A 72089-nucleotide genomic window follows, 5' to 3' on the forward strand; every position below is an offset into this window, starting at 1 on the left:
GTGATCAGGGAGTGATGACTCAAGATGTGATAAGAGGATGGTCTATGGGAACCTCCCAAATAATGGCACCAGGAGAGGAAGCAGTTGAACAGCCAAGGTCTTTAATGGACCTTAGTCCAGTGGGAGCACCCATCGAAGCAATGCGTCAGGCATGGTTAGGAGTTTTAACTCCACAGACAATGAGTACAAATACCTCACATTCTCCAATGATGCATGCAGGGAACATTTCGATACAGGGGTTCACAGTTCAACAGCTAAATGAATGGTTAGAAAAGACTAATACTTCACAAAAGGCTGCAGTAGTTACAGTCGTACCAGAAAAAGAAAAACAAGTTGAATACCTGAACTTAGTAAGATTAGGGGCAGAAGCTGCTGAGTCAGTGGAAGGTACAATGGGAGTGAATAAATTGGAGTCATACACGGAAGCAGAATTAAGATTCTTGTGCCCTAAAATGACCAAAGAAGTAGGCTAGGTACATCAGAGATTAGCGAACCTGGCAGATAAATACAATGTTGACATTGGAAACACTAAACATCTGAAAAAAAGTTACAGATTAGACTTCGACTCCAAAGATTTTGAGCACATGAGGTCTGCGGGAATGAAGGCACACCTAAGAGAATTATTGTAAAGCACACAAATTTGGGGTGCACTGGAGAAATGGGAAGGCTGGTGGGCAAAGAAAAGAGATAAGGAAAAAGGTGACAGTCCAGGGTCTAACCAAACTAAGGCCTCCCCTGATGTGGATTCGGTAAAAATATTACCTATGAGAGAGACAGCTGGTGGTGTTTTAGTCCATGTACCGTGGACCAGAGGAGACATCCTATCTTTTACTAATGATTATCCCAGACTAAGAGAGAAACCGATCGAGTGGTATCAACAAACAGACAGGTTTGTGAAACGCACAAAGTGTCTTTGGGAAGACCTGAACGCCTTGTTTGAGATCATTGTTCCGCCTGATTTGTGGCTTGAATGCAAGAGAGGGGTAGATTGGCCGATGAAGGAGCCGGCAAGAGACAAGGTGACCGGAGCACCCTCTGAAGAGGTGATGAAATATTATCATAAGGTGATTGAGTTTTTGAAACAGAAGGTGTCTCCGAAGGTGACTGATTGGCAAAAAATGTATCGGACCTCTCAAGAGGTTAAAGAATCAATACATGCTTACTATGAGAGACTGCTAAAGGCATTCAAACACTACAGTGGTACTGAGACAATTGAACTGAAGGACATGAATCATCTTGTATTTAGGTTTGTCGAAGGACTGAAACCAGAAGTTAGTCAGATGATTAAGAATCATTTGATTTATTGGCAAGCGAAGCAGATTGATGAAGTGTTGCAGTATGCGAAATACTGTAGGGATGAGATTGAATTGAAACAAAAGAAACTGAAAGACAAAATGATGGTGATGCAGATAAGGGCTGCACAGGCAGGAATACAGGGAAACGGAGTTCAACCGATGATACAGCAACAACCGCAAATGAATGGTGTGTTTCAGACACAGCCGAGGGGTCGAGGTCGAGGGTTTGTGAATCGCGGTCCAGACTTGAATACTGTTGTAGTTCAAAACTATGTGCAAGGGGCGAAAAAGATGTCATCATGTCACGCGTGTGGGGGCGTGGGGCACTGGAAACGGGAGTGCCCAAATATGGTGCAGGATGGTGTTGTTCAGCAAAGTGCTAATGTCGGTACATTACAAAATGTATGGGGTCCGAAAATGAGACATCAAAACCCGAATTTTCAGAACAATCTAGTACAAATGCAAGGGGTACAGCCCATGTAACAAATATAAATGCAGCGTTTGCAGTCAGTACAAATGCAACCAGTTCAACAGCAGATTCCTATGGTACCTAGACAGCAAATGCAATTACCGATGGCTCCGATGGGACAGCAACAGGTGATGCTTCCTCAACAGGTCACAGGTCAGGTAACGAATCAAAATAATACAGAACAACAATTCCCATTACGAGGTGAAAATGGAATGAATGAGGTATGGTCAGACAATAGCTCAAACAGTGAGGAATGCAGGCTTGCAGCATCCTTAGAGGTGGATCAGAGGGGCCCATATGTGGAAGGAAAGGTGATGAGTTACAAGGTCTCGTTCCTGGTTGACACAGGAGCCACACGCTCCACAGTTAGAAGTGCAGAGGTTCCAAGATTGCCTCTTTCAGGGCGTACCATAAGAGTGGTTGGAGTAGCAAACCAGTATCTGACAAACCCGATTACAGATCCAGTGCAGGTTGAGATCGGCAATTTTCAGGGGCTACTTAGGTTTGTAGTCTGTGACTCAAGTCCGGTATCCCTACTGGGAAGGGACTTACTGTGCAAGACAAAATGTTCAATTACCTGTTCCAATGACGGAATTGAAGTACAGACAAATAGTGATGATGAGGGAGAGGAAGGACAGTTCTCAGAAGAGGACACAGGAACAGCTAATGAAGGTTACCCTTTGATTACTCTGTTCCTGATGCATACCTTGATTGATTTACCTGTCGAATTACAGGGAACAGTACCAGAGAAAGCATGGGACCTGACTGGAAAGGAAGTAGGGCTAATAAAAGGGGTAGAACCAGTTAAGGTCCAGATAAAGTCAAATGCGGTGTTCCCTCAGGTGCCACAATATCATATGACACAAGACGTTCTCATCGAAGTGTCACAAATAATTACAGATTTTCTCAGGCAGGGAGTCCTGAAAGAAGTTTTGAGCAGTCCGTGTAACTCTCCCATAATGGGTTTGAAGAAGCCTTGTGGGAAAGTTCGAATTGTGCAGGATTTGAGAAAAATAAACGAAATTGTGATAAAATGTTGCCCTGTGGTGCCCAATCCAGCAGTAATAATGTTCCAGGTTCCCTGTGATGCTGAATGGTTTACTGTTGTAGACCTGCCACAAGCCTTCTTTTCGATACCTCTTCATGAGGATAGCCAATTTTTGTTCAGTTTCAAATTCCTGGATAAGGTGTACAGTTGGTGCAGAATTCCTCAAGGATTTTCTGAATCAATGTCCATCTTCAATCAGATATTGAAAAAGGATTTGGAGTCCCTGGTACTGCCTTTTAATTCAACTCTTGTGAAGTACATTGACGATTTGCTGATTGCATCCAAAAACAGAGACAGTTGTAAATACGATACCATTGCATTGCTAAATCATCTGGGAAAAAATGGGCATAAGGTATCACCTAGAAAGTTACAATACTGTCAGAAAGAAGTGAAATACTTAGGGCATTTGATCGAAAGAGGAACCAGGAGAATATTAAAGGAAAGAATAGCAGCCATTTTGCAAATGAACCCTCCAACGACAAAAAGAGATGTCAGGATATTTTTGGGAATGGTGGGCTACTGTCGTCAGTGGATACCCAACTTCTCGATCATCTCAAAACCATTGATAAGGTTGACAGGCAAAGAGATCAAGGATGAGCCATATACCATAGCTTTGTCTAAGGAAGAACTTGAGTCATTTATGGAGTTAAGAGAATTCATGTGCAGGGCACCAGCATTAGGAATGCCTGATTACACTAAACCTTTTCTGTTGTTTTGTCATGAACGTGATGCTTGTTCTTTGTCTGTCTTAACACAGGTCCATGGAGATGCAAATCGCCCTGTAGCATATTTTTCAGCTACCTTGGACCCTGTCGCAGCAGCCTTACCGGGTTGTTTGCGCACAGTTGCAGCAGTTGGTCAGAGCCTTACACAATATGAAGGCATAGTCATGGGATACCCCCTAACAGTAATGGTTCCACATTCAGTTGAAATTCTGTTGACTCGAACTAAAACTCAGCACATGACAAATGCCTGTCTCACTAGGTATGAGACAATCATACTGGGATCACCAAATGTCTCACTCAAACGGTGTAATGTATTGAACCCGGCAACCTTACTTCCTGTTGAAAACACTGAAATCAAAAATGAGGAAGAATTTGAACATGACTGTCTTGAGGTAACTGAGCTATGTACCAAACCTCGTCCAGACATTCAGGACACACAGTTGAACGAAAATGACTGTATCATGTTTGTCGATGGGTCCTGTCTAAGAGACTCCGCTGGAACATTGAGAGGTGGTTATGCGGTATGCACTATAGCTGGCATCTTTGAAGCCTCCTGGCTCGAGAGAGTGTTTTCCGCTCAAGTGGCAGAATTAATTGCCCTTACCAAGGCATGCCACGCAGCTGTGAATTTGAGAGTCACTATCTATACTGACAGCAGATACGGATTTGGGATTGTACATGATTTTGGCCAACTTTGGTCACAGAGAGGTTTCATGACCTCATCTGGTTCTCCCGTGAAAAATGGTGAGCAAATAAAGGATTTATTACATGCAATTCAGTTACCTCTTGAAATTGCCGTGGTGAAATGCAGTGCTCATATTAGATCACAAGACTTTGTGTCCATGGGAAACGGCTATGCAGATCAAGTCGCAAGGTTTTGCGCATTGAACTGTATATCGTTCAAGGAGCAATGGGAACTATTACCACAAACTGAAAATGACACATGTCTGAACCTTGCATTACGGGTGGTTGACACATTAGATGAGTTAAAAACATTACAGAGTCGTGCAAGTAAAGAGGAGAAACGCTCTTGGCAACGAATGCAATGTGTACAAAGGGCTGATGATTTGTGGGTGTCAGAGGAAGGAAAACTAGTCTTGCCAAACAGTCTTCTATCTCAGTTCGCCAGACTTTATCACGGACAGGCTCACCTTGGAAGGGATGCAAGGATAAGGTCATTTAAAATCGACTGGTTTAATCCAAAATTCAGACATGCTGCCGAGGTCATTTGTCACAGGTGCATCATCTGTCAACAGATGAATGCCGGGAAAGGAACCGTGGTAACTTTGAGCCACATTGGGAGAGCTGGCGGTCCATTCAGTAAGATGCAAATGGACTTCATTGAAATGCCTGTTTGTGGAGGATTGAAATACGTGTTGGTGATTGTGTGTGTTTTCAGTCACTGGATTGAGGCATATCCCACACGCAGGAATGACAGTCTTACAGTTGCAAAATTACTACTTAGGGAACTGGTACCAAGGTTCGGGTTTCCGGTCTCTATAGAGTCAGATACGGGCAGACACTTCGACAATGAGGTAATTAAACTACTGTGTGCCGCGCTTAACATCGAACAAAAGCTGCATTGTAGCTACCGCCCCGAAGCATCAGGACTAGTAGAACAAATGAACGGTACTTTGAAATCGAGAATGGCAAAAATGTGCGCAGCTACTAATATGAAATGGCCAGATGCAGTACCTTTAGTGCTGATGTCAATGAGAAACACCCCAGACAAGAAAACTGGATTATCCCCCCATGAAATCCTCATGGGTAGAGCTATGAGATTACCAGCAGTACCTGCAAATGCTCTAGTGAATATTACAGATGATATGGTTTTGGATTACTGCAAGGGTTTGGCTGATGTGATTCGCTCTTTCTCTCACCAGGTGGAAGCTAACACATTGCCACCGACTGGCGATCCAGGCCACTCTCTACAAGCTGGTGACGGGTGGTTGTCAAAAAACACGTGAAAAAGTCGTGTCTAGAACCACATTGGAAAGGGCCATATCAAGTAATCTTGACAACTACTACTGCTGTAAAGTGTGCCGGAGTTCCAAATTGGATACATGCCAGTCACACAAAAAAGGTAAAGTGTCCTGCCGAAGAGGAACTTGAAGTTCCCGGCACAACTGCCTCAGGAAGAGAAGTGTCAGGGTAAGAAAACAGTCAAGAAGAAACCGAGACTACCAGAGAGCCCACTGAGAACAGCCTCGTCCCTCAAGCAATTAATGACTTCGAGAGAGGCGACAGAGTGCCTATCTCAGTAGAAGCAGCAGGAGAACTAAATCAAGGAGAGGTTCTCCCAGAAGTAGACAGATACGGGTTAGAACTTGAACCCGGTACAGAGCCAGAAGAAGAAGAGGAAGAAGAAGAAGGAGAAATAGTAGAGAGAAATCAGAGCGCGCCAGAGCCTTCTGAGCCAGCTGCAGGTCCATCAAGTGAGAACGACATATCACAAGAGGAGGGTGCTGCCCAACGTCCTGAAAAGACACATCGAAAAAAGACACATAAAGGTGATAACTGGCCAGAGAAAACACTCCTCAAGATAAAAGACACACCAAACGAAACAATAACAGAAGAGAACAATACATCTCGAGTGGAAGATTTAAGTGTAGGGGAACAACAAGGTGAACGAAGACCGAAAAGAAAAAGAGTCGCAAACAGAAGATATACAGGTCCAGAATGGGGGTATGCTACAACATCCGAATGGCAACAAGAATTCCTGGCATTCTGTTTTGACCGAGAAGTACCAGGCCAATACTACGGTACCTGAACTAATCTAAAGGAACAACTTGATTAAAATCGAAATTGAAAACTGAGGAAAGAGACTTATAAATTACCAAATGTGACATTAAAACCGGATTTGACCTGAAAAACCTGATTACGACAAGCTGCTAACCTGATTTGACAAAAAGGGTCGTGGTGCGAGTGAAAAACGCTATAAATACACGCACGAAAAAAAAAAGAAAAAAAAGAGAGTTTTAAACCGTCCTCTAGTTGACACATGGCTTACAATAGAAGTAGTAACAAGGGAAGTAAAGTGTGTGGTTGGCTAGGACTTATAATAGGTGTTGTGTGTGCAATAATAATTGTGAAATGGCCAGATGCAGTACCTTTAGTGCTGATGTCAATGAGAAACACCCCAGACAAGAAAACTGGATTATCCCCCCATGAAATCCTCATGGGTAGAGCTATGAGATTACCAGCAGTACCTGCAAATGCTCTAGTGAATATTACAGATGATATGGTTTTGGATTACTGCAAGGGTTTGGCTGATGTGATTCGCTCTTTCTCTCACCAGGTGGAAGCTAACACATTGCCACCGACTGGCGATCCAGGCCACTCTCTACAAGCTGGTGACGGGTGGTTGTCAAAAAGCACGTGAGAAAGTCGTGTCTAGAACCACATTGGAAAGGGCCATATCAAGTAATCTCGACAACTACTACTGCTGTAAAGTGTGCCGGAGTTCCAAATTGGATACATGCCAGTCACACAAAAAAGGTAAAGTGTCCTGCTGAAGAGGAACTTGAAGTTTCCGGCACAACAGTCACAGGAAGAGAAGTGTCAGGGTAAGAAAACAGTCAAGAAGAAACCGAGACTACCGGAGAGCCCACTGAGAACAGCCTCGTCCCTCAAGCAGTTAATGAGTTCGAGAGAGGCGACAGAGTGCCTATCTCAGTAGAAGCAGCAGGAGAACTAAATCAAGGAGAGGTTCTCCCAGAAGTAGACAGATACGGGTTAGAACTAGAACCCGGTACAGACCCAGAAGAAGAAGAAGAAGAAGAAGAAGGAGAAATAGTAGAGAGAAATCAGAGCGCGCCAGAGCCTTCTGAGCCAGCTGCAGGTCCATCAAGTGAGAACGCCATATCACAAGAGGAGGGTGCTGCCCAACGTCCTGAAAAGACACATCGAAAAAAGACACATAAAGGTGATAACTGGCCAGAGAAAACACTCCTCATGATAAAAGACACACCAAACGAAACAATAACAGAAGAGAACAATACATCTCGAGTGGAAGATTTAAGTGAAGGGGAACAACAAGGTGAACGAAAACTGAAAAGAAAAAGAGTCGCAAACAGAAGATATACAGGTCCAGAATGGGCGTATGCTACAACATCCGAATGGCAACAAGAATTCCTGGCATTCTGTTTTGACCGAGAAGTACCAGGCCAATACTACGGTACCTGAACTGATCTAAAGGAACAACTTGATTAAAATCGAAATTGAAAACTGAGAAAAGAGACTTATAAATTACCAAATGTGACATTAAAACCGGATTTGACCTGAAAAACCTGATTACGACAAGCTGCTAACCTGATTTGACAAAAAGGGTCCTGGTGCGAGTGAAAAACGCTATAAATACACGCAAGAAAAAGAAAAAAAAAAAAAAGAGAGTTTTAAACCATCCTGTAGTTGATTGTTATTCTGCTATCTGATTCTATACAAACATAACTTACAATAGAAGTAGTAACAAGGGAAGTAAAGTGTGTGGTTGGCTAGGACTTATAATAGGTGTTGTGTGTGCAATAATAATTGTGGGAGTGATTGTGGGAATGTCATGAATAGAAAAAGAGACCATTAATGCTACTTCAAAACCTGAAACTACAACACTAATACCGTGGGAGAGATTTGAGCAAGATGCAAGACACTTGCATGAGGGAACTAATTCAAAAGGGGAGCTTTCTACTAATGTCTTCTATCGCTTGCTAAATGAGTATGTAGAAACCATGGATGCGAAATAATGTTATGTATGCACTAAGATTCCTTCATCTGTGCAGGAGGGAGTTACTTATCATAGCCTCCCTCTTACTTATGGGATTAGTTGCAGCTTGCTACTAACAAGGTTTTATAATCAAGAGCATTTGCAATACTTTTATTCAAATCTGGATGTTGTGTTTTCTTTTGTGCCTGTGAATGAATTCTTAAATAAATTAGCTAAGGAACATGATATAAAAATAGTTAGAGGATTCTTTGAGCCGACGCTTACATTCGGAACTGCTTATGCACATCGCAATAATTTGACTTGCTTATTATCACCTGTTGAGAAAAGCTTCTTAGATCACACTGATGATAGACGCAAAGCTTTGAAAGAGAGATTATAAAAAGGGTTAGAAAAACGCACGTACGCAAATGATTATGCTTACACTGCAATCAAGACACAAGGCAAATTAGCTATAGATGCATTACATGTAGGTAGGCTTTGTATATATAGGCCAAAATCTGAGCAGGACAATTTGTTTGTGGGAACGAGTGAGTGCAGGCATGTGTTTTTATTTCAGAGTAAATGGACCTTTATGCTGAATGGACAAGATCCAGCGATCCCTGGGATCTATTACATCTGTGGGCTTAATGCTTATTACCGTCTCCCTAAAGGATGGTATGGGACATGTTATTTGGGAATAGTATTCCCAAAGATTTACCAGATTGATGACTTAAAACAAATACCTAAAACGTCTGAATTACAACATCCTAGACAAAAACGAGAATCAGTAGCGGCTGTCATTGGTGATATATTCAGAGCTATAATCCCTTCAGTGGGGGTTATCTTGAATTCTATGAAGATTCAAAAGTTGTCTACTATTGTGGATAACATGCTGACAAATTTCACAGGGGCTATACTCCTGATGGATACTGAACTTGCTGCAGAAAGAGCTATGACTCTTCAAAATCGGCTTGCTTTAGACATTCTTTTAGCAAAGAGTGGAGGGGTCTGCAAGATGCTCAACAAGCGTCATTGTTGCTCTTTCATTCCGGATAACAGTAAAAAGATTAGAAATATGCTTACTAACCTTACTAGAGATAGTACAGATTTGAAGGATTTAAAAGAACTTGGTATCTGGGAAAAGTTTGGAAAGGGAATTGCCAGAGTAGGGAGCTGGTTTACAAATGTTTGGAATGGGGTACTTGCAAAAATATCAATGGGTCTATTAATTGTTTTGGTTTGTCTATTAGGATTCTGGGGGGCATGCAAAATAAATAACAAAATCAAGAAAAATTGGACTAAAAGAACCAGAAGAAACGAAGAAAGTGAAAGAGAGAAAATGTTCAATGAAATTTGGGAAAGTTCACACAAAGGGCAAGATGTTGAAATGCGCATTATGCGCAAGGTGAAAAATTAAAGGTGAAAGGTCAAAGGGAAAGGTTGGTGTGATGACGAGCGTCATCAGAGGAGGTACTGATAGAGCGTAGTTTAAATATTACATATACTAAACGTGAAATGCTTATATCAATGATTAATGATGCTGCATAGAAAATGAAAATAATTAGTGTCCTGCTTAAACACACATCTGAATTTCGACTATAATGTGTGTCGTCACAATTATATACGTGAGCTAATAATGATAAGTAAAACTGTTCATGCTATGATTTATATTAACATTCACGATATCGCATTGTATTAAAAATCTCATAGGCCTTAAGTTAGCGTGAGTTGTAGATTTGGCTGTCTAGCTCTCATATTAAAGCATTTTCTCTGTTTTTCAGTGTGCTGACTCACAAAGGGCCATTACCCTGAATTTGTTCCTTTCCTTCATGTTATGTAACAAACCATACTCTGTTCCCATCCGCATGCTAGCTGCCTTAGTATGAATCCAAATACAATTTGAAACAAAAGAAGATTAATCTAATGTACAAGGACATTACACCATGGACAAAGGAACTCATGACCCGAGAAGACGTGCCAAGTGGTGATGAAACCCCCCGGATGTGCCACCTCCAAAGACGTCAATTATGAAGACCAATCAAAATGTTATGAATTATCATGGGGTGACAATTGGAATTACCTAATGCCTAATTTGATAGGTTAAAGATAGTTGGGTGTAGTAAATGTCCAATAGAATTTTGGGGGAAGGTATTACGAAAAAGGGATAAAAACCCATGTCACAGAAGGGTCGTTAGAACTAGGTAGGGAATGCTATTGATTTCATCCAGAAACTCTGTCACTCTGGTGACTTTGAGACTTTATAAACCATTCTCACCCATATATTGCCCTTTACACTTCTCCTTATGAGGGAAGTGTCCCCTGTCCTTTAGACGAGGTTAGACTGAAGGCGATTCGACAGATGTCCTGAAGACGAAGACTGATCCTGTGTGCTGACCTAATCCTTGGAGGGTAATTATGACAATGCGATTTATAATTTGTCTGTTTGCTTTTCCTCTCTAGGTACCAACTGCTTATTTTTACAGAGGCCACAGCTAGATATTTTTCTAAATTGGTGTTCTAAATTATTTTATATCAAGCCCAACATGCTGATGCTAATTGGTGGTTAGGATAGGTAACCTCTCTGACTGATGAATATAGACAAAGACTGACGTTGCGCTATGCTGAACTGAGACGTGATATTATTTGTATTCTGATCTATGTTCACGCCGTGCTATGTTCTTATGTTCGTGATTCTCGCATTAATGAAATCTTATCACAGTTGCCATATTGTGACTATGCTCTTATGCTTCTTGGTTTTGAGATTGACACTTCTGTTAGTAGATTTTTAATCAATAGGGAATAAAATTCATAAAATTCTACCAAAGGGTGTGGTTATTCATGACTGAAAGGTCATGGTTGCGTCGACAATTTGATTAATGCCTATAACTAAAGTAAAGTGTATTGTGGTGGTGAATATTGATGACATTATTGATATATTGTTTGACATATTGATCAGCTATCTCGTCCTACGGTGTCTCACCACTGGGTCACAAGATTCATTGGCCTAAAAAGAGTCTTAATGTGTATAAAATTGACATAAAGGGACGTGTTAGCACACCCATACACCTCCACTTCCACACATGCATCCACTCACACTCATCCGTACACGCATTCACTCACACATACTCGCACGCATTCAGGCATGCATTCACACTAACATGCTCACACGCATGCACACTGACATGCAAACATGCACTCACTGTAACATTCATACACGCATTCACTCACATGCATACAACCATGCATACACCACAACACTAACAGACGCATTCACACACGCACACACACATTCATACATACATGCAGACACCACACACTCACACACAACACCCTCCCGCCCCCTCCCCTATTGGACGCCTGACTTACCTTGTCCGGTGAGGAGGTCGTCCGGCAGGGAATGGGAAGGGGGTTGCTACCGCCGGCCGCGTCCCGCCAGCAGGACACCTCTAGGCCATATTGTTGGTCATAATACGGCCAGTGGAGTCCATCTGGTGGGGCGGTGCAGGTGGTAGCACCGCCCAGGCGCCTCCGACAACCAGCATGACTATTGCCAGATTCCCGCTGAAAGTGTGGCAGTAATCCAGCAGTATCCATAATATGATGGTCGGGATACCGCCAGCACTGGTGGTCTCCTGGCACCTGTGGCTTTGGCGTTCTCGTTTTGAGACTGCCAAAGTCATAATGTGGGCCATTGCCATTTACACCGCCAATAGCTTTAACTCTCACAAATGCGAGACCTGTTGCATTGCAAATGCTTGTTCTATGTGCTTTTTGCCATAAACCTTTAAAAAGCATACCTCTGGTTCCACTTACCCTGTTTTAAATGAGTGAATCAATGTTTAGTCTTATGTTCCAATGCACTTTGAGGGTGTGAGTTTTGAGTCTCTCAATGAAATCCTTACATCTGCTAGAGTGGAAGCGTTAGTGATATAGGTGCAAACATCTAATGTGAAAGATTAACTGCATTTTACAGGGCAGCTGTTAGGCAACTGTGCATGACAAGTAGAATCCTGGGTCTTTGTTGCATTTAGGGATTATATGCTTGAAAGGCTCACAGTGAGGCTCATTTAGCTTGTTGGAACCAATTGAGTCTTTGGATGTTTTAATACTCCTATTTCTGTGACTGAGATGGAGTTTTACAGGAGGATGTTGTAGACTGTTGGGAAGATGTTGTTGTCAGTGATGTCTTGCATGTTAAGTATGTTCTCCCTACTATTTGTCTGGCTTTGGAGAAGGTGCATGTAATGGTGGACTTTAGTGAGTTGCCCATCTTAACCCTTCTGAGTCTTGGGCATATCAGCGAAAGTAGCAACAACCAACAACTCTTGAGGGATATATCCTTGTGGAAGAATTTTGACAATAATAATGTAATAATGTACTAATCATTATTGGACTCTTCGCTTCTTGCGATACAAATGATTTTGGCTACATCAAACACTGCTTGGGAATAGAATTAATGTTTACCATGCACATAACATGATTGTGTAAACATGTTTACACAATCATGTTGACCTTTATTATTAATTATTTATTTGTAAAAATAGCTCTTTAACATACAAACAGGACACAATCCTTTTGGCTTCAGGATAGTTGATTTTGGTTTGCACTTCAGGATATGAGTCAGATAGAAATTCAGCACAGTTAGAAATAGGGTTTCCAGTTGGCTAGGGTATGCACCTAAGCCAAGCAGAACCCATCCACTCTTATCAGGGTGAGAGAGTTACACACCCAAGATGACCCCTCCTCACCCCCTTGGTAGCTTGGCACAAGCAGGCAGGCCTATCCCAGAGGCAATGTGTAAAGCAATTGCACAACACACACAACCCACGTGACACACTATCCCCACCACAAAGAAAACACAACATCAAGTTATATAAAAATAAACTGTATTGTACACAACATTATTAGACGAAACACAACATATCAGTAATACCCAGCTACCCAAGCAGTTGTCCGAAGATTACACAGTACTATTAATCTGCAATAGCCAGCAGTAGTCACATAAAAGATATAGGTTACTGGTTATCCTGCAACATAAGCAATGGTCCGGTAAACAATACTAAAAGAATGCATATGTCATAATACTGTCATAAATGCCCATAAAAGGAACATCAGAGAACACGTGGCAAGTCATGAATGTACACAGTAGCACTCACATTGCGTAATTATCACCATAACATCAGGGTTGCACATATCATGAAAACATATGTCACCAAGGCTGAAACAGTATCTCGAGATTCACACTAAGAATTTCCTTGCACAAATGTCCCTAAAACATCAGAAGTGCCCATAAAAATGAAGCATTTCCTTCCTGTTTACACATAAAGGGGGCTCCAGTGCTCGTTCTGCACTAAAGGAAGCACAAAACTGGCTTTGCGAGGACAGGACCTTGTTGAGGTTTTCCTCCCACTCAGCAAGCTGTCTGAACATGCGTGAGGGAGGGGGTGGCGAGCAACCCCTCCGATCCTCTAGGGAGGTCTCTCCCAGCACACAAAGAAAACAGTGGCCACTGAGGGGCGCCAATTGTTCCAGTGGCCCCTGGAGCCATGTCCGTCCCTCGCGGGGGCAGGAGAGCCCAAAAATCCCAAAGTATGTTTGGAGCCGTGACCCTCCTCCTGATGCAACCATGGAAGAGGGACTTACCCTCGCCTCTCCGCGTCCTACTTCTCAGGTACCCTCTCCTAGTCTGGGGGCACTGTGCACACCCTCTCTGCCAGACGGGACCTTCGATGAGGTTTCCTTGCCACCGGGTGGGGGAAACAGAGGCTCTCGCAGCCTCGGGTGCCTCGGGGGAACCACGCGTCTCCCCCGAGCTCACAGTCATCATTGCGGGTCCTGGAGTGGCCCAGGGGACATGAGGGACATCCAATGAGGTCTCCCTCCCTTCTGGGCTGCTCCTACAAACTCACATGCACCTGAACTGGTGCGCAAGTGTACTGTCAATCCCCTGGCTGCAGCTGTGATTCCAGCAAAAGGTGGTGACTGCTTGTGCCACAGGGGCACTCTCCTAGGCGAGCCTCGTCCTGGGGGCACTGCAAAGAGCAGCTCGCTCCAGTCTATGTCCTCCCATGTCCCAGGGGCACACCCCAAATCATGTTTTGGGCGCATCCGATCCTACCGACTCACCCGGGTCATGACAATGGTTTCTCCCACAGGGATACATGGAGAGATGTCCAATTCGCAAAAACAGATAAAGTTAAGTGCTCATCATGCACTACACTCCATTACAGGAGCATTCAAACGCCGCTGTCCTCGCGCCGGAAGCATGGAGTTGCAGGGGGGCAGGGACCACAGCACCCAGCCCCTGTGGACACCAGTGGAAACACAGGGTGGTAGGGTGCAACATGCAGGCCAGCAGAAAGATTTGCAGTCAGACAGGTCCTCCTAGTGACCCCGCAGGTCACAGGTCAGCATACCAGCAGTAGTCCAAGGCGGTTCCTGGTGAGTTCCTCCAGCAGTATTCTGTGTCCAAAAGTTTCTCTTCTTGTTTCAAGGTGTCTCTCAACATGGGGAAATACCCCTGTGCTTATACTCAGTTTTGCACAACACTTACAAAGAGTGGGAGAAGAGGTTACAACCAGTTACAACTGGTTCTAGGAGTGACCCCTCTCTCCTCCAGCACCGGCTCCAGACATCAGTTGGGGGTAAATGAGCCCTTTGTGTGAGGCCAGGGCACAGCTTTTACAAGTGCAGGTGTGCCCCGCCTCCCCTTCTTTCAGCCCAGGAAGATCATTCAATATGCAGATACACCTCTGTGACACCTCGACCCTCCCTGTGTACAGGCTGTCTGAAAAGTATGCACAAAGCCCAGCTGTCACTCTGCCCCATATGTTGACTGGAGTCAAGCTGCAAAACACCAGAGTCCTAAGCACAGAGAAATGCTCACTTCCTAGAAGTAGCATTTTTATAATGGTAATAAAAATCCACCTACACCTGTAAGCAGCATTTCTCACTACCATTACAACCATATCAAACATGCCTATGCTACCCCTCATAGAACAGACAATACCCCATAGACATAAGGCAGGGCATTTCTAATGCAATCCTATTGGTAAGGCAGCACTCACAGTAGTGAGAAACCAAATAGGCCATATGTCACTACTAGGACAGGCCACACAACCAAGCACATGTCCTGCCTTCTACATTCATAGCACCCTGCCCATAGGGCTAGCTAGGGCCTACCTTCTGGCTGACTTACATATAGTAAAAGGGGAGTTCCAGGCCTGGAAAGTAAGTTTACATGTCATGTCTCTGTGGCAGTAAACTGTGCATGCAGGCCCTTCACTAGCAGGCCTGAGACAGGTTTGAAAGACTACTTCTGTGGGTAGTGCAAGCAGCCCTGCAGGCAACCTAGTAGTATTTAAGTTACAGGGCCTGGGTATAGGGATACCACAGTACAAGGGACTTTCAGGTAAATTAAATGTGCCAATTAGGTGCAAGTCAATCATACCAACTTTAGAAGGGAGAGCACCTCTCTTTTAGCACTGATCAGCAGTGATAAAGTGCTCAGATTCCAAGGGCCAACAAGAGGTCAGACAAAATAGGAGGAAGGAGGCAAAAAGTTTGGGGATGACCCTGCAAAAGGGCCAGGTCCAACAAGCACTATGTCATAAAAAGGACCAGCTTAATCATATACACTTAGATAATCAGGCCTCAAGATTAATGATAAAGATCACATACCTGCATTTTCAGTTTACTTTTAGAAGTCAATTTCAATGTGGTGCCGATATCATACTAGATCTCCTTCTAGATGTGTGGTCTAGTAGCCCCAGCCCCACAGACGTAGTCCCGTACACGTAATTTCTGGGAGTTGAGACCACAACAGTGAGCTTGGCATGCTTGCATCTAGTCAAAAGAAGCTGACTTGAGTGGGATAGGATCAACCCAACCTGCATAGTTGTAATGCTCCGCAAATGAGACCACAACTGAGAGGCAGATGCCACCACTACGGTTATGGTAGTAGCCACTAATTCAGTCATGCAGACTCATTTTAAATCTCTAGTAAGTGCTTAGATCCTTTTCTCTCCCCCTACATCTGCCACTTGATTTTTAATATGATAACAAGCACATTCCTGCCTAAGAGAGCCACGCCACATATGTTGTGATATTGCCTCCTTATATAGGGAGAACAGAATGTATGTATGGTGAGAACCAGTTGGTCTCACTGTGAGGACCAATGGAGTTTTCTCTACCTTAACCAATCCAATAAATACAGTGGAGGTGCAGTAGAGTTATGAGTAATTACATTTAGACACCTGGCTTGATTTGCTTATCTATGGTGGCGCAAAGAGGGCATGCGTCTTGTTGCAGCCATGCCCTACTTGTCTCAATAACCACATGTGAGTGATTCACCCGGTTTCTCTAGAAGTATTTAGAGGTCCCCGGCATCAAAAGAGGTTTCTATTACACTGTAACAGAGGCAAGACACCTGCACCAAGATCACTACACTCCATTAAATATATTACATAAAAGCATGAGAAGATGTTCTTGTCCAAGTTGCTTTTTATCTTTATTCCCTAAATATTTGGTCCTTTCATCACCAGGTCTGACTTGTTGCAAGTGCACTACAAATTTGAGCACAAGGTGGATTAGATATTTATTAACCTGGACCCATAATGACATTGGGTTGTTTTATGTTTATTTCCTTTAGCTAAAGGATACACACCCCTTATATATTCCTGAAGAGGCCAGAAGTAAATAGGCCACACCGCATCACCATTTTCTCTACAAAGAGTCCAAATAATAAAGAATTTGAATACACAGAGATTATCAGCCTAATCCACATTATGGCCCTCATTACAACCCTGGCGGTTGGTGATAAAGTGGCGGTAGTACCGCCAACAGGCCGGCGGTAATAACTGAAAAATCATGACCACAGCGGAAACGGTTCAGACAGACAGCCTACAGCCAGGCAGAAGACAATATTCCGCCCAATGTATTATGAGACAGGAAACCGCCACCTTTTCCGGGGCGGTACCAATGACATCAAAAGCCTGGCGGAAACACTGCACAGAATGGAAACGACTCACCTGTGGAGACTCAAGAACACCGACGGCGAAGACGACCACGGTGAGTACTGCCGCCTAGCACACAGGGGAGGGGGGGAGGAAAAAGAGAGTGACACACACACGCAACACCCCCACCCGCAACACCATACACACATACAGCTGCAGTAACATAACATATTGACCCCGTACCCCTCAGGAATAATGCAAGGACAACTACAATAGAGTAAAAATAGTGTAATAACATAAATATAGCAGTAATACGTACATCCAAATCACAAGGTATACACATTTTACAAATCAAGGGACACTGCCCAGTCCTCAATGTTTGTGGGCCACAGGGCCACATCACAAAGTCCAAGGCCCCACCTCACTCCTGCAACAACACAGAGAAAACACTGCAGGGGCATCAGGTCGAAAATAGCCAGGCACCTCAGGGGGACGGGGAACAGGGGGGCACCTCAGCTGAAAGATGGTACAACGCCACTGGTCCTAGAGGGGGCAACATACCCATCACTCTGTCCTGGGGAGTGAAAGGCCACAGTCTCTCAAGTGGGTGACTTGCCCACATGCTCTGGAGGGGGCAACATGCCTTGTGCTTGGTCCAGGGGAGTGCAAGGCCACAGTCTCTCAAGTGGGTGACTTGCCCACATGCTCCAGAGGGGACAAAATGCCTTGTGCTTGGTCCTGGGGAGTGCAAGGCCACAGGCTCTGGAGGGGGCATCCTACCCTGAGATCTTCATACTGGGGAGGATGGGGTGAGTGGATGTCTTCTCCACTGGTTCTGGAGGGGGCATTGTGCCCAGTGAGCTTCATCCCGTGGAGGATGTGGTGAGTGGATGTCTTCTCCGCTGGGTCTGGAGGGAGCACTGTGCCCTGAGATCTTCATCCTGGGGAGGATGGGGTTAGTGGATGGCTTCTCCACTGGTTTTGGCGGGGGCATCGTGCCCTGTACTCTTGATCTGGGGAGGCTGTAGTTGGTGGGTGTCGTACCCACTGGTTCTGGAGGGGGCATTGTGCCTTGTGATGCAGATCTTGGGGAGTGCAAGGTCACAGTCTCTCAGCTGGGTGTCATACATACAGGATTTTCAAGGGTCAGGCCACCCAACAGCCCATGGACGCAGGACTACACACTGTCCGCTGGCGGTGATGGCTGTTCAGTGATGGTTCATTGGTGGTGGTGCTGCTGCTGCTGGTAGTGGTGGGGGAAGGCTCCAGCCCATCCCTTACAGCCTCGGACGGCTGCCCACTGGTGCTGCTGCTTCTGGTAGTGATGAGGGGAAGCTCTGGCCCATCCCCTGCAGCCTCGGATGGCTGCCCACTGGGGCAGGTGGCGGTGCTGGTGGCGGTGCTGCTGGTGGAGCTGGTAATGGTGGGGGGAGGCTCTAGCCCATCCCCTGCAGTTCGGACGGCTGCACCACCATGGTTGGTGGTGGTGGCTCTGACTGAGTCCCAGCACCAGGCCCCTTGTCTCTACTGCCTGCTGTTGCAAGCCCCCTGCCCTTCCTTCCTGCAGCTGGGGCTAGCACCTTGCCCTTCCTTCCTGCAGCTGGGGCTGGCTCCTTGCCCTTCCTTCCTGCAGCTGGGGCTGGCTCCTTGCCCTTCCTTCCTGCAACTGGGGCTGGCTCCTTACCCTTCCTTCCTGCAGCTGGGGCTGGCTGCTTGCCCTTCCTTGAAGCACTTGGGGCAGGCACCCTTTCCGTCTGTTTGGCTGGTGGCCGGGATCCTTTCCCACCTGGAGTTGCTAAGGACACTACTGTGCCCGTGGACTGGGTGGCTGAGGTGCTTGCCTGGGTTATGACCACCCTGGCCCAACATGAGGGACGGGGGAGGGCTAGGGAAGAGATCTATGGTGGCGAGGAAAAGCTTTTTAGGGACATTGGGAGTGGAGGAAGAGGGAGTGGTGGTAGGAGGTGTCATTCTGCTGTGTTTGGGTGCAGGTGCATGGGCTTGATGCTTCTGTGAGGTGGATGGCTGTTGGGTGCCTGGGTGCTTGCGTTTGTGTACTTTGGGAGGAGGGGGCACAGACACAGTGGGAGAGGACACAGGGGACGTATGCTTGGATGTGGGGGTGGTGACTGCCATTGAGGGGTGTGTACTGATAGATGTGCTGGTGATGGTGGTAGTGGATGAGGATGTAGTGCATGCAGATGTGAGTGGAGACACTACTGGGAGGGAGATGGATGACGAGGAGGAAGGGGACACAGTGGAGGCAGTGGATGTTGTTATGCTTCTGGATGGTGTTTGTGTGAGTGCCTGTGGGATGAAGTGTGGTGCTTGTGTATGCCATGTCCTGGGTGTCAGCTCGTCTGACTGTGTGCTTGGGATAGGTTGGGGTTGAGGGGAATGGGATTGGGAAGAGGAAGAGGAAGAGGGGGGTGGGTGGAAACGGACAATGGCTGCCATCAGAGAGGAGGCCAGAGCCTGGATTGATCTCTGTTGGGTCGCCAAGCCATTGTGAATGTCCTCCAGAAATGCATTGGACTGTTGCATTTGGGCTGCCAGCCCGTGGATGGCATTCACAATGATTGACCGCCCAACATAGATGGATCTCAGGAGGTCAATAGCCTCCTCACTCAGGACAGCAGGGCTAACTGGGGCAGGGGCTGAGGTGCCTGGGGCGAAGGAGATGCCCACCCTCCTGGGTGAGCGGGCACGTGAAACTCGCTGAGGGGCTGCTGGGAGGGCGGTGCTAGTACGGAGGTGGCAGCTGTACCTGTGGCTGGGGTGGGCACAGAGGTGTCCGCCCCCACCAGGGAGCTTCCATCAGAAGAGGTATCCGTGTCTGAACTGTCCCCTCCTGTCTCTGCCGTGGTGCTCCCCTTGCCCTCAGTCCCATTGGTGCCCTCACCATCAGCGGATTCGGCCTCCTGGGTCCTGTGGGATACAGCTCCCTCCGTCGCTGGTGCCTCTGCTCCTCCGCCAGATGATGCTAACGCACATAAGGACAGGGTGACAAAACAAAAAGGTGGGGGAAGAGATAAAAGATACACTTAGCCAATGGCTGCTCCAACACCACCGTTAGCGTACACAACACACTCACACACAGGGAACAGGCCTACGCATTGGGCAATGCACTACCAGTCAAAATGCTAGTCACCAGCCCATGGATAGGGACACTTAAAGGAAATTGCAGCATGCCTGAGACCCACAGACCCCTTCCCAGTAGTGGATGCCTACTAGCTTGGTTTTGCAGACTTTCACATCAGAATCCTGCCCAACATGGGACCTACTCTGCAGTGCCAGGCCTAGCCTAGGGGCACCCACAGGCCCCATACCCCCTACCCAGATACCACCCCACCAGGTATAAGTTGTAACGTAGGGCACTGTACTCACCCCCTTGTTGCTGCTGTGATGCCCCCAAGCGCCCATCTAGCCCAGGATAGGCCATTGCCAGTATGTGGGCCTTCAGGGTGGTCAGGGTTCGACAGGCACCCCTTCCTCATTGGGAAACCATCCCCAGCTGGGCCTCCGCCGTCTTCCATGCCCAGCGTCTCAAATCCTCCCACCGTTTCCGACAGTGGGTGCTCCACCTGCCGTAGACCCCCAGGCAATTCCACACCATATACCCTTCTTTTGATGGATGCTGACCTGCAGAGAAATACACACAGGAAAAGGTATTAGTCTGACCATCCTGCCTGTTACACTTATGGCCCACCATGCCCCTTCCCATCCCCCTTAGCACAGACATGGCCCAGCATACATGATGCACGCTGCCCAGGGCCCATCCACCAGCCCTCTCCCTACATGAGGCCTTCACACACAGCACTCCATGCATCACACTCACGGTGTACTCACCTGTTGGTCTGGAAGCCCATACAGCAGTTGGTACTGGGGTAGGACCCCATCCACCAGTCGTTCCAACTCTGTTGAGGTGAAGGCTGGGCCCTTTCCCCAGTAACACAAGCCATGGTCAGTTCCAGACACAGGTCGCAGCAGCACATGCAGTGTTGGTCCTCTCCTGTTGAAGGTCAGGTAGTAATTGAGTGAACAGATAGAAAATGGTTGTCACGTCCGCGCCGGTGCGTACCGTCACTGCCGGTGTACATCACCATTGGTCACTTTACCCCATAGGGCCCAATGATAACCAATGAGGAGTTGCACTTCGCTTCTCGACCGCCTCCCGCAACGGTGCACAACGTGAGCAGAATTACCTCATTTCCACCTGTCCCTCCATACACGACAGGCAGACACCATTTCAGGGGGGGTTGCAGGCCATGGATCCTAACTACGTCACAGTACACAAATTCACATTTTGGACATATCCCACCAAAATAATGTTACAGCCACAATATGTATTGAACTGTAGTGGTTAGAATGTACAGATAATGACCAGCTGCTCACTCTTTTGCCCCATAGATTGCAACCGCTGTAGATGAATAGGAGATGGAAACATCCCCCTGTGTACAGACTCCTGGTGGACTTGGCAACAATGGAGGACAGGCACATTATTCTCACCTATAGACTTGACAGGGCCACAGTCACTGAGCTGTGTGCCCAATTGGAGCCTGACCTAATATCTGCAATCCGTCACCCCACCTGAATCCTCCCTCTAGTGCAAGTCCTATCAGTGCTCCATTTCCTGGCAACTGGTTCCTTCCAAGTGACAGTGGGTTTGGCAGTAGGGATGTCACAGCCAATGTTCTCAATAGTGCTGACAAGAGTGTTGTCTGCCCTGATTAAACACATGTGCAGCTACATCGTTTTCCCCCAAGTGGAGGATTTGGCCTCAGTGAAAGCTGACTTCTATGCAATGGGACATATACCCAACATCATTGGGGCAACTGATGGAACACATATTGCATTTGTGTCTTCCCCCCGGCGAAATGAACAGGTGTTCAGAAATCATAAGAGTTTTCACTCCATGAATGTCCAGCTGGTGTGCCTGGCAGACCAGGACATCTCCCACATCAATGCAAGTATCCTGGGTCTGTGCATGATGCCTTTATCCTGAGGAATAGTAGGTTCCCAAAGGTGATGGCCAAACTCCAGAGGCACAGGGTGTGGCTAATAGGTGAGCCCTGGTTCCCATCCAGTGGATATTGGTGTATGGGTATGTTGTGGGCCGTAAGGGTAAGTGTGTGGCTAACAGTTGTCCCTCGATATTTGCAGGTGAATCTGGTTACCCCAACCTCTCATGGCTACTTACCCCTGTGAGGAATGTCAGGACAAGGGCAGAGGAACGTTACAATGAGGCACGTGAGCGAACAAGAAGGATTATAGAAAGGACCTCCGGCTTCCTGTCCACTAGTGGCAGCGGAGGTGGAGAGCTGTTCAGTAGTCTGGCTAGTGTCAGGGGCCCGCTGGTGTGCCACTGCCTCACTCATACTGTTGCCCATGTCTGCCAGCACCCCTGCAATGGAGGCCAGGGTGGTGTTAATGGCCTTTAAGTCCTCCCTGATCCCCAGGTACTGTCCCTCCTGCACCCGCATGTTCTCCTGCATCTTGTCTATGATCTGGCCCAGCGTATCCTGGGAATGTTGGTATGCTCCCAGGATCGTGGTCAGTGCCTCCTGGAGGGTCAGTTCCCTGCGCCTGTCCTCTCCCTGTCGCACAACAGTCATCCCAGCTTCCCTGTTGTCCTGTGCCTCTGTCCCTTGAACCGTGTACCCACTGCCACTGACCCCAGGTCCCTGATTGTCCTGTGTTTGTGGAGTGGCCTGGGGTCCGTGTAGTGGTGGACACACTGCTGATTGACGTGTCCTGGGGACAGAGGTATGGGCCTGCTGGGTGGGTGCTGTGGTGGTGTTTCCTGACGGGGAGGCTCTGTGGTGGTGTGAGAGTGTGCCTGGGTAACCGACTGTCCGGAGGTCCCTGATGGGCCAGGTTGGTCATCCAGATCCAGGTGAGCAGAGTTTCTGTCATCACTGTGGGCCTCTTCTGGGGGGGACTGGATGTTGCTGGCACCTCTTCGCTGGTGACGTTGGCTGGGTTACCTGTGGGGATGTAAATGCAGTGTTATTGTTTCTGTGTGTGACATATTGTGCATGAGTGTGTTGCCCTCTATGGTTGTTATTGCCCTGGCAGCTTTCCCTTGTGTGAGTTGTTATTTGGTGGGCTAGGTGATTCTCTCTAGTGTGCATGCTGTGGTGATAGGTGTCAATGCAGGTCTGTGAGGGGTATCCATGCATTGGTGTTGCATGCAGGGCTTGGCATTGGGATGAGTGGGTTGTGATGGTGGGGTGTGTGGGAGGTGGTGGAGTGATGGGAGTAAGGGTGAGGGTGGGGGTATGTATTGGCATGCAGGTAGCGGGTGATAGTAATAGAGAATTGACTTACCAGAGTCCAGTCCTCCTGCTACTCCTGCCAGGCCCTCAGGATGCATGATTGCCAAGAATTGCTCCTCCCATGTTGTTAGTTGTGGGGGAGGAGGTGGGGGTCCACCGCCAGTCCTCTGTACAGCGAGTTGGTGTCTTGCGGCTATGGAACGCACCTTCCCCCGTAGGTCGTACCACCTCTTCCTGATGTCATCCCTTGTCCTGGAGTGCTGTCCCACGGCGTTGACCCTGTCCACGATTCTCCGCCATAGGCCATAGGAAGATTCCTAGCAATGGATATCTGCTGCACCTGTGATCCAAATGGCTGTGGCTCTACCCGGATGATTTCCTCCACCATGACCCTTAGTTCCTCCTCAGAGAACCTGGGGTGTTGTTGTAGTGCCATGAGTGTGGTGTGAGTGGTGTGGGTGAGGGTGTGTAAGGTGATGTGTTGGGGTGTGTGATGTGGGGTGAGTGGGTGGTGTATAGGTGTAGATGGTGTGTGGCTCTGGTCTTGTCTGTGGTCATGGTGTCTGTCTCGTACCAATGGTTTGTATTCTTAAAGGGTTGTGGGTGATGTGGTTGTGTGTTTTAAAGTGGTGTGAGTGGGTGTGTGTGGTGTGTGTATGGGTGTCAGGTGTGTGTTGTTTAAATTGTCCAATGATGTTGTTTTGTTAGTGTGTGTGTATTTTGTGTGCAGCTGTATGTATCCCCAATGGTTTACCGCCATTGAATGTCCGCCATGGATATTCGTGGGTCATAATGTTGTGGGTGTAGTTCTGTTGGCGTAACAGTGTGGGTTTTAATACCGCCAGTTTATCACTGACCTTTGGGCTGGCGGACTGATATGCGTGATTGTATAGTGACGGATTGGTCTGTGTGTGTCATAATATGGTTAGCGGCTATCCGCTGTGGCGGCGGTATGTTGGCGGCAGTTGGCATGGCGGTAAGTGGGATTTACCGCCAATGTCATAATGAGGGCCTATATGTGAGATATTTGCGGAATTATGCAATTGGTCTTTGAACTACGGACTACTTGTAGGAGGCTGGACTGGCTTGTAGTGAGTACCAAGGGGTACTTACACCTTGCACCAGGCCCAGGTATCCCTTATTAGTGTAGAGTGGTGTCTAGCAGCTTAGGCTGATAGAAAAGGTAGCTTAGCAGAGCAGCTTAGGCTGAACTAGGAGACGAGTGAAGCTCCTACAGTACCACTAGTGTCATATGCACAATATCATAAGAAAACACAATACACAGATATACTAAAAATAAAGGTACTTTATTTTTATGACAATATGCCAAAGTATCTCAGTGAGTACCCTCAGTATGAGGATAGCAAATATACACAAGATATATGTACACAATACCAAAATATGCAGTAATAGCAATAGAAAACAGTGCAAACAATGTATAGTCACAATAGAATGCAATGGGGGCACGTAGGGATAGGGGCAACACAAACCATATACTCTAGAAGTGGAATGCGAACCACGAATGGACCCCAAACCTATGTGACCTCGTAGAGGGTCGCTGGGACTGTAAGAAAAAAGTGAGGGTTAGAAAAATAGCCCACCCCAAGACTTTTTGGATGCTGCTGTGGCCCAGGAGGGACCAGGATGTCGCCAATTGCGTGAGGAGACAGAGGGGACATCCAGCAAGACAAGGAGCCCACTCAGAAGCAAGCAGCACCCGCAGAAGTGCTGGAACAGGCACTACAAAGTGGACTGAACCAGAGCTCACCCGAAGTCACAAATGAGAGTCCCACGACGCCGGAGGACAACTCAGGAGGTTGTGCACTGCAGGTTAGAGTGCCGGGGACCCAGGCTTGGCTGTGCACAAAGGAAATCCTGGAAGAGTGCACAGGAGCCGGAGTAGCTGCAAAACACGGGGTTCCCAGCAATGCAGTCTAGCGTGGGGAGGCAAGGACTTACCTCCACCAAACTTGGACTGAAGAGTCACTGGACTGTGGGAGTCACTTGGACAGAGTTGCTGAGTTCAAGGGACCTCGCTCGTCGTGCTGAGAGGAGACCCAGAGGACTGGTGATGCAGTTCTTTGGTGCCTGCGGTTGCAGGGGGAAGATTCCGTCGACCCACTGGAGATTTCTTCTGAGCTTCTAGTGCAGAGAGGAGGCAGACTACCCCCACAGCATGCACCACCAGGAAAACAGTCGAGAAGGCGGCAGGATCAGCGTTACAAGGTCGCAGTAGTCGTCTTTGCTACTTTGTTGCAGTTTTGCAGGCTTCCAGCGCGGTCAGCAGTCAATTCCTTGGCAGAAGGTGAAGAGAGAGATGCAGAGGAACTCTGATGAGCTCTTGCATTCGTTATCTAAGGATTCCCCAAAGCAGAGACCCTAAATAGCCAGAAAAGGAGGTTTGGCTACTTAGGAGAGAGGATAGGCTAGCCTGAAGGAGCCTGAAGGAGCTAGCCTGAAGGAGCCTATCAGAAGGAGTCTCTGACGTCACCTGCTGGCACTGGCCACTCAGAGCAGTCCAGTGTGCCAGCAGCACCTCTGTTTCCAAAATGGCAGAGGTCTGGAGCACACTGGAGGAGCTCTGGGCACCTCCCAGGGGAGGTGCAGGTCAGGGGAGTGGTCACTCCCCTTTCCTTTGTCCAGTTTCGCGCCAGAGCAGGGCTGAGGGATCCCTGACCTGGTGCAGACTGGCTTATGCAGAGATGGGCACCATCTGTGCCCATCAAAGCATTTCCAGAGGCAGGGGGAGGCTACTCCTCCCCAGCCCTGAAACATTTTTCCAAAGGGAGAGGGTATAACACCCTCTCTCTGAGGAGGTCCTTTGTTCTGCCTTCCTGGGCCAAGCCTGGCTGGACCCCAGGAGGGCAGAAACCTGTCTGAGGGGTTGGCAGCAGCTGCAGTGAAACCCCGGGAAAGGTAGTTTGGCAGTACCCGGGTCTGAGCTAGAGACTAGGGGATCATGGAATTGTCTCCCCAATGCCAGAATGGCATTGGGGAGACAATTCCATGATCTTAGACATGATACATGGCCATGTTCGGAGTTACCATTGTGACGCTATACATATGTCGTGACATATGTATAGTGCACGCGTGTAATGGTGTCCCCGCACTCACAAAGTCCGGGGAATTTGCCCTGAACAATGTGGGGGCACCTTGGCTAGTGCCAGGGTGCCCACACACTAAGTAACATAGCACCCAACCTTTACCAGGTAAAGGTTAGACATATAGGTGACTTATAAGTTACTTAAGTGCAGTAGTAAATGGCTGTGAAATAACGTGGACGTTATTTCACTCAGGCTGCACTGGCAGGCCTGTGTAAGAATTGTCAGATCTCCCTATGGGTGGCACAAGAAATGCTGCAGCCCATAGGGATCTCCTGGAACCCCAATACCCTGGGTACCTCAGTACCATATACTAGGGAATTATAAGGGTGCTCCAGTATGCCAATGTAAATTGGTGAAATTGGTCACTAGCCTGTTAGTGACAATTTGGAAAGAAAATGAGAGAGCATAACCACTGAGGATCTGGATAGCAGAGCCTCAGTGAGAAAGTTAGTCATAACACAGGTAACACATACAGGGCACACTTATGAGCACTGGGGCCCTGGCTGGCAGGGTCCCAGTGACACATACAACTAAAACAACATATATACAGTGAAATATGGGGGTAACATGCCAGGCAAGATGGTACTTTCCTACACTACTTTAAAGAGGGACCTAATGGGATGAAACAAATACATGTTGGCTGTCACCTGTGAAACCTTTCGATATAAGGATAGTGTGCAGTGGGTTTAATGTTTTTATATTAAATGTCTATATAATTGGTGTAGATTTGTTTAGCACAGTGATTTATGTTTACAGAATTATGTTTAGTGAATGGTACACATTGATTCTATTCCCTAGCAGTGTTTGTTTAACCAAAATGATTTTTAAAAATGAAGTGTGGTAAATAAAGAAACTATTAGTCTGATAATAATCACATTATTATTGTTGACAAAATCCTTGTGCAAGTATCTCTCTCTCAAGAGTCGTTCGTTGTAATGGTAGACTGGTCAGGAGGGCTGGAGGAGTAGGTGGTGAATTGCAACCTACAAATGAAGGGCAATAGGATGTTCTAATAATTAGAATGGAAACTATTCCCAGAGGATAGATTACCAGTGAGACACCATTAGCAGACACAGGCGGCTAAAAAGCCATAGAAAGGTAATCTGCCATGTAGGATAGGAAAGGCATGTAGGATGTCAATGGGAAATGAGGTTCTATAAAATAAGGGCACACAAATATAAAAACAGAAAAACATAGAGACAAATTTACTTTACTTGCCAATTTATTCGAAATATATATATATATATATACCATTGACTTAGCTCAGGTAGAGAGCAGTGCTCTACAAAGGACAGAAATATGTGCCAAGGCATGTAGGTTACTAATATAGGGGGTCATTCTAACCCTGGCGGTCGGCGACCGTCAGGGCTAAAATGACGGAAGCACTGCCAACAGGCTGGCGGTGCTTCCTTGGCCATTCTGACCGCGGCGGTAAAGCCGCGGTCAGAAAAGGGCAACCAGCGGTTTCTGTTTCCTGTTCATGGCGGTAACGGGTGTCCTGGGGCCCCCTAACAGGGCCCCACTAAGATTTTCAGTGTCTGCAAAGCAGACACTGAAAATCGCGACTGGTGCCACTGCACCCGTCGCACCCCTTCGACTCCGCCGGCTCCATTCGGAGCCGGCATCCTCGTAGAACGGGGTTTCCCGCTGGGCTGGCGGGCGGCCTTCTGGCGGTCGCCCGCCGGCCCAGCGGGAAAGCCAGAATGGCCGCCGCGGTCTTTTGACCACGGTGCGGTCATTCGGCGGTTCCCGCTTGGCGGGCGGCGCCCGCCGCCCGCCAATGTAGGAATGACCGCCATAGTGTTATATTGTAATGGATGGCTTTCTCTTGTTGTTCTTTCACTCTCCTGGTGTATTTTCCAGGCAGTGGCTCAAGGTCTCTTCCTCATTTCTTTCTGTTCTTTCAGGTCTCTCAGGAAGCACCTGGAGATGCCACGCTTCTCCAGAAGTGTGGCGGGTTGTCGCACTCGCTTCCTGGAGTCTGGTCCTTCTGTCCCCGATTGGAACCACCAACGTCCTGGTCTCTGCACTCCTCCCGTCCCGACTGGGACGTACGGCTCCTTGGTTTCCGCGGTTCTTTCATCCCCGATTGGGACGTACTGCTCCGTGGTCTCTCTAGGTCTTCTGCTCGCGTCCTCGTCTGCTCCTCCTTCCTTCGCCTTGTTCGCCTCCTTTTCTCGCAAACCCGATGCCGGGCTACTTGAACTCCTGATTTCCCGCTGGTGCTTACGTAGGACGCCCGGATTGGTGTGATTTGTGAACACTTCTGGATCAGCATGGGTAGCGCCAGCACCAGTTGGTGGAAAGTGCGGCCCGACCCAGTCCCCCTAGAGAGCGCCAGTAGATGATGCTCAGGATCCGGATAGCGGGACAGGAAATCTGCGTTCGTCATTTGGCTGCCCGGAGAGTGCATGATCTGAAAGGAGAAAGGTTGTAATGAAAGAAACCACCGCAGGACACGAGAATTAGTATCTTTGTTGCGAGCGAGCCATGTGAGAGGCGCGTGTTCCGTGACAAGGGTAAATGTCCTAGCAGTGAGATAATACTGTAATGACACCACGGCCCACTTAATGGCTAAACATTCTTTCTCGATTGTGGGATAATGGACTTCCCTTGGAAGGAGATTTCGACTAATATACAGTATTAGTGTATGGACCCATCACCTTGAGTCTGGGATAAAACCGCCCCAAGCCCCACATCGGAGGCGTCTGTTTGTAACAAGAAAGGTTTCAGAAAATCTGGACAGCATAACACGGGATTCGTAGTCAAGGCGGTTTGTAGTTGTTCAAAACTGTGTCGTTCAGCTTCGGAGAGTGAGGGAAGAGTGTTGGGACAGGTCTTCTTGAGCAGGTTAGTGAGTGGTTCTGCTACTGTGGAGAACTGAGGGATAAACCGTCTATAGTACCCCACTAAACCGAGGAAGGCTTTTACATCTTTCTTTGTTAGTGGTACAGGTATCTTTGTGATGGCATCTATTTTTTCTACCTGTGGACGGACCTGTCCTTCTCCTGAGATATAACCTAGATACTTGAAGTTGGTGTATCCCAACCTGCATTTTTCTGGGTTTGCTGTTAGATGAGCTTCCCTTAATGCATGCAATACCTCACCCAAATGTTCTAAGCGTTTTTCCCAGGTGTTACTATATATGACTATATCGTCCAGATATGCTGCCGCATATTTGTGATGGGGCCGTAAGATCCTATCCATAAGCCGTTGGAATGTGGCGGGGGCCCCGTGGAGCCCGAAAGGAAGGACCGTGAACTGATATAGACCAGATGGGGCTGCGAATGCGGTTTTTTCTCTGTCCTCTTCTTTCAATGGGATTTGCCAGTACCCTTTTGTAAGGTCTAATGTGGACATAAACTGGGCTTGGCCTAATCTCTCGAGGAGCTCGTCAATGCGTGGCATTGGATACGCATCAAAGTGTTACGACTCTGTCGTCCCATTTCTAGGGGGCGCTGTAAGGGGACTGTTGGAAGCATGGGAATCACCTTAAATACTTATCTAGAGTCCCTTGCTGACTCCTGTTTGTTTCTCTTTCCTCCATGGTACACTTGTGTAGTACTACATTTGCTTCCTGGGACTGCAAATCCCATAATGCACAGCCTGGTAGTCAGGAAAGCCCGGATTCTGTTTCTCATTGGTTTCTATGGGAGAAGGCCAGTTGCTCCTTTTCACCGGATCCTCTCCTCCAGGACTTGCAAGTGTCTGAAACTACACACACCTGAGACCTCTCCTGTGCAGCCCAGCTTGGAACTGCTTATAAGCAGCCATTTCCTCAAGATCTCCGTCGTGTATTGGACTTTGATTCCTTTGTGTTGCAGACCCTTTGTCGGATGGTGTTCCAGTTTTTGTTCCTTTTCTGTTCCAGCTTGATCCTGTTTCCTGTTTCTCTGCCCTGCTCCTGATTGTTCCAGCCAGAGTCTGCTCCCTATCTCTTAGCCTTGTACCTGTTTGTTTCTTCCAGAGCCTGCTCCCTGTTTCTCTGCCCAGCTCCTGCCTTGTTTCAGCCTGAACCTGCTCTCTGTTTCCCAGTCCTGTTTACTACTCATCCCTACTCCCTGTATTCCAGTTATGTCCTTGCCTTTTCCAGCCAGAGCCTGCTCTCAGTTTCCCAGTCCTATCTCTGTTTGTTCCAGCCAGAAGTTTGCACCCTGTTTTCAAGTCCTAGTCCTGCCTTTACTTCAGCCTGAGCCTGTTTCCAGTTCTTGCCTCTGCCTCTTTTTTTGTTCCCTTCTGTTTCTTCTTGGTTCTTTGTGTCTGGTAAGTGTTCTAGCAGTCTTCACCAGTGTATAAGTGTCCTCCTTTGTACTGGGGTTGGCTCCTGGTTTCCAGTAGGCAATTCCAGCCCCCATCCTTGTCTAGTGTTATACGTTGTCTTTAGTGTCTAACAGTGACAGTGTGCTATTGCTCTTTTCTCAGGAATCGCCACTGTGTTTCCAGCTGGACCCACAAGAGCGTGTCCTGTGTATGTAAGTACTATCCTTGTTTGTGCTCTAGGGTCCAGAGACAGAATCACTTCTGCTGCCTCCTTTCTATGGGGCTGGCAGGGTGACTATCTGTAAGAGCAAACTGCACAGAGGCATTGAGATTCCCTGTCACTGTGGGAGGTTCTGCGCCTTACTCTGTGTACAACCCCAGCATGTTTGTCCACTAGTAATCCGTTTCCTATTTGTTCACACAAGGGTTGCGCTGCTTTTACTTTCCTGTTTCCTGTGTCTATCCATAGCTGTCCTTTCCGTGTATGCCTTTAGCTGCTCTTCTGCCCCAGTACACTACCTCTTTAGGATATTCGGTGACCTCAAGGGGTGTCCCAACCACAGTCCTGATCAGACCCACCCAAAACCGTGACAGAATGCACGAACCAAACATTTCAAGCTCCCCAGTCAGTAAAGGCACACACAGACCTAAAATGCTTTCCTGTCATGTTAAGACACCCCTTTCTAAACCTAGACGTTCTCTGAAGACATCTAAAAAAGGCCTTAGTTTAAAGGATAGACTTCTTAAAGAAAATCAAAGATTGCAAATGCAGTACTACATTGCGTGGCTTGCTGATCCATCAATGTTCAACTATTATAATATCTGTGATTATGATCCCCAATCCCTGTCTGTAGAGGAATTACAAAGTAATAATGAGTTTTTTAAGGTTCTATTACCTCAAACAGGGGAGAATGTTCCTAACAGTGAAAGTGCTTTTGCTACTTCTACACAAGACATTTACTCTCAAGAAAACCTGGTTAATTCCTTGCCTCATGCTAGTGCATCCCAAATTCACTTCCAGGACTCTGTCAAAACAAAGAACCCTGACACCGTTCAAGAAGCCACACTAGGGATTCCCTTGTTTTCTGTTGAGTGCTTCAGCCCATCTAGGCCACTTTCTCAGAATTCAAAGTGCAGTGCTGACTCTTATAAAGACCTACCAGTCCCTCAGAGCTTTCAAGTCAGCAGGATGGAACCTGTTTCTAAGGGATCAGTAAAGACTGTGGGATTCCTTAATTCAACTCAAAAGGCTTGCGCTCTTCCCAAACTGGATGATAATACACCAGTCTCAATCCCTAAAAGCTCTGCTAAACCCTTTTCTATTCTGAGTGGGTTTGATAACAATATGGACATACACACACTAAAAGAGCAGTTTTGGCAGATTAAAAGGCAGATATTGGACTTCTATGATGAATATGTTGTAACATACACAAGAAATCGTGCACGTGGGCTCTTTTCATCAATGCATATTTCACTGTTGCCAGAACCAGACATTCTGTTTATCTGTAAGGTATAAGAAGTAACAGAGCAGCTGATGGAAACTACTGCAAGGCAATTTGAAAACCTGAAAAAAGAAAATGATCACCAGCTTTAGCTTAAAGAACAGTATGCTACTTTGGGTGCCTCTCCAAAGACTGCTATTGAGCGGATTGTCCCTTCTATTAATGACAGCTCCAGTTATAAATATATCAGCCTCTTCAGACTTTCTCTCAGCCTGTAGTTCTCCAGAGAATATCCCTGTACAGTTGACTGAATCTCTGACATCTCTGAGAGATTTGACACCTCTTGATTCAAAGGATGGATCAGAGTCTTCAGAAGGAAGTGTCTCAGCCCCTCTATCAGAACAAATAAAGCCAAAGGAAGAAGAGAGTTCTGATGCAGACTCCAATAGCTGCACCTTAAGAAACCAAGATATGACTTTACTGGAGATTAATGGCAAGTTGTGCAACAGTGTTGAAGAATCTGAATCTAGTGATGACAGTGGTTCCTGCCCTATGGTGAACAAAACTGCAGATAGTGCTGTTCAAATGGCGCACACCCCAGAATTTTCAGATTGTGGGGATACTCCTGCCCTTTCAAACAATATCATAGAATTTTCAGATAATGAAGAGACAGTTCCTGTTTCAAGTGAATTAATGGATTTTTCTGACCGTGAAGAAATACCCGCAGTTACTAAGATTGTAATGGACTTCTCAGAAAGTTTAAAAATCTCTTCTGTGTCAACGCAAACTGTGGAGATTTCAGACAAGGAAGAAAGCCAGGAATCTGAAACTGAACAGCCTGTCATAAGAAATGAGAGCCTTCTCCTAGAACAGGACACAGTTGCAGCCTCAACCACTGATTCTGACTTGCTATTCCCTGCCACTATGTATCCTGTTTCCAGCTCAACGGTTAATGAAGAACAGATCTTCGATCTACCGGTATCTGATTTTGATGTAAAACCAGCCACACCAATGCCACCTGCTGTGTCTCTGAAATTAAAGACTCCTGAAAACCATCAATCTGAAACCGAAGCTCAAGTATTGAAAGATGTAATATGTCCCACTAAAACTAAAGACTTGAATTTGAATCTTGTATTCGAAGATCTGATGATAAGTACTGTTCTTAGTGTTTTATTGCAAGAAACCATCATCAATTCAAAGGCTAGAGCTGAAAATTTAGGTAACAGTGTAAAGGTGATTTCTGAAGAGACTCCAGTTCTATTTCTTTCCAAAGAACAACCTTTCAATGTTAACAGAGTTGAAGATCAACTACCTGTAGTAGAAATGCCTTGCAAAGAAACCATTTCTGATACCACGAACACACCACAGAGCACTTGCAATGAAGAAATCCCAGTCTTGTCTGAAGATCACCCTAAAGAATTAGTTTGTGGAACTTCTACATTTTCAGATGTTAATCCAGTTTCTGAAGACATGAAAACTCCTGTTGCTCCTGAATTTGATACTCCAAAGTCATCCAAGATGAAAGACAATTCTGACTTTTTCATGTTTACCTTGAGAACACCAGTTACCCATGTTTCCCAAGTCTCTATGCTTTGCAAGCCTCAGACCAAAACCATTGCAAATACTGCTGCAGAAACTGACATATCCTGCTTGTCGGAAGGTGTTACCGACCTGACAGTTACTAATACGCCAATTATCTCCTCCAAAGAAGAAAGTATTGAACAAGAAACTAATGTCATAAAGAATACCGCCCATAATGCCACTCCAGATCTTCTTGCTCCTGAATCCACTTCACCAGAAACCAACTCCATGCACTCCTCCCATATCACTCGAACAATAAGGAGGAAAGACATCGGAGCCCATATCGGTATTAATACATGCTTTGCTCATTGGAAGATTCACCTATGGCAGGACTGTAAACTTATCCACCAAGGTTGGTGTTGGATTTTCTTGCTGTGGCTTTTCCTCTTCAACTTTTTTCAGCCAAAGGATCACCTCCTCTTCTTGAGCAGACTGGTGGGAGGGGGTATACTGTTACGACTCTGTCGTCCCATTTCTAGGGGGCGCTGTAAGGGGACTGTCGGAAGCCTGGGAATCACCTTAAACACTTATCTAGAGTCCCTTGCTGACTCCTGTTTGTTTCTCTTTTCTCCATGGTATACTTGTGTAGTACTACATTTGCTTCCTGGGACTACAAATCCCATAATGCACAGCCTGGTAGTCAGGAAAGCCCGGATTCTGTTTACCATTGGTTTCTATGGGAGAAGTCCAGTTGCTCCTTTTCACTGGATCCTCTCCTCCAGGACTTGCAAGTGTCTGAAACTACACACACCTGAGACCTCTCCTGTGCAGCCCAGCTTGGAACTGCTTATAAGCAGCCATTTCCTCAAGATCCCCGTCGTGCATTGGACTTCGATTCCTTTGTGTTGCAGACCCTTTGTCGGATGGTGTTACAGTTTTGTTCCTGTTCTGTTCCAGCTTGATCCTGTTTCCTGTTTCTCTGCCCTGCTCCTGATTGTTCCAGCCAGAGTCTGCTCCCTATCTCTTAGCCTTGTACCTGTTTGTTTCTTCCAGAGCCTGCTCCCTGTTTCTCTGCCCAGCTCCTGCCTTGTTTCAGCCTGAACCTGCTCTCTGTTTCCCAGTCCTGTTTACTACTCATCCCTACTCCCTATATTCCAGTTCTGTCCTTGCCTTTTCCAGCCAGAGCCTGCTCTCAGTTTCCCAGTCCTATCTCTGTTTGTTCCAGCCAGAAGTTTGCACCCTGTTTTCAAGTCCTAGTCCTGCCTTTACTTCAGCCTGAGCCTGTTCCCAGTTCTTGCCTCTGCCTCTTTTTTTGTTCCCTTCTGTTTCTTCTTGGTTCTTTGTGTCTGGTAAGTGTTCTAGCAGTCTTCACCAGTGTATAAGTGTCCTCCTTTGTACTGGGGTTGGCTCCTGGTTTCCAGTAGGCAATTCCAGCCCCCATCCTTGTCTAGTGTTATACGTTGTCTTTAGTGTCTAACAGTGACAGTGTGCTATTGCTCTTTTCTCAGGAATCGCCACTGTGTTTCCAGCTGGACCCACAAGAGCGTGTCCTGTGTATGTAAGTACTATCCTTGTTTGTGCTCTAGGGTCCAGAGACAGAATCACTTCTGCTGCCTTTCTATGGGGCTGGCAGGGTGACTATCTGTAAGAGCACACTGCACAGAGGCATTGGGATTCCCTGTCACTGTGGGAGGTTCTGCGCCTTACTCTGTGTACAACCCCAGCGTGTTTGTCCACTAGTAATCCGTTTCCTATTTGTTCACACAAGGGTTGCGCTGCTTTTACTTTCCTGTTTCCTGTGTCTGTCCATAGCTGTCCTTTCCGTGTATGCCTTTAGCTGCTCTTCTGCCCCAGTACACTACCTCTTTAGGATATTCGGTGACCTCAAGGGGTGTCCCAACCAGAGTCCTGATCAGACCCGCCCGAAACCGTGACACAGAGTATGTTAACTCGTTGACTCGTCTATAGTCAACACAGAAACATGTACTCCCGTCTGGTTTTGGAACCAATACCACTGGCGAACACCAGGGGATGTTGGAGGGTTCAATAATACCAGCCTCGAGCATGGATTGGACCTCCAGTTCTTTAACTGCTTTTTTTACTTCTGGGATACGATAGGGACGTTGTTGGGAGATTGCGTCTCTTTTTGTCCGTATCGGGTGGTCTCCTAACTGCGTTCGTCCAGGTCGCTTGGAAAAGACATCACGATACTTCTCTATCACTTGAGTGAGTTGTCCCTGATAGGGTTCTGTGAGGGTGGAATTTGTCTGGGGAAAAGACCCTTCAGTAGGGTGATGTGTGGGAAAGGACAGATATGGTATTTCATCTGTGGCCACATTGGTAATATATCGAATGGGTTGTTCGCCCGTCGGTTCCTGCCATTTCTTTAGGAGGTTTATATGGTATATCTGTTCTCTGCCTTGTCAGTGGGGAAGGGCCAATTTATATGTGGTGGGATTAATTTGCTCAATAACCTCGTATGGCCCTTGCCACCGGGTCAGTAACTTGTTTTCACAACTGGGAAGTAATATTAAGGCTTTGTCCCCTACTTTTAGACTGCGAATCACGCTTTTAGTACCATACCATTGTTTCTGTTTGCTTTGGGATTCTCGTAAGGTGTTGTGGGCTTCTTCCCACACAGTATGGAGATTGTCCTTCAACTCCTGGGTATATGTCAAAAGGTCTTTTGCCTCATCTTTGGTTTCTTCCCACTGCTCGCCCAACATTTCGAGAAGAGTCCGAGGGTGTCGTCAGAACAATAATTCCAAGGAACTATGCCCTAGGGAGGTCTGAACGTGTGTGCGAATAGCATATAGCACTAGAGGCAATTTTTTCTCCCAATCTTTACCCCCTTCGGAAATACTCTTTCTGAGTAGGGATTTGATTGTCCTGTTAGACCTCTCTACTAGACCGTCTGTTTGTGGGTAGTACACTGATGTTCTGATCTGCTTCACCTCGAGTGTTTTACTTACTTCTGCCATGAGTCTAAACATAAGAGGTGTCCCCTGGTCGGTTAGTATTTCTTTGGGGAAACCCACTCTAGAAAAGAAATCAATCATTGCTTGGGCAATGACTTTAGTATGCATGCTAGGAAGGGGGATGGCTTCTGGATAACGGGTGGCATAGTCCACTAATACCAAGACGTCTTGACGTCCCCGTCTGGAAGGGGTGAGGGGTCCAATGATATCCATGCCCACTCTTGAGAAAGGGGTCTCTATGACTGGCAGGGGCTGGAGCGGAGCAGGTTGGTATGGAGATGGGTTAAATAATTGACATTTTGGACAGTCAGAACAGTGTTTACTTATGTCCCCGAAAACTCCGGGCCAAAAGAACAGCCGGAGTATTGCCTCCTCAGTTTTTTCCCTTCCAAGATGTCCCTCTCCATTATCCCCATGAGCTAAATGTAAGACCTGCTGTCTGTGACTCCTGGGAACTATCAATTGTTTCTGCCGCCCTTCCTCCGAATTCGGTATTCTATATCAGAGGTGGTTTTGTATGATAAATTGTGGACCTACCGCATGCTCCTCCGGGTTCAGGGCTTGTTGCCACGTGTTTTTCAGGGAGGGGTTGTCCCGTTGACTCTGTCGGAAATCCCTGGGATGGTACACACCCTACTTGCTACTCCTGGGATAGGACCTGGCGGAGTATTGTGGTTTTGAGTATAGTGTTGCCGCTGGACCCTTTTTTGCTGTCTACTGACAGTTACCTTTGGGGTTCGACTTACTCCCTCGCCCGCCCCGAAGGGTACTTCCTCCCACCAAGTCTTAAGGGTGTGCTCCTGACCTGCTTTGGTTAATAAGGTGGAAAAGTCCTTATAGTCAGTTCCGATTATGATATCTTCCTCCAGGCGAGGAAGCACTACCACTTTTAGGGTCTTGTTCTCTTCTCTCCATTTCAATTGTATTATAGTGACCGGGTAATATCTTTGATCCCCATGTACACATGCAATCAAAACTTGTGCCTGGGGTATTTCTTGTCCATGTCCTACTAACTCCTGTCGTATTACACTCTGGCTACACCCGGAATCGATCAACGCTGTCCTTTCAACACCATTGAGGATGACAGGGAGAGTATAAGTAGGTTTGTCTCCCCCAGCCCAGAAGACTCTCCCTTTCACTACTCCAGTCTCCATGGGTTCCTCCGTATCTTTTCTATGAGGGCAATATCTGGCAATATGACCCCACTAGGAGCAGTGGTAACACTGAGGACCAGTGGTCGGATAGTTGGGGTTTGAGGGGTTGTTCGATAGAGTGACCCTGTAATAACATAGGTCTTTGAGATGGTCCTCTCCCTACAGACAGGCGCACAGAGGAAGGGGCTGGATGTCTACTGGAGGTTGCCCTGAAGTCAGGGCCCCTGTGATACGCACAAGCGAGATCTATAGCTGTTTCATTAGTCAGGCCCGGGTGCTGTCTAACCCAGTTACGGGTGGTACTTGGTACTGCATCCAAATACTGTTCCAAAACTATAATATTGAACACTTCTTCTCGTGTTTTCTCGGTCGGATGCAACCATCTCCCTGCCGCATGTTGAACCCTATAGTAGAGGGTACGAGGATTCTCGTGCTGTTGCCACTTGGTTTGACGGAACCTGGAACGATAGCTTTCGCTGTCCAGCCCTACCTGTTCCAATATTGTTTTCTTAATCTCTTTATAGGGAAGAGTACCACTGGGGTTGATGGCTTGATAGGTGGCCTTTAAATGCCCTGTAAGTAGTGGTGCGATATACTGTCCCCATTTCTCTTCCGGCCAACTCGCAGTGCTTGCAACTCTCTCAAAGTTAGTGAAAAAGGAGTCCGGGTCCCCATGTTCCTGGTACCTTTGCAGTACGCTGCTGGGCACATTTGGATGAACCTTCGTATGTGCAATGGTGTCCGTGAGCTTTCCCAGGGCTGTTTCGTGTACCAGTTGATTGTTCGCCATAATCGTGGCTTGGCTCTTGAGAGCGGTCTGCAGGGCTTCTAGTTCTTCTCTGGCTTCCTTCATTTGCTGTTCCCACACTAGTTGAAGGTGGCGCTGACCCTCTGCCAACTGAGCAATTACGTCTGCCATGGTGGGTTTCTCCTCCATTATGTCGTGTTTCAAAAATCCCACTTCTGACACCACTTGTTGCAGGGTTGGTGCGAGTAATTACGCAAGACTCGTCTGATACACAGGTAAGTGTTCTTTTATTGGTTGAGTATAGTGTTATATTGTAATGGATGGCTTTCTCTTGTTGTTCTTTCACTCTCCGGGTATATTTTCCAGACAGTGATTCACAGTCGCTTCCTCATTTCTTTCTGTTCTTTCAGGTCTCTCGGGAAGCACCTGGAGATGCCACGCTTCTCCAGAAGCGTGGCGGGTTGTCGCACTCCGCTTCCCGGAGTCTGGTCCTTCTGTCCCCGATTGGGACCGCCGACGTCCTGGTCTCTGCACTCCTCCCGTCCCCGACTGGGACGTACGGCTCCTTGGTTTCTGCGGTTCTTTCGTCCCCGATTGGGACGTACTGCTCTGTGGTCTCTCTAGGTCTTCCGCTCACGTCCTCATCTGCTCCTCCTTCCTTCTCCTTGTTCGCCTCCTTTTCTCGCAAACCCGATGCAGGGCTACTTGAACTTCCGATTTCCCACCGGTGCTTACGTAGGACGCCCGGATTGGTGTGATTTGTGAACACTTCCGGATCAGCATGGGTAGCGCCAGCACCAGTAGGGGAAAAGTGCGGCCCGACCCAGTCCGGCCCGTCACAGTTACATGAACCTGCATGAAGGACTACATGAACTTGAGGTGATCAGATATACATGTTGAAAAACAGACTTTAAGTGCACAGTTGTCAAAGGCAAGGGTTGGGTAAGGAGTACTGAATGAAACCAAGATAATAGGAGAAGAGACACATTTGGCTAGTGAAGGGGAACATGGCGGCTGGCTAGCGGCCTGTTAGGAGCAGTGGAGGGGTACTTTGATACTGCAGGTGGGAAAAAACAATAAAAATCACCTTATTGGGGTAGACGAAGAGGAGCCCCCCCCCCCCCTCCTAGCTTCTTTGTCCTTTGTCTTTCCCTAGGGTTGGTTGGGTGAATGGTGGCTCCGGGGACGGCGTGCTGGGCTACTGCAGCAAGGGTGCTCCGGGAACTCCATGCTGCACTGTGGTTCCTGCTGCAGCGAGCTTACAACGGGGGGAGCGTTGGCAAAGATAGCACAAGTTGTGACTCCCGGGGAAATGAGAATGTAATCAGAGAGAAGACGGAGAAGAAGTTTGCTGCAGCCAGAGACAACAGGCAGTACCATGTGTTAATGTTTATTGAGGGACTGCGGTCTGACGGTGAGCTTGCACCGAATACAGGCGTTAGCTTAGACACTAAAAGCATAAGACGTGTAGCCCGCAAGCAGCAGGGGAGGGAGACCATAGATAAGACCGGGCTTCAGCAGGACAGTGTTAACAGATACGCTTTAAGGTCCCCCAATCCCAGTGGGCAGTTGGAAAGGACGATGAGGAACTGGACCAGGTGAAAGCAAAGGCGCCTGCAAAACAGGTAAAATCTCAGGCTAGGATTCCCTTAGCCAAAGTCTCTCACTTTAGGAAATCCTCTGCAAAAATATTGGCAGCTGCCACCCCAAATGAGAAACAGCCTCCCTTGGTTAAGAAATCCCAAAGAATTACACCTTCATTAAAATCTTATTTTAAAATACGGTCCACCCTAAGTGGGGTCTCTGGAGTGGGTGAGAAAAGAATTACCCCCAGTTTGGGTATGGTGAGGCAGATGGAAGTAGCAGCATCTCTTAGTGGAGGTACAATGAGGGAGAGCAGTAATGAAACTAAGAGCAGGGGAACTGGGAGTATGGAATCTGAAGATATGGGAACTCCTGTAGCCCTCCCAGTAGTATCAACCTATAATAAATGTTCATGCCTGGCAGCGGAAGAGACAGGCCCAGTGGAAGAGGGGATTCCAACAGAGGAAAGCAGCAGGCAGTGCGAGATTTGGGCTACTGAGGGCTCAGACATAAGGGATGGCAGACCTAATGGATGGGATGTGGTTCATCAGATGTTTACCCAACTAACCCAAGAGATTAAAGATTATTTTTCAATCTCCGAGGCAAATCAAAAAGAGATATAGGTGTTCTAGTTTAGAAGCAAAGATAGAGAGTCCAACCCAACATACAAGGGATTTGAAAGGTGGACTCAAGGACCTTCAAACTGTGATGCAAGAAAATACGCAGGAGGTGGTGCGTCTGAAGCAGAGTGAGAAGGCTCTGTCTGCAAGACTTGAAAGAATGGAGAATAACGCCAGTAGGAACAATGTCAGAATCTTGGGTTTGAAAGAAGGAATGAAAGGGACAGATGTTAAATCTTTTGTAATTAATTTACTGAATAGTACCTTTCCACATGAAGGTTTTGCGGTTAATCTTGAGGCAGAAATCCAGGGAGTGCACAGAGATCCTTTTAAAATGCACCCTGGGCGAATAAATCCACAAAAGATTTTGGTGAATTTTCTGTCATACCCTGTGAAGGAAAAAATACTGGGCTAGCCCTGACAGGGGATCGTTGCAAGCATTGAAGGCTACCTTCAGGATTAGATCTGACATCTCTAAAGAGACAGCGGATCGGCAGTGGGAGCTGGGAAACAGATTGGAGAAGCTAAAGAAGTTGGGAGCCACAGCACAACTTAGGTTTCCTGCCATCCTGAAGGTTATGTGGCAGAATAAGATGCATAATTTTTCTTATCCAGAGGATGTGGATAATTTTATTGCATGGGTGAAGAAGGGGGGACAGCCAAGCGGAAATTAAAACAAGAAGTAGGGCGGTGTCGTCACTCCCAAGGGGCTGAGCTAGAACGGACATTTGGAAATGCCTAGTAGTATAGTCGGGAGGGTTCCCATGGGGGGCACTTGTGATAGGGAGCATGGGGGGGAAAAATAAAAAAAGTCAATGTCCTCAATTTAAGTCAAGTGATTAACACATGGGGGGAAACACCAAGTAGATATGCAGGCTTTGGGAAAAAGGAGTATGGGAGAGATGGGTATAGGAGAGGCAGGTAGGACGCAAGCTTTGACAATTCTTTGCTGGAAGATAAACGAGGTGCGTATAGCGAACAGGGAGCAATTTGTTTTACAATACTTAAAAGAGTGTAAATCCCAATTAATTATGCTCCAAGAAACGCATCGTTTGAGATAGGAATGCAGGGATCTTTTTCTGAGGCAGAGATGGGTGGAGAACATAGTAGCTATGGATCAAGCACACTTTAATAAAGGGACAGCACTGGTATTTAAAGTAAAGTCTGGGGTGGGGTAACTTCGATATAAAGCAGATGAAGGGGGGCGTTGGATAGTTGCAGAAGTAAAGGTTTATCAAGTCCTGTATACCTTAGTAGGTTTCTGTGGCCCAAACTTGACAGCTTTTCTCAAATCTCCTCCACTTTAAAGCCCCTATCATCTTAGGAGGAGATTTTAATGTTTTACTAGATAACACTCTTGATAGATTCTCAGTCAGGATAAAGATCAGTTCCCCAAGGATGAGGGCATATTAGATGGATATGATGGAAAATGTTAACCTATGTGACGTTCTACGGAGTATAAAAGGAAATTATAGGGACTGTACCTTCTACAGTAAATAAAATGTACATTTTTTAAGGTTAGATTATTTTTTGTGGGCAGGAAGGAAATGGAGAAAGTAATGGGAATGGAACATCTCTCAAGTCATTTGCCGGGCATTCAGCTTTGCTGTTAAAAATTGAGTTGAAGAATGTTTGGGAGTAAAGGAGGTAGACGCTTGATAGGAGGATTTTGTTGCAAGGATACAACAACAGACAGTTGATTTTTTTCCTGGAAATTGAGATCTGCTCCAAGGCATGCGTATAAGGCCTGGTTAAGGGGGGCTCTTAAAAACATATCGGTACACGAGGTAAGCAAGAGAAACTACAATTTTCTCAAATGGAGTAAGAGATAGCGAGAATGGAAGACATGTTAAAAACTAACCTATAAAGTGAGGTAGGAAGGGTGAAGATGTTAGAAGATCTGGAGGACCTGCAGCTAAAGTTTAGAGTTAAGATGGAGAAAAGGGTGTTATAGCAATGGGAAACTAGTAGAGCAAGGGATATTATACATGGGGAATGTTGTGGGAAGCTGTTTGCCTGGAAATCAAGGTTGGAAATGAGCTGAAATAGTATTAGGAAGATTATGGTTGGAGACTCGGGGATGGTTACTGAAGAAAGTAGTGAAATCAAAGCTGCTTTTAATCGCTTTTTTCAGGACTTATATACAGAAAATCTGGAGGTAAATATGGAGGCAGTGGAAATGTGGCTTCAGAAGAAACATCTCCCAAAACTGTCTAGTGATTGGCAACAATCCCTGTGCCATGAGATTACTGGCAGTGAGATTTTGGCTGCATGGCCAGATGGGATCCATAGTGAACTTTATTCCACAACTGTGGAAAAGATTATCCCAGTCTGGGTGGAGTTGTTCAATTCCATTCTGATGGATGGAGATCCAATTCCAGGGTCATGGAATGAAGCAGTAATTTCACTAATATTGAAGCCAGGTAAGAATCCCCTACAGTGCCAATCTTATCGTCCAATCTCACTACTTAATTGTGATTACAAAGTCTTTACCAGCATTTTATCAGCATGTTTAAATAAAGTGGTGGGGTACTTGGTACACCAGGATCAAAGGGGATTCCTGTTAGGGAGGAATATGAGAGAACTTAATCATACCCTGATCGGTTCAATCAATTTAGCCACAACCTTAGGTATCCCGTTAGCGGTTGTGACAGTTGATGCCGCTAAGGCATTTGACCATGTTACTTGGCGATATCCTATGGCAGCTTTAGCCCATTTTGGCAAAACCTTGATAAATGTGTTATTGAGGATCTATAGCGCACTAACTGCCCGGATTCTGGTGAAAGGTAGTTTATCCTCGCCAGTGAAAATAGAAAGGGGGACAAGGCAAGGTGCTGCCTCTCTCCTGTTGTTTTTTACCTTTATCTTGAACCTTTTGGCGAGAGTCTGAGACTAAATGAACTGATAAAACCTTTTGTGGTAGGCAAATATTCTAGGAAAATCGCTCTGTATGCCGATGCTTTAATGGTGTACACCTCGGATGTAACCACTGCTCTTCTTTTGCGAGGCTTGCTGGGCATGAGATAAATGAAGAAAAAAACAGAAATAATGACTTGGAATCACAACTGTGGGGAATCTAGAAGTGTTGCTGAGATGAAATATTTGGGCATAAAAATAATCCAAGATGTAAGGAAAATGGCAGCTGTAAATCTCGAGAAGGTGGATTGTGAGGTTGGAGTTTTGTTAAAAAATGGGGCAATCTCCCACTTACTATATATGGGCAGATGAACTTGGTGAAGATGTTGGTTTTACCCAAAATTACCTTTCTGTTTGACAATATTCTGTTGACCTTTGATTAAAAAAAGCCATTTCAAAACTGCAAGGGAAGATAACCTCATTTATTTGGGTTAGTGAGGGTATACGCCTATTTAAGGAGGAGGGTTGGTTTAGGTGGGTTGGGTCTCCGGGATCTTCAGCTCTATTGCTGGACTTTCCAGTTAAAGAATAATAGGATGCTGTTACTACGCCCGAGTGAGTCCCTTGTAGGGGTCATGTTTGGAGCAATGCTCTTGGGCCTGTCTGCGTAAGGTTTAGCTTATACATTTGGGGCACCAAAATTCTTCAAGAAGGTCAGGCTGAAGTGTATGCAGGCAGCAGCCATCACCGGTACGAGATTAGATCCCTTCTGGGCATTGCTTATTACAGCAGGTTATCTACCATTTGGGATTATCATGGAACGCCGGATTGCATATTGGATAGCCTTGCTATGCCTTTAAAACAAAGTGGTATCACTAAATGGGGGCTGATGGTGAACAATGGGCAGAGGTTAACCTGGGAGTATTGGAGCAATAAGACAGAGGGAGCCATCTCCAGATTTGAGATTTATCAGGTGAATGCGTGGTTCTAGAGCCGGGGGGTGGCCCTGAACCAGGACAAATGGAAATGGATCTTCAAGATCGTGGCGTCCCGAAGAAGGAGGTGGCAACGGTGGTACCAGCATCTTCTGACGGCAGTGGCGGAAAGGATGAAAGCGTTGTATGCTGTGTGGATACTTGCCAGATGCGGAGCTGGAAGAGTTATGGCAAGTATCATTTTCTACTTTATATTCAGTGGTTGAGCCTGCTGCACTAAGGAGAAACTATTTCTTCACCCTTCACAGAGCATACTAGACGTCTAAGAAATTGGCAAAGAAAAGAGGGAGTGCATCCTGTAATTGTAAGCGGTGTGGCAGCAGAGAGGCAGATGATGTGCACATGTTTGCCTCTTTCCGAAATTTGGAGGAATTTTAGACAGCAGTCGGTGAGACCATCTCTCTCTCTCTTTAGGTGTTGCTATGGAGGTAAGCTCCCCTTTCATTTTGTTTGGGATAGAGCATCAGGTTATGGGTGGCCTCTCCTCCAAAGCACATTATCAAAGCCTGTTTTTTTACTTAATACTGCTCGCAAGAAGGTAAATTTGCAAGTATTGGGCTCAAACCTCTGCCCCTACTTGGCATGCATGGAAAAGATCAGTGCTCTTCTTCAAGGAGATAGAAACGAGAGGAGTAAATGAGAGGGGGAAGTTGGATTTGGGGAATTATTGAAGATATGACATGCTATTCCGTCCGACGATTACTCGCTCTTGATTCAGTAAGACTGGGAAGCCTGTCTCATTTTGTGGCCCAGTGAACTGACAACGAGTTCAATCTTGAGTGCATGGGGTGGTGGAACCTTAGTTGGTGCTCAATGGTGGCACTATGAGGGCACAAAAAATAGGAGAAGGGAAGAATTTTCAATTGTTTTCTGAATGTGAAAAGTTTGTGTGCATGTCTTAGATGAAGGATGAGGTTGTGCTAGTGGTTAGGGGCGTAGGAGAAGAAGGCAAGATGTCTTATTTGCTTCTTTCTTTGGCTTGAGGAGCTTTAGTCACATCAGCTTTGAACTTTTAGTGACTTGGGGGCAGCCAAAGATGGAAGGTTTTTCACTTAGGTAGTTTGTCTTTTGGTCTGGATGATGTCATAGGCAATGTTGAGTGGTTTAAATTGGAGGTAGAAGCTACTGAAGATCCTTGATTGTGACTGTACTTGCAACGGCTGTTACATGAGTGCATGCAAGATGCCTCAGAAAATTAGAAGGAAGATGAGTACTGTACAATACAGAGACAACTGTGGATTAGGAGGAAGAGTATGATTTTAAATATAAATCTTACCTGATGCAAGGCCTTTTGCAATTTCTATTTTATGTGCTAATTAAAGGAGAGTGAAGGATCCTACTTGAAGCCCAGGAACAGTCAATTAATTAATGGCTGTTTGCAAGAATGGTGGTGAACCAGCTGACTAATTATGGTGTGGCACCAATGAGGGTATAGACGCTTTTGAGTAGATGTCAAAGGTTAACAATAACAAATGCCACTGAGAAATTAAGAGATAACCTCAAGTAAGGGCCCTCCTTCTGTAAGTGTTCCAGCAACACTTCTATTTATATTACCTGAGTCAAGGAGAGGCGGATGGTGGCGGGGCTGTAACTGACAAGGATTGCCCGGCTCTAGGTGCCAGTGGTTTGAAGCAGTGGAAACATGTGGCCCATATTTCGGGAGTAGAATTAATGTAATTGTAGAGCAGTGGTCTCCAAACTTTTTAATGCCACCCCCCCAGTTGAAAAATACAAATAATAGGGCCCCCTTCAGAATTTTTCACATTTTTTTTATAAAGATGGCAATGTTTAAATATGTCTAGATCTATTTAAACATTGCAGTTGAGTACTGTTACCTTTTTAAAAATGCAGTAACATGCTTCTGCTTAAAAGAAAGCCCTGTTATCTGTATAATGCTTCTTTTGGCCAGAGCCTGGCACCCCCCTCCCTGGGATCCCGTGAGACCCCCCTAAGGGCACCCGCCTCCCAGTTTGAAGACCTCTGATGTAGAGGGATATCAAGGTGTGGAAAAGTGAAGTCAGAGAAGGAGCACCAATTACAGAGGAGGGTAATATGTAATTAGCGTAAGAAGTGGCTTTAGGAAGTTTAGAATGCTGGCTAACTCATCAATAGAAAGGGCTGAAAGATATGCTATGGAGGTACTTTCTGTAGGGTTAGGCATGATGGGTTGTTGTAGATGATAGAGAGGTCAGTGGTGTGATACATGATGAAAAGAAGCAAAAAAATATAAAGCATGAGATGTGAGAATATAGGAAAAACATACAGCATAGGGAAGCACTCACAAAAGAAGCATAAATGGGATGCAAATATAAATATAAACTAGGATGTACATTGGAGATGATCCATAGTTAAAAAAGGTATGAAAAAACATAAAAGTGAGTGCAAATGAACCATAAGGCATGGGTGAATGTATAATAGAGAAGAACATGCATAAGAAGCAGGCAATGCACAGAAGACAGTATTTCTGAAATAATTTAGGTGTTGCTCTGATGTGGGTCCCTTGCTTGCTGTGCCACTGGATTTAAGCTAGCCTGGTGTGATAACCTGAAACCGGTCCCAGGATGCTTGTTTCCGGTGCAAGGAGGACATAACTTGGCAGTTTGGGCTAGACTGTTCCCATTGGGACAGGGTCAAGACTGATTTGCATATGGCTGGGTCCAAACTGGGGTGATGTGTCGAGCAAAATAATAATAAATTAAACCCAGATCTGTGACTGGAAGTGAGTGTTTGAAAAGGTTCAACACTCCGCCATAATTTTATTTTGTGATGTGGCTATGTGCACCCTAAGTGGCTTTGGTATGCCCAGACGAGGGTCACTTGCTTGCTGTGCCACTGGATTAAAGCTAGCCTGGCTGATGAGAGGTGATACCCTGAAACCTGTTCCAGGATTCTTGTTATCAGTCCAGGGAGGACCTGGCTTGGCAGTTCGGACTGTACTGTTCCCATAAGGAGCAGGGACAAGACTGATTTGATATGGCTGAGTCCGAACTTGGTGACATGGCAAGCAAAATAACAATGGATTAAACCCAGATTTGTGACTGGGGGTGACTGTTTGAAAAGTTTCAGCACTCTGTCCATCATTTTATTTTGAGATGTTGCTATGCATGCCCTAAGTGGCTAGGGTATACCCATATGTGGGTCCCTGGCCCGCTGTGTCACTGGATACAAGCTAGCCTGGCTGATGAGGGGTGATACCCCTAAACCGGTCCTAGGATGCTTGTTTCAGTCCAGGGAGCACCTGGCTTGGCAGTTCAGGCTGGACTGTTCCCACTGGGAGCAGGGTCAAGACTGATTTCCATATGGCTGAGTCCAAACTAGGTTGATGTGGCAAGTAAGATAACAATGGATTAAACACAGATCTGTGCCTGGGGGTGAGCGTTTGAAACGTTTCAACATTCCATCCATCATTTTATTATATGACTTCATTCAGGGGTCTGGGACCCCTGGTACTGCCTTTGCGACCTCTGGCTTCAGAGGTGGCAATTTCAGTGCCAGGAACACAGTGAGAGTTCGTCCTCATGGACGTCAGTTGGGGCTCTGCTCTCTTTGTTTTCTGTCAATTTTTATTACACTAATAGTGAAAAATAAAATATTATTCTATATTAGTGCAATACAAATTTGAATATGCCCTTCCATGTTAGGTATGTAAAAATGTGTTTAAATATATGTTGTGTGCATGCTTGTAGGTGAGAGTGTGTTTATGTGACAGAGTGTGTGTGTGTAAGTATGAATTTGTGTACATGTGTAAGTATGTGTCTGTGAACGAAAGTGGAGGTCAAAGGGCACGTGATGTCACTTCCCCCTACCCCTGGCATTTTGGTGAATTGACGCCCATGTTAGTATTTCGTAATTGTAGACTCATTCCTTCACTAGGGAAAGCCACACTCCACGGACATTTACCTAACCTCCATATCTGAATGCCACTCGCAGCTTGCAGTCCTGTGACTTATCTATTCAGAGTACTCTCTGCCACATGCTGGGACTTCATAGCACTATAAATGCACGTCATTCCCCAGTGCGCCAACAAGGATTCACTCGGTGACCATCCGGTTACACACATAGACCACTGAAATATTGGCATTTACCAACTGAGCTTTCCTACCAGAACAGTGCCTTTCACCCAGTTAACTTTAACTCTCATTTACTTTTCATTTAGGGTGTGCGCGTTATGTTTTATTTGTATTTGGCTTTTAGGTAAAAGGTCCATAAAGTGCGTTCTACGTCCCAACACTCAGAGACCATGTCCTGTTGGTACTCAGAATCAGAGACTCCGTATTTGTCATGCTCTTCGACCATTGTGTGAAATATTAATCAGCCAACCGCCGGGCAACATTAGCTGTTAACTATCGCTGCGCGAGCATTTCCACCAAAAATCGGTGACTTAATTTCTTGGATTTTTATTAAATTTTACTAGGATGTTTTGTTTCGTCAGCTGTTGTGTGACCGCTCCTTGGAGGCCACCATGTGCTACATCCTCCGCTGGCTGAAGGCCAACGCCTCCCCCTATCCCCACTATTATTTACGCAAGGATCGTTTCCACGAGCCCTTGGCACTTTTGGGGGCTTTTTAAATTCCCTTGTCCCATCCTCTCCTTCCCTCACACCTCCCGCCAGTCTGTCTCTATCCGTGGGACAGGAAGTATCCAAATCTGTTTCTCTGTTTACTACCATCTGTCCGCGAGAAAGGGGGGGTCGCACGCGACAAAATACAGACATCACAACGCAACTGCAATGTGAGATTGTTCGTGCTCATTAAGTAAAAGCGGAAGTCTCATTGAAAAAAATCTATCAATTTGGGTAATGTCACAAACTTCTTTTCATTCGCTGTTTTCCCACGATCCCTTTACTGTATTTCGGCCTACAGGAAGCTATAGCAACATGTAAAGAACCAATTAAAGGGCCAGCAGGCACTGGCGAGAGCTGAACTCCTCACTTAATGATTTCACCCCACAGGCGAAAATTAAAAGGGCATTAAGGGATTCCGCCTTGATTAGTATATCTCATGTGCACTGAAACTACTTTCTAATGTGTGCCACCCCCCAGCTATGGCATAGGTTAGGCTCACATCCGCGGCCTACAGTTAGGACGACTCTGAGGTAGCAACTGCCACAATTAATTTTCATTTGCTAAACCTCGTCACTGACCTTGATACTTCTAGTCTCAGGTGGCACAAAGCTATGACAAAACAAGTAGGGGAGCGTGAAATGTACATAATTCGCTTTTGCATAATTACATAAAATGGTGTGAAATTATACACAATTACGTTAAATGCAAATCTGGTCTTTGCTGCTACATTTTTAGCACGAAATAGGTCTTTACATGCATTTCGTTCTAAAAAAAAGTACAAACAACTGAAGCACTACAAACAGGATCTGTTCATGTTCTGGTCGGTCATAGAGCATCCCTGCTCTTGCGCGAAATCTTTGCCGCGAATGTCACCTAATTATGCAGTATGGCGTAATAGAGTAAGTTTATGCAACAAGCATTACACAAAATTACTGAAATTATATGAGATTAGATCAGCATAACAGATATTTCATCCAGGCCTAAAACAAGGGTTTAAAGTTTTGTGCCCTGTTCCGCTGCCCCCCTGGTGTGGGTGGGGGTGTCCGGGGGCCTGGGAAATAGGCCCACAGGTCCCCTAACGCCTGCCCTGACCCAGGCATTAAATAATGGCACTAAGCAAGGTTAGCGCCATTATTTAGGCACATCTCCCTCCCGTGCACCATGTCTATTCTATATTAGTTAGGACTTGGGGACCGTAGTAGTTCCTACCCTGGGCCTGCCCTTCGGTACTCCTCACACCGCCCTTGGTTGCGGAAAGCATGAAGACAGCAGAAGAAACAAAAACTCTAAGCACTACTTACAAAGTGTAATAACTTCCACTCGTTGCCCTTACTTTAGGTCTTCAACAGCACATTGAAGGCTGCTGACCTGCTAAGGATGGGACAAGGGCTCAATACTGTGATGTCATCAGGGGGTCAAAGGGTGCATTATGTCTCCTGTGTCACATTACACTGTTATGAGCGTTTTAGCCGGAATTCAATGTTCATTATTTGGTTTTATTTATTTGACCGCATGTTTTTTGCATGTAAAACCTGGCAAGAATCTAATTGACAAGTAGTGCATAATTCTGATTTGTGCAACCTGGAACGTGTTCTGTAGTGTGCAATTCATAATTTCATACTAGAGAATGCTTTCAGGGTGCAGAAATCGTAATTTCGCAGTATTTGGCAACAAGATCCTCACCAGGTTTTACCTAATGGAAACTTGTGAGCAAGTAGCATGAAACAGGTAATTTGCACACTTTAGGTGAGCAACAGTGAATAATAAAGATGTTTTCACCAAGGGTGTCTGAGTGGCATTAAACAGATAAAGAGAGCAAAACTTCAGCTATCTAAGATGTCCCTGCGAACCTCAAACACACCCCCATTCTTCACTCTATAGTGATCTATAATGTTTTGTTATGTGTACACCCACCACCCTCAAAATCATCTAAACTTGATTTCACCAGCTTTTCAGGGGAAAAGAAGTAATGGGAGAGATGTGCTTGGCCTCCCTAACTTCAAAACACGATAAAATAATACCTGACACCCCACCACCAGCCCCCATAACCCTCTGCATTTGCCCTCCCCAACCCTACCAAAATTAAAATGTAACCTTTCGTCCCGTCACCAGCCTGCAAGAATCTCTCATCAACTTTCCCTCCCAAATATAGGAAGTAGCAGAGCCAATAGGTCTGGCGCGGGCTGCTAGCCTTTTGGCTTTGTCAATGTTTGTTTTATTTTGTCATGGTTTTGTAAAACTTTGTTTTTGGTAATCTGTTGTGCCCTTGCCAGCATAACAAATAAACATTGGCTAAAAGCAAAAAAAAATTTTTGTTGGTCTCACAATGCGCACTTTTACATAGTGGTCCCTGGTAATCAAAGGACCGCTATGGCAAAGTGGGAATGAAGGTGATGTGCTCCTTGTGAAAGAAGAGAATGTCGTCACTCGCTAGCCAGTGGCTGAAGTGTGGCCGTACCATTTCCCCACGCTGTACACCGTTTTGGGTAGATGAACAATGTGACTGACACAACAGCAGACCAATAGATGAAGAGGACTGGCTGAAACCCTATGTATGTGCAACAAATATAAAAGTTTACTATACTCAAAACATCTTGGCTAACGCCAGACTGAAAGAAGTAGATGGTCTCCTGCTACCTACCTACACCCACCATCTGCCACCCTCCCAGCCCAAACTGAAAACAAAATGCCTGATCTCCTACTGCCCTCCGCACCATCCACTGTGCCTTCCCTCCACCCTCGCTGCTTAAACCTGCTCTCTCCATTCTTGATGAGAGCAGAGAACCAGAGCCGCACAGACAGCGGCCCTGTGAGAGTTCCATTCACCACGCTATGCTTCTTACGTGAGTGTGCCTAGTTAGAGGTTCTTGCTGTCAGAAGACTGTGGTGGTTGGCGAAGGCACAGCACCATCCATGTTCTCCTGTCTCTCTCAGGTCTTGTGAGTCCTGGAAGAGGCGGAAGAAAGCGGGTGAGATCACCAGCTGCCATTTTGTTCTTTCACTTGAGTCTTCACAGGGTGAGGTGGGGGAACAAAGCCAAGCAAGTGCTTCCTCTGGTGATGTAACTTCAATGGGAAACAATTTTTGTTTCTCATTGTTGTTTCACTATTGCAGCGAATAATCAGATTTTGATCAGTTATTCACGCTAAAAGCTATGTTTGAGCATATGTATTTAGCACATAGGTAAATACCACTCGAATTGGAATCGCGTTTCAGGTGCAAAAACGGAGTTTGCAAACGTAGTGTGATTAGCCCCTTGTTGCAATCATTACCTAAATGGGTAACAAGCACTGGCAAATCATTGATAAATCTTTGATGCTGTGGAGCATGACTAAAAAAGAGAAACTATTTAGTTTCTAGGCAAGTATTCCAAGCATGCACGTGCCTACAAAATAATAAAGTGCTTTTTATTGTTTACTGATCTAAGTTGGATCGATAAACAGAAAGAAATAAAGTGGTGCGAGTGGTTGGGGCAAAGCAACGTGAAGGAGGGAGTTGGAATCTTGGAGGAGGGGCGGGGAAGCAACAGGAGGGCAAGTGGGAAGCAATGTGGGCATGGACAGAAAAACAAGGAGGTGCAGGTGGGAAGAAGCAACATGGAGTGCACGCAGAGGGAAGTAAACTGATAGAGGAATGTGTAGCACGGGAAAGGAAATGGATGAGAGAAAGTGCAATGTGAAGCTAGAAGGAGAAGCACACAGACGAGAAAGCAATGCAGGAGGAAAAGCACAGGAAGGTAAGTGCATCATGGAGGGTGGCAGGGAGGAGAACATGGCCTAGAGTAACAGTAAAGCAAGTGTGAGTGACGGGGAAAGTACAGGAGAGAGACAGTTGGAAACAACATGCTCTTTGAGCAGTGCTTAAACAAAAAAGTAGCACTTAAAAAGTGAGTAGTGGAAAGACATAAGTCTCAGAGGCAGCTCATCCGCTATGGCGGAGGAGCGTCGCCCACCGCCAGCAGCAGCGACAGCTGCAAACCTTTAAAATAAAACAATAGTAAAAATGTTTATTATCGTTTTATTTTTAAAGGGGTGGGGTGACGAGGACAGAGGGGAGTGTACAGAGCACTCCCCTCAGTGCGCATGTATGTTTGGGTGGCCATCTCAGGCTGGCCAAACGCACATGCGCACAAGGGTTCTCTCCAACCCAGCACTGTGTTGCTAGATTGGAGAGAGAAGGCCCAGGGTCCTAGTCTGCCTTGGAGCGCCCAGCCAGAACACTCCAGCCAATCAGCTCTGAGCAGCGTCATGATAGGTCGTTGGCCATGCTGAGAGCCTGTGCCTGCACTGGGACGAAGCACAGCGGTGCAGAAGTGCGCTTAAGGGTAAGTTTTCATTTTTTATGTTTTTATTATTTTTCTTTTATTGCCCTTGCCCCGCCACTATGCCCAGTCCCCATCCACGACTGAGTAACATGTCCATGCTTCAGGGGAGGGGCGAACGCGTGAAGAGGAAGTAAAACCCACAGAAGCTAGTGAATAATAGCCAAGCAAATGAAAGGTTCTATGGAGGAAACCAACGGTAATTAATATGCAGACTCTAAGCCTACTGAAAGCTGACAATACGTCTCACTATTGACAACACGTGCTGTCTAGTAAGGAAGACCCAAAACGGTTCTAAGCTGCACTGCATGACCCACATATTTCATAGAAAAGGACCCCTGCAGTCGAAAAACAACAACTTTGATTTTCCAACCTACAAAGCATATTTGAATGACATGGAGAGAAGCAATGCACGGTACATATCACACTCGTGGAAAAAATACCTTTCACTTTTCATTCTCCAAGCTCTCCCAAAAACTGCATATGTTGATAGTACCTGTGTATTTGTACGTTTTGGTTACTGTCCACCAATAATATAACTTTTGTTCTGTATCAATCAAAATGAACCCCATGTAAACTTATGCAGCAGTTCAGTTTGTATCTTTGCAAAGAGCTCTGCCAACTTCAGTCTCCTTCTACATATAAAAATGCTAAATAATATGTGGCATTTGGATAGTGCAAACCTGGCCAAAAGGCTGATATATTTGCACTCTTGCCATGTTAGTGAAGCTGCACTGGCACTCTGAAGGTATCCAGCCTTCTTCCGGACATCTATTTTCTGACTTGGCACTTAGGCCCAAACATCTTCCTAATACACCTAGAAGCAATCCATCTTAAACTTCACGCTTTCACTAAGGAAATAAACACAGCAGAGGAGATTCACTTTTCTTAATTAGTTCGCTCATAAATCAAGACAGAACCAGCGAGTTCATTCTCCATCTCTGTCTCTCTCCCTCTCCCACACTTTACTGCCCTGAGGCTAATTTTATCTACAGCCCTTGTCAGCGGCTTTGCTTGACCCCATAGCCTGTCCCCATGCAACCGTTTCCAAAGTAAAGTACTAGCCCGAACCCTCCCTTCACTTTCACACGCCCGCTAATCCCTGAGCAAACATGCGTGCTGTTGTTTTCATGCATCTGGGAAGCCCGACTCAGAATCTGCTCTGTATCGTGTGTGAAGTTCGCACCGGAAACAACAGATTTTCAAGTTCTTCGATTTTTAGGATGGATTTAGGTAGTGCTTAATTTCGACAAAAATAAAATCAGTACACAGGGGCCCGAAGTAGTTGCTGGCTGTCCCGAATAACAAGGCCATCTAGATTTCACGATCCTGCCTGACTCTTGCAGGTTCCCTTTGTCTCTGTATTGCCCTTTGTCTTCGTTTCATATCTTTCTCCTCTTTAGTGCAGACCTGCCAACACTGAGGTACTTTTCATTGACTAATCGCACAGAAAGGGGGGCATGGACTTGGCAAGAGGGTGGGGACATGGTGCGGTGGGCTTAGGTCTCTTGCTCTACCTAAACAGCCCCTGCATGCCCTTCCCCATCACACACACACACCAATAACTCAGCCACCTCCCATGTCCTCGGGCGAGTTAAGTACAGACCGGGTTCACAAAGCATTCACACCTACAATTCTATTTTGTAGAGTTTCCAGCTCACCATGTGATAGGGACTACTCACTGAGTGCCCATAGTTGAGTTGTGAAACAGTGTGCACCACAGGGGGGGGGGAATGGGAGGTGGCACACCTGTCAGTGATGTAGTCCTGGTCCCCTGACTTGTGTTGGTGCCTGCCACCTGCAACCACCTGCACAAAATATCACTGGATTTAGTACTCCTAATAGGTGCTGGACTGAGATCGCTGGAGACTGAAGCCTGAAGTCATTCACATCACTGAGCACCATAGGTTGCCTTCCAACTAGCATCAACGCTTTCAACTAGACAGTCTAACCAAGGCTCCATAATCAAACTTAGCCTCCTTGTATGAGGAATTTGTGCTAGTTGTGAGTGTCTTTTTAAGTGGACACCAGCACAAAAGGAAATGGGATGATTAGCCCAGGATACTGCCTATATCTCTAGCCAATAATTAATTTGCGTCAGTTCTGACCAGTATTAAAAACTGGAGCTGGAGGTAAAAGCTTTGGTAACCATGCACTGGCATGTTGACTTTAAGGATGGCTCCCAGCTCCCAACACTCACAGCAGATATGTTATCATTAATGTAATTGTGCTCTCCCACATATGTGAATCATGCAAGCTGATAGGTCTCTTTAGGAATTCGGTGGTAGTTATTTAAGGTGGTGAGATAAGGAGGATATAAGTAATGAGACTTAGATGGAGACCACTTAGAAGAAGTGCAAGCTGGAAGTTCATAGAAGAAAGGATGAGGGGCTTGTGAGTTCTAAATGACTACAAGAGGAGGAATAGATTCTCAAACGTGGGCGTCGCTGAGAAGAAAGGACATGCAAATTCCCAAGTGGTGCCAGCAGTAGAAGGATTTCCTAACTCCTAAACTAACTCCTTGAACAATCTGTTTAAAATGCACTTTATAGGCCACAGATGAATGTTGGGTTTGTGGCACAGTAATAGTGGGTGCAATGTGGTGACAGGAGGAATTACCAGGAGGAAGAAGAAGGTATCCAGCTGTTTTTTTGTGCTGCGGCAATATATTACATTTAACTGAAGCAGCGCCTCCTCCGTGCTCAGTGGCACTGGGCAAGGTGTTTAAGGCTGAGCAGGGTCTTTTCTATGCATAGGCCAAACTCGTTGACATCCGTAAAGCCCCCTATTCTAAGCTGTTACTTAAAACGTCTTTGAACTGGGGTGTTGCAACAAGGGTGCCATAAAATGCAGGTCAGTGGTGAAAAAATAAAGAAAAAAAGGTGCTATAACACCTTCAGGTCACTTTCGACATTGTGAGCAGTCAGAGAGCTGAAGACATTAAAATCAATGTGAGGAAGCATCAGGTCACGGCTGGGAGTCAGGGAAGCTAACACTACGTGACTGCTAGACCTGTGGGGCGTCCTGAACCTTGGTAATTCACCATCACTTCTTAACAAGTAATGTGAAGAGGGAAGCAGCAAAGCCTCAGGAGGCCTGGTCCTTTGATGACCAGGGGAGGTGATATAACAGAATGGCATGAAGACAAACATTGAAGGGCATAAGATGCATGCCACCTGACCAGAAGTAAACTCAATGCTAGGCTAGCTCACCTGCCTACCTCAGCCTACCCCACTCCTTACACACCCCACAAATCCACAAAGCTAAAAAGAGGGTGATCTAGACAGTCTTGTTCCTTGGGGATGCATGCCTGTTCCTCCTATGCTCATTTATTTAGGCTCCCTGACAATTATTTTGCCGCACAGAACCATTAGCCCCCTAATTGTGATATTCAGTTTCAGATCCCATAGAGAATAAAGTTGTACAGGTCAGGCATGTTTCATGATAGACTTCACACAACAGTCACATCATCCATGGTTAGCCCAATCTTAATGGGGTTGAGGGTAGGTAAACAGAGTACATTTCTGTTTTAACCTATTTATTTGTTCATTTATTTGATGTGAGTACATTGACATTTCAATCAGAAACGACGTACATAAGGGTAGAAGCCGTTCATAGCATAAACTACAGTTATGGAAGAGAACATAAATTAAGAATCTAATTCAAGCATTTGTACATAAATGCTGATTTTTGAGAGATGCTGAACAAAACTAAACAACAAATACAATACATAGGTTACATAGTACATCACCAAGATCAATTTGTTAGATTTTGGATGTGATGTGCATCTTTATGTGTTCATTTTCACTGAGATGGCTCTTTAGACTGATTTAAAAGTCATTAATTGTGGGCAGGCAGGAATGTGAAAAGGCATGACATTCCAGGGCAATTGCAGATGAAGAGACTGGAATCTACCGGCTGCACAAAGATGTTTAGGTGTGATCAGAGCGTTTTGCTAAAGGGACACAGGCTCCTGGAAGGAATACAACAGGTCTTAATATCTGAGGTAATTTTGGGCAGTGCAATGAACCAGTTGGAAACCATTTGTCAACAATTTATTGAAAGGGAAATGGACAGAGTTTGGAGATTTTTTAGAAATAGAAGAGGAAGGAAAGAAGAGGACTTCTGTTTTGGAAGATTTACGCAAAGGGGAGAAGATGCCCATATAATGTTGAATTGCAAAGTGACAGTCAGAAATATGTGAAATGAGGTAGTGAGTGGAGGTAAGGAAAGAGAATAAGAATTGTCTGTCATTGGCATAGAGATGGCCTAAGAAACAAAAAGAGGAGATGATGTCACCGAGCAAGGTGATAGAGAAAGAGAAAACTAGACTCTAGAAATAATCCTTGAGGGATACATACCTGCAAGAAGAGAGAGATGTGAGGATTTACTGGAGTCCCACTAAACTGAGAATGAGCAATCAGTAGAAGAAAACTATTTAAGAGGCTTGTCGTTGATACGATTGATTTGAAGGCAACTAAATATTGTGGGTTGATTCACAGTGTCAGAAGCTGAAGATAGGTCCATGTGTTTATACAAGATAATTACAGACCCGGTCATGTTTACGCTTAGAGAGCAGGTGGATAGATGGATGATATTACCTCTGACTATGGTGGGAAGAGTTGCTTTAATAACAACTACCACACTCCCCGACCAAAGTTCTATACTTATTTAACAATATCCCAAACCCTCTCAGTAAAACGTTGTTCTCCAACATTAGGTCACAGCTCACCAAACTGATATGGAGTGGCAAAAACCCTAGGTTTAGATGGACCATACTAACCCTGCCTTAAGACAGATGGGCTCAAAAAGCTTATCAAGGGTGGGAATAACTTGATTTGGGCATCTTACTTGGCAAATTACTTTCTCGGGCCAGTTTAGGGGTAATAGACAAATTACAGCCCTTGACAGATTTGCGTATCAGAGAGCCTAACATACAGCCCCAGGCCTATGGCCCTCTTTTCCTGGGGAGCCCCCTGTTTTCCCTCTTCTAACACAACTCGTTAGTACACTAGCTACTCATGGATGGATATCTAAACTGAATATGATGCATGCTGAAGGGGTTCCTAACACACTTAGTAAGGCGTAGTTTAAGTGGGAACAAGATCTCAAGGAGGACCTGGGGAAAGGAGCTTGGTCTTTTTGTTGTACCAAACCAAGCTTATTTCTGTAAACTAATGGTACAAGCTTCTGCATTTTAAATTTATAAAAATAATTTACTGTGCCCCAGAGATTGCACACATGGATCCTAGCAGACCATCCCACAGTGCTTGGTGCTTCCCTGACCCAGTTGGTTTCATACACCGACTGTGGGAATGCCCATCAATAGAAACCTACTGGGAGCATACAGCATTGACAATTGACATCAACTGTTCTATAAGGTTGATGCTGTTACCCTGTGTCAAACCTGTCCCTACATCCACAAGACGTTAACAGCAGCATTGTTATTGCTTGCTCAGAAGCTACTCCTTTCTATAGAAGTCTGGGTGAGAGATGCTGCCTATTGTGCTGAGCTAGCACAGACAAATGCAGAATCACTTGCCCACCAGTCCAGAACAAGAGACATCTGGGGTTCTCTCAGATACGATCTGGGCACAATAGTCTGCCTGATGGCACATCACACACACATGCTGTCTTTACTAAGTGCAGAATTTACCCTGCACCCAACAGAACAATGCAGTCAGGTGTAGTCCCAGTTCTCTTCCACAATAATTGGTACAGTTCACAACTGTGTATGCATCACACTTACCTGTGTAATGTTTGATTGTTTCAGTTGAAACAAAAATTTATAAAAAATAAAAAGAAGCTGTGGTAGATCGAGAAGAATGAGGATGGAAGATGAAGTTAGTGATGCAGAACAGTGGTGTTTACGTTCAGTGGCTGGCATGGACACCAGATTGGAAGGGATTGAAATGTTTGTTGGACAAGAGACGTGTAGTGAGTTGCTTGTAGTAGAATCACTCCAATAACTTAGTGAAGAAAGGTAGAAGTGATACTGGGCAATAGTTAGATGGAAAACAGTGGAGTTTTTTTAGTAGAGGTAAAACCACAGCTGATTTGAAACACTTGGGCAGATCCTATTTAGTAGAGAGTGATAAAAAGTGATGTTAGCAAGCAAAGTACTTTGGGCAAAAGAGACAAGCGTTTAATAGTTTGAGGGCTTAAAGGATCATATAGTGGTCATAATGGATTAGCAGATTTCAGAATGAGTTCTATAGATGACATGGGAGGGAAGTGCTAGAGAATGGTGGAGTTAGGATAGAAGGGGGTGGTGAAAATGAAACAAGGAGGTAGGGGAGCAGCTAGTAGAGTTGCAAGGTGTCTCTGAATTTGTTGATCTTAGAGGCAAAGTATGACCCAAAGTCAGTGGGTGAGAGTGTAGAGTGTGTGGTGGAAGGCTGTGGTGGGGAGATTAAATTAATCATGCATGTATGAGCAATTTTGGGGGCGTGTGAGTAGTGATGAAATTGTGTTTTTAACGTTTTTAGCTGTGGTATTTTCAAACGCTAGAGACAATGTGTTAAAGGCAAGTCTGCATTTATTAATGTTTTTTGGAGTCTTACATTTATGCCATGTGCCATTGACAGTTTCATATGTGGTTGCCAGTTATGATCTATGCTGTGAGTATGGAGTCACAGGAGAGAGAATGCAGGAGATAATGCTTCTTGAATTGTTTTAATGAAAAGATCAAAGGATGTGGTGTGCCTGAGTGGAACAAGGTCATTGTGAATTTGGTGTAGGATGCTACTGGAAGTCAGGGATTTGTGGAGAGAAGGATATTCACCACAATGTGTATGAGGGCATGGTTAGAGATAGCAGGATCATGGTTGGCTGGGAGAAGAATAGAGCATCAGATAAGGATAGTGTTCAGTGGTATTCCCCATTTTACGTGTAGTTGTGGAGTGTGTATTCATTGGACAGAGAGTAATTTTGGGAGGGTGGTCTTCTGCCTTTGGGTAATGAAATTTAGCTTGAAATTCCCGAGTAGAATGAGGGAGGGGGTGGAAGGTTCAAATAGGTCAATGGCTGGTTCATAAAGAATAAGCCAATGTCTACTGCTGAACAACAGATAGCTAAATAGCTAGGATGCTTACTTTGAAATGAGAAATGACAGATGTGGCAGGAAATTCAGAGGAGGAAGGTGGTGTGATGGGTGCAGGAGCTGGAATAGTTCTAAGTGATTTGCTCATCATGATGTCAAATCTACTGCCTTTGTGGTTGCTTTGTGATGTGTAAATGAAGAAGGCATAATTTTCTTTTTGAATAATTTTTATTAGCATTTGTGAGCAGCAGGGCAATTATATACTTCATGTCCATTAAAACACAGTAATTCACCATCAATAGTTAGAACGTAGGACTGTGAAATCATCTTTTTAGACACAGGAAGAAGCAGGCACAGTTGCTATGTATGGAGGATGGGATGGTGGATTTTTAGAGTCAATCCAGGCCTCAGTGATTGTGGTTAGGGGTAATGGTGGACAGAGGGTATCAAAATGATTGGTTATGATGAATATTTTATTGTAGACTGATTGTACATTTCTAAGGGAGAAGGATGCATTGAGTTCTCCGGAGTTAAGGTCTATGCATTCAGAGGTCTGTTTGGTGCTCACCCTGGGTGGGTAAATTAAGTGATCTGTATAAAGCTTTAGGTGCAGACTTTTGAGTAAGAAGTGATGTGGTGTGTAGTAAGGGAAGTTTAGGGATGTAACATGTACCAATGGGTGCTGAAATAGACCCTGTGCTTTAGGTATAGTTAAGTGGATCAGGCAAATTAAAAATATTATAACAGTAGCATTGTCGAGAATAGTGTGGTAAAAAAGAGTAACTGTACATTATGTAACATCTGAGGTAACAATGTGGAGTGAATTGCCCTTAGATCGAATTATAGTGTGGACCAAATTATACTAGGAGCAAAGTACAACTTGGGGATGGTCAAATTGTTAGCAAAGTACAGTCTGGAACATATCACATAAGGTGAAAATTACAGTTCACATCAAAACACATTACGAATAAAGTACTGTGCGGAGAAAATTACATTGTGGTGCAGATCGGATTGGGAGCAAGTCGCATTTAGAGCAAAGTACAGAATGGAGTAAAGTGCAGTGGAATTAATTACATAGGGTGTAAAATGGAGCAGATGATATAATGGTCCTAACTGGTGCTTACCCCTTGCCTCGATTTAAGCATCCATCTTGGTAAACCCGTTTGAAAGCCAAGTGTGATCGTGGAGAACAAATTTTATTTAACGGGACTGGCCCACTGGACCCAACGGACCATAACAAGGAGCCTGTCCTTAGAAGATGTCTTTTAAAAGGATACCTGGGCTGGAGTTTAAATAGAAGGGATAGCAGATCTGAACACACTCATCTAGGGGCAGTGCTCAATGGTCTCAAAGGAAACGTGAAGTTTTGCAGTCAGGAGTTATGTGAAGGTCAGGCATCCTGAATTCTCCAGACGTCGGGGGGCATATGAGTGACTGCAAAACATGAACTGGAAAGATGACTCCCCATGCAACTCCAGACCATCACCTCACTTCTGAACTTCCAAAGGGCCCTGAAGCGCTGGCTATTCAAATGAGCCTCCAGGGCCTGCAAGCACGTGGATACCCTGTTGTGAGATTAGCCAAGCTTTGCAAATCTTGATTAATTGATTGATTGATGGTTGCCAACTTATTTCATGGCTCTACAAATCAGCAGTGGAAATGAGCACGGATGTACTTGCTTGTGGACGCAAGTGGCGGGAGGCGGCGATGGTCAGAGGTATGGTCCTGGAGCAGGTCCATAGGGTCTTGCGCAACACCCATTTTAAGTATACAAAATGTAATTACATACACACCACTTATTTGACCCCCCACAGACTGAAAGTTATGAGGTCGACGGAACATATGTAGTGCTATAGGTGTGCCCTGGAGGTTGCTGGGTATTTACATATGGTTTGGGATTGCCCTGCGATCAGGCACTTCTGGGGCTCAGTGGTTGCCAATGTGGAGCGCACGCTGAACAGGAGGGATGTTGGTAGACTGGAGGTCTGTCTGCTGGGTGTGTATTCATGGAAAAAACTGTGCAGAGTGGGTGATCGGTTTCTGCACTTGGCAATGGTACTAGCTAAATGGGAAATTGCACTCCACTGGAGTACGCAGGAAGGCCCCCTGCACACTCGATGAAGAACGTCCCTGGAACTGTGGGCAAGCACTGTGCAACAAGGAGAGGCGCGGAGTGCAGCGACAGCCCATGGCGGGACTATGGCTGGAGGTGTTGAAGGGTTTTCTGATAGAAGAGGGGGGGGGGATTCAGGTTCCTAGTATTGCTGAAATGTTAGGCGAGAGGGGAGGAGAGTCAATGGATGGGACTCGTTGGTTTCCCTTGTCCCGGCACAAGGGGCCACCCCATGAGAGTTCCCCTGGAGGGCACTGACAGCCACCACCCCTTTTCCCCAACTTCCTAGGGAAGTTTGCTTTACACTATCCGACCACTAGGCCGAACCAGTGCACAAATAGCTGTAACTTGATGGCATTGCCTGCCACATGATGAGATTGGATTTTGATGTACTTATTCCTTTTTTTGTTTTGTTTGCCTTTGCTGTCTTTAAGTTGACTTCTACACTGTGGAAGCAGGGGCTAGCATATCCCTGTATGGGGACAAGGGTTGCAGTGCTATTGCCTGATTGTAATATACTGGAAGACCATCCCTCTGCTACCTAGCGATTTGTATCCCGGTAGCAAGGGAGGAAGGCACTACAATTATCATTTGATTGAGGATATGTTGCAGATTTGTGGTAAGGTGTGCCTGTCCTAGCCTGTTTTTTTGTTTTCTTTTTTTTTCTCTGAAGAAATGGCAATAAGGACTTGTAAAAAAAAAACAGATCAGAGCAAACTGTGGGTAAGTGGGCAGTACTTTCTGCCAAGGGGCTAACTGCATGAACTTGCTTGACCCATGGATGGCTGCTCCATGATGCCTTCTCATACCCAGCTCTTTCCAGCAGGCTGGTGAGTTAGGGGCTTGAGAGGATAAAGGGAGGAGGAGGAGCGTTGGGACAAGAAAGTCTCAGGCATGCATCCCTGCCATGAGTGATCCCAACAGTTATTTATCGGCTATCTTAAAATAGTTTTGGCCCAGCACACACAAAAACGGTGTGAGCATTCTGAGGCCTATGTTTTTCATCATGGTTTCAAGACCAAGAGCTAGCTCTGTGGTCACAAGGGGTGCACCACTTGTGCTCTCTTGCCAACAAGGAACTACTGCCAAGTTCTGAGTCATAAACATTAAGGCCCTCATTACAACCCTGACGGTAAATGCCGCTTACCGCCGTGCAGAAGACCGTCAACATACCGCTGCCGCCGCGGAATTCTGCTACAGCTATTACGACCCACAGCTCGGAATCCGCCATTATACAGACACCCACACAAGTCCGCCACACCAAAGGTCAGTGATAAACTGGCGATAACAAAACCGACACCGTCACGCCAACAGGAATACGCCCACAGTATCACGACCCACGAATCAACGCGGCGGTCTTTCAACCGCGGTAATCCATTGGCGGTACACACCGCCGCGCTCAAAATACACGCCCATATACAAAACACAACCACATTGGACAATTCGAAATACACACACCTGATACACATACACACACCACTCCCACACACTCACAACACTATAAAACACACACCCACATTACCCACAAACCCTTACTACCAGAAATTTTAAAGCAGTCCAAAGAGAGACACTACCTAAAACAACACCAGCATTCACAGACACACAACACCATCACTTACACAACATCCACGCACCTCAAACAACACACACCAACACATCCTCTCACACATCACAACACACACCATCTCACACATCACCCACACCACATCATGGCACCTCAACGACACCCCAGGTTCTCTGAGGAGGAGCTCAGGGTCATGGTGTAGGAAATCGTCCGGGTAGAGCCACAGCTATTCGGATCACAGGTGCAGCACACCTCCATTGCAAGGAAGATGGAGCTATGGTGCAGAATTGTTGACAGGGTCAACGCAGTGGGACAGCTTCCAAGAACTAGGGATGACATCAGGAAGAGGTGGAACGACCTATGGGGGAAGGTGCATTCCGTGGTCTCCAGACACCAGATTGCTGTACAGAGGACTGGCGGTGGACCCCCACCTCCTCACCCACAACTAACATCATGGGAGGAGCAAGTCTTGGCAATACTGCATCCTGAGGGCCTCGCAGGAGTAGCAGGAGGACTGGACTCTGGTAAGACATATCTTTATTACCATATCCCCCACCCCACCTGCATGCCATCACATACCCCCACCCTCACCCTCACCCCCATCACTCCAACACCTCACATATGCCCCACGATCACAACCCAGCCATCCCAATACCAAGCCCTGCATGCAACACCAAAGCTTGGACACCCATTACCAAAGCATGTCCACTACAGATACCCACACAGAACCCAAACCAACTATCACACAAGGACCAATCTAAGAATGCAAGCACTGGAGTACAGGGTCACTCACCCATTACACACTATGGCACACACAGATGCAATTATCATGCCTTTACACCCCTACAGGACCCCTACCCAATGTCACCAGACAGGAGGTGCCAGACATAGCCAGTCCCCCCCACAGAAGAGACCCACAGTGATGACAGCAGCTCTGTACAACTGGATCAAGATGACCAGCCTGGCCCAAGTCCATTAACAACACCCTGGTCACCATTGCAGGGGTGCTGCAAGACCTTGTCAACACCAGGAGGGACACAATGGCACAACAAGGGGCCCCTGACACTAGCCTGGACGATGAACAGCCCTCCACCTCCGCCGGCGCTAGTGGACAGGAGGCACCGCCACAGGAACACGACACCAGCACCACACCCCCTGCAGATGGAGAACCACCCCGCAAACGGTCCCTGAGATCCAGGAACAAGACAGAGAACATTGCCAAGACCCCGGCCAGGATAGGAGACCTCCCCTGAATGTCACTCTTCTATCCCACTTTGTCACCCTGTCCATCCTTCAACTGCCATTGCTCCACTTCCTATGCCCCTTTGGACAATGCACCTGTGAAACAAATAGACTGGACTCTGCCATGGACATTCCTCCACCATCCCCCAGCCCATTTTACAACCCCCTCCACTTATTTGCACAGAAATAAACACACTTCAATCACAAAACAATCTGGAGTCACTCTGTGCTTTCACAAACGTGTAATTGCAATAACCATGGAGTATAGCAATGTCAATTTACTTGTGCACATACCAATGTAACAATGAGGAAATATAGCAGAGGGCACAAAGTGGGACCCACATCTGTGAAATGGAAAGGCAAAGTGACAAGTCAGGGTCCATACACTGAGTGAAAATGACAGACTTATGCTAGCTCCAGAAATGGTATCAGATGTGGGAGGCAGTGACATGTTCTTACCTGTGTCTCACTATAAGGATTGCATGATTATGTTGTTTCGGTTGTCAATATCCTCTTCTTCTGCCTCCTCTTCTTCACTGTCCACAGGCTCCACAGTTGCCACAAGACCACCAGCTGGCCCATCCTCCTGCAGAAAAGGCACCTGCCGTCGCAAAGCCAGGTTGTGCAGCATACAGCAGGCCATGATTATCTGGCACACCTTCTTTGGTGAGTAGTAGAGGGAACCACCTGTCATATGGAGGCACCGGAATCTGGTCTTCAGGAGGCTGAAGGTTCGTTCGATCACCCTCCTAGTTCGCCCATGTGCCTCATTGTAGCGTTCCTCTGCCCTTGTCCTGGGATTCCTCACTGGGGTCAGTAGCCATGACAGGTTGGGGTAACCAGAGACACCAACAAATATTGAGGGACAACTGTTAGACTTACGCCAACCCTTAGGGACAACCCCATATCCAGACACCTATTCACACTGTATTGGGTCCTTGGCCTCACCTATTAGCCACACCCAGTGCCTCTGGAGTTGCCCCATCACATAAGGGATGCTGCTATTCCTCAAAATGTAGGCGTCATGCACTGAGCCAGGAAACTTGGCATTCACATGGGAGATGTACTGGTCTGCCAAACACAGCATCTGCACATTTATAGAATGGTAGCTCTTCCAGTTTCTGTACACCTGTTCACTCCTGTGGGGGGATACCAATGCCACATGTGTCCCATCAATGGCACCAATGATGTTGGGGATATGTCCCAGGGAATAGAAGTCACCTTTCACTGTAGGCAAATCCTCCACCTGAGGGAACACGATGTAGCTGCGCATGTGTTTCAGCAGGGCAGACAACACTCTGGACAACACGTTGGAGAACATTGGCTGGGACATCCCTGATGCAATGGCCACTGTTGTTTGAAAGGAACCACTTGCCAGGAAATGGAGTACTGACAAGACCTGCACTAGAGGGGGTATCCCTGTGGGATGGCGGATAGCTGACATCAGGTCTGGCTCCAACTGGGCACACAGTTCCTGGATTGTTGCACGATCAAGTCTGTAGGTGATAATTATGTGTCTCTCTTCCATTGTGGACAGGTCCACCTGGGGTCTGTACACTGGCGGATGCCGCCATCTCATCACCTGCCCCAGCAGACATGCCCTATCGAGGAGAACAGCGAGTAGAGATTCAGCCAACACTGAGGTATCCCAAAATGTCATTTGCACAAATGTATTAGTCCGCAATGTGCCTGTAACTGTGAGTATTCCAGGCCTACATAGGTGTGACGCAGTTATTATTAATGCCATGTGGCCCCCTGAAATGGCGGCTGCCTGACCTGTAAGGTGGGACAAGGGGATAGGAGGTAACTGCGCTGGTGTTCTACACCGACGCGGTGGGCGGTCGAAGACCGCGGCGCTATTCTGCATTGGTTAACATTGGGTCTTATGGGTCCTAGGAGCCAATGGCAATGTACGCCGGCGGTGACGGCACGCACCGCTGCGGATGTGACTGCCATTTTCTGTCTGTTCACTCACTTGACACCTGACCTTCAACAGGAGAGGACCTACACTGCAAGTGCTGCTGTGATCTCAGTCTGGAAGCGATGATGGCTCATGTGTCTGGGAAAAGGGCCCCTGCCTTCACTTTGGAGGAGTTGGAGAAACTAGTGGATGGGGTCCTCCCCAGTACACGCAAATGTACGGTCCTCCAGACAAACAGGTGAGTACACTGTGAGCATGCTGCATGGGCAATGCCTGTTTTGAGTCGTGTGGGTGGAAGATACATGGGGGGGTTGAGGCCTGCATTTGCGGATGGGGAGTGTATGTGCATCATGGCAAGGGTGGGAATGGGGGACAATGAGTATGACGGTCTGGTCGGGTAAGTAATGTCCTTTCCCCTTGTACCATACCTTTAGGTCAGCGCCCACCAGAAGAAGGGTATTTGGCATGCCATCGCCAAGAACGTCCGGACCCTGGGGGTCCACCACAGACGGAGCACCCACTGCCAGAAAAGATGGGAGGACCTGCGCCGCTAGAGCAAGAAGACGGCAGAGGCCCGGCTGGGGATGGCCTCCCAACGTGGGAGGGGTGCCCGCTGCACCAATACCCCCCTGATGTTCCGGATCCTGGAGGTGACGTATCCGGAGTTGGATGGGCGCTTGAGGGCATCACAGCAGCCACAAGGGGGTGAGTACACTCTCATTCAGCTGACTTTGCGTGCATTACGAGGTGTCTGGGGGGGAGGTGAGCAGTGGGTTCCCCTAGGCCAGGGTGATCTTGGTAGGCAAGGTCCCTTGTGAGGCAGGCTATGTGGCACCCCAACCCCCCAAGCCCACTAGTGGTTAGAGCAATCTACACCTAGTCAGGCTCCTGTGACTCCAGGTGTGCAGCAATTGGGCTTAGGCCTCGTACCCCATGGGCATGTGATTAATCTAGGAACTATAAGTGCATGCGTAGTGCAGAGGGCTGCTCACTGTCTGTTGTGTCCGCCAACGGTAGTGGTGTTGCATGCACTGAACATGTCTTTCTTCTGTCTCCCTGTTCTTGTGTGCAATAGCATCATCAGGCGGAGGAGCATTGGCACCGGAGCAGGAGGGAGCTGCATCCCACTTGGCCCTGAAGGGTGAAGCAACGGAGTCTGAAGCCACCAGTAGGACGGAGGGCGAGGGGAGCTCCACGGCGGGGACAGGAGCAGAGACCAGCGACAGCGACTCCTCCTCTGATGGGAGCTCCCTTGCGGTGGCGGGCCCCTCTGTGCCCACCGCATCAACAGGGACAGCTGCCACCCCCCTACCAGCACCGCCCTCCTAGCAGCCCCTCAGCATCTGTCCCATACTCGCTCACCCAGGAGGGTGGGCATCTCCTTCACCCCAGACACCTCAGGCCCTGCCTCAGTCAGCCCTGCTGCCCTCAGTGAGGAGGCTATTGACCTCCTGAGATCCCTCACTGTTGGGCAGTCTACCATTCTGAATGCCATCCAGGGTGTTGAGAGGCATTTGCAACAAACAAATGCATACCTGGAGGGCATTCATTCTGGACAGGCAGCCCAACAGAGAGCATTTCAGGCTCTGGCCTCAGCACTGATGGCAGCCATTGTCCCCGTGTCCAGCCTCCCCCCTCCAACCTCCTCCACCCAGACCCAATCCCCTGTACCTCAGCCTATCCCAAGCACACCATCAGACCAGCATGCACACACATCGACATACAAGAGTGGCTCAGGCAAACATAAGCACCACACAACCCACAGGCACTCACACAAGCATCATGCTCATGCACACATACCAACATCCACTTCCTCCACTGTGTCCCCCTCCTCCACGTCTCCATCCTCCCTCCCAGTCTTGTCTCCACTCACACCTGCATGCACTACATCCTCAGCCACTACCTCCATCACCAGCACGCCCATCACCACACACCTCTCACGTGCACTCACCACCCCCACTACCATTCACACATCCCCAGTGTCATCTCCCAGTGAGTCAGTGAGCCCTCCTCCCAAAGTACACAAATGCAGGCACACACCCACCCAACAGCCATCCACCTCACAACAGCCTCCAGCCCATGCACCTTCACCCAAATTCAGCAGACGTACACCTCCTACAACCACTACCTCTTCCTCCACTCCCAAACCCGCTCCATCAACTAGTCCCAGTGTGTCGAAAAAACTTTTCCTGGCTAACATTGACCTCTTCCCTACACACACACCCCGTCCTTCCCCTAGGGCCAGGCTTTCCAGGTCCCAGCCCAGCATCTCAGCCACCACATCCCCAGGCACAGTGGTGCCAGCAACTGCGGGGTCATGGAGTGCGCCAACCATCAGGGCTGCCAGTGTGCCACGGAGCGAGGGCAAGGACATTCCGCAACCTGACAAGGTTAAAAAGTTGCCCACATCCCGGAGGGAGAAGCCGAAAACACCTGCCACCAAGGGGTCATCGAAAACGAAAGGGGATAGTGGCAAGACAACTGCACCACCATCAAAGCTGGGGAAGGGCCAAAAACTGAAGGGCAGGTCAGGAGAGGGCATGGTGGCACCGACTGAGGGACCAGTGTCACACCTTCTGTCCATGTTCACGCCAACCTGTACGGCGGTGAACACCGCCACCTGCACCGCCACCTGCACCGGCACGTCTACAGCCGCTGCGACAGTCCCCAGCCTCTTCCCCGGTGGGCAGCCATCCGAGGCTGCAGGAGACATCCAGCTTTCTCCCTCAGCAGGTGCTGACACATGCCCCGCCGCCACAGACCCCGCCGTCAGCACTGCCGCCACAGACCCAGCAGCCAGCACTGCCACCACAGACCCCACCGCCAGCACCGCCGCCACAGACCCGGCAGCCAGCACCGCCGGCACAGACCCCGCCGCCAGAACCGGCGCCACAGACCCCGTAGCCAGCACCGCTGCCACAGACCCCGCCGCCAGCACCACCACCACAGACCCCGCAGCCAGCACCGCCGCCACAGACCCCGCCGCAAGCACCATCGCCACAGACCCCGCAGCCAGCACCTCCACCACAGACCCCACAGCCAGCACTGCTACAACTGACACTGCCGCATGCACCGCCACAACTGACACTGCCACAAGCACTGCCAGCGTCCCAGCGACGTCCTAGGACAGTGGCACCACCGCAGACAGGCCTACCATCCCCAGTGGTCAGTCGTCCGAGGCTGGTGGTGAGTTCCACGACCCTGGGCAGCTTCCATGAAGCATTACTGTCATCACAGTTGTCACCTGCAGGTGGAATGCGAAGCCGCAGCAGTTTGGGGTATGTCGCAGCCTCCATGGCCTATCATGCTACCTGTACCTCAGCAATCTCATGGCACACACACCCAGGTGAGGGAACTGTACCGGCCACACTGCACGTGGAGCACTTTGGGCACCAAGCCCCCTCCAGAACCAGTGGAGTATCACATCCACTACCTCAGTCCTTGGCAGGATGAAGCACTCTGGGCACAAAACCCCCTCCAGAACCAGTGGAGAGATACATCCACTACCTCAGTCCTTGGCAGGATGAAGCACTCTGGGCACAAAGCCCCCTCCAGAACCAGTGGAGAGATACATTCACTACTTCAGTCCTTGGCAGGATGAAGCACTCTGGGCACCAAGCCCCCTCCAGAACCAGTGGAGAGATACATCCACTACTTCAGTCCTTGGCAGGATGAAGCACTCTGGGCACCAAGCCCCCTCCAGAACCAGTGGAGACTGTTAGCCACTTGAGAGACTGTGGCTTTGCACTCCCCAGGATAAAGCAGTGGGAAAACCACCCACTGGAGAGACTTGAGAGACTGTGGCTTTGCACTCCCCAGGATAAAGCAGTGGGCAAACCACTCACTGGAGAGACTTGAGAGACTGTGACTTTGCACTCCCCAGGATAAAGCAGTGGGCAAACCACCCACTTGAAAGACTTGAGAGACTATGGCTTTACACTCCCCAGGATACATCAATGGGCATGGAGCCCCCTCGTGCAGCAGTGTTCTCTCCATTTCCAGTCAGGTGTCATGTGTGGGCTTTGCCCATGCATTTTGGGCCCAGTGGTCCACGGACAATGATTGGTGCACTATCTGGGCTTGTGTAGTTGGTGTACATAATTGCGTTTACTGGATTTTGAACTTTGATAATGAGATTTCACATGATTACAATTGTTCAAATCAATTCCTTTTGTCCTTGCGTTCTTCCAGGGAGTGGGGGGGGATGGTGTATGTGTACTGTTGCTGCATGTATTTGTGTGTATGGTGTTGTGGGTAGGGGTGGGGGCGTTGTGTGTTGCGTGTGTGTGTCAATCTCATTTACCTCCCCTGTGTTGTAGGTGCAGTACTCACCGTCGTTGGTGCTCCTGATAGAAGAGGAGGAAGACCATCATCGGCAGTATCTGCAATTCGGGCTCCATGGCATCCTGGTTTCTCGTGGGGTGTGGAGAGGTGAGTGTTTTCCCTTCTGTGTACTGTTTCCGCCGTGTTTTTGTTCACGTTGGTTCCGCCCCGGAAAAGGTGGCGGATAGGCATCTTGAGATAGGGTGGGCGGTACATTGTCTTCCGCCTGTCTGTTAGCGGTGTCCGCCGCGCTGTTTGTTTGTACCGC

The sequence above is a fragment of the Pleurodeles waltl genome, chromosome 3_1 (genome assembly GCF_031143425.1).
Source record: "Pleurodeles waltl isolate 20211129_DDA chromosome 3_1, aPleWal1.hap1.20221129, whole genome shotgun sequence".
NCBI lineage: Eukaryota > Metazoa > Chordata > Amphibia > Caudata > Salamandridae > Pleurodeles > Pleurodeles waltl.